Source organism: Eublepharis macularius, chromosome 6, assembly GCF_028583425.1.
Source record: "Eublepharis macularius isolate TG4126 chromosome 6, MPM_Emac_v1.0, whole genome shotgun sequence".
NCBI lineage: Eukaryota > Metazoa > Chordata > Lepidosauria > Squamata > Eublepharidae > Eublepharis > Eublepharis macularius.
Genome location: NC_072795.1, coordinates 110892769 through 110956916, shown reverse-complemented (window position 1 = coordinate 110956916; position 64148 = coordinate 110892769). Strand labels below are relative to the sequence as shown.

General features: G+C 42.8%; 3 protein-coding genes across 4 annotated transcripts; all 3 read left to right on the top strand.

Moving 5' to 3' along the window:
- The first annotated feature begins 5325 nt into the window (after nucleotides 1–5325).
- Nucleotides 5326–29402, top strand: PPA1 (inorganic pyrophosphatase 1). The gene is made up of 11 exons (XM_054982292.1): nucleotides 5326–5426; nucleotides 15745–15809; nucleotides 21351–21404; nucleotides 22560–22679; nucleotides 25076–25162; nucleotides 25922–26048; nucleotides 26789–26916; nucleotides 27274–27359; nucleotides 27548–27617; nucleotides 28413–28452; nucleotides 29064–29402. Exons 1-11 carry the CDS (start codon nucleotides 5363–5365, stop codon nucleotides 29093–29095), a joined length of 873 nt encoding a protein of 290 aa, XP_054838267.1. The 5' UTR covers nucleotides 5326–5362; the 3' UTR covers nucleotides 29096–29402.
- Nucleotides 29403–31782: 2380 nt separating this feature from the next.
- Nucleotides 31783–39994, top strand: SAR1A (secretion associated Ras related GTPase 1A). The gene is made up of 7 exons (XM_054982293.1): nucleotides 31783–31871; nucleotides 33613–33687; nucleotides 35534–35653; nucleotides 36094–36159; nucleotides 37212–37315; nucleotides 37845–37976; nucleotides 38939–39994. The coding sequence occupies exons 2-7, from the start codon at nucleotides 33630–33632 to the stop codon at nucleotides 39053–39055; spliced, it is 597 nt and encodes a 198-aa protein (XP_054838268.1). The 5' UTR covers nucleotides 31783–31871; nucleotides 33613–33629; the 3' UTR covers nucleotides 39056–39994.
- A 7562-nt stretch (nucleotides 39995–47556) lies between these two features.
- TYSND1 (trypsin like peroxisomal matrix peptidase 1) lies at nucleotides 47557–57243 on the top strand. Of its 2 annotated transcripts, XM_054982152.1 has the most exons (4): nucleotides 47557–48961; nucleotides 49936–50066; nucleotides 55404–55589; nucleotides 56314–57243. In XM_054982152.1, the coding sequence occupies exons 1-4, from the start codon at nucleotides 47799–47801 to the stop codon at nucleotides 56529–56531; spliced, it is 1698 nt and encodes a 565-aa protein (XP_054838127.1). In that variant the 5' UTR covers nucleotides 47557–47798; the 3' UTR covers nucleotides 56532–57243. The 2 variants fall into 2 exon arrangements, with proteins under 2 accessions (XP_054838127.1, XP_054838128.1); XM_054982153.1 differs by lacking the exon at nucleotides 55404–55589.
- Nucleotides 57244–64148: the final 6905 nt, after the last annotated feature.

Here is a 64148-nt window from a genome sequence, read left to right as displayed (position 1 = left end):
AGGAAGAAGGCAGGAGCATGGCAGTGTAGTTGTATGGACTCACCAGCTGAGTCGCCCTCTTTTTCATGCTGCCTCCACTGCCTGTATTAGGAAACTTAGCAGAGCCCAAGTATTTTTAAAGATTTGTTCATTCAAGGACCAACTTACTACTCTTCATGCAAGGGCTAGATCTTCACAGCATTTTTAAAAGGGCAAGAGCAACCACACAGCGCCTTAATTCTAGTCAGAGCTATTGTATGTGGCAGGGAGGGGACTTGGCAACTTTGCACAGTTTTTCTTGCAGAGTTTTCAAATCTATTAACCTGGGCTATTATTATTTCTGGGCAGGTGCCCTCTCTTTGCCTGTCCCCCTCCCCCACGCACATCATGCAGTGCTGATATCAGTAGTGATGCAGAGGACTAGACCACTTTCCTCTTGAAAAGCACTAGAGAAGCCCGTTCACAGATCTCCTGGTTTGTTTTGGCAGCGGAGCCATGTGGACTTGCCAGCCATGTCCCCATCTTTCTCCTGCTGCCTCCACAGCATGTTTACTTCACTCCCCCTCACCCCTGTGCTCCATATGCCGGTGTGGTGGCAGCCATGTGTCTGGGGGTGTGGGCACCTCCTGCTGTTGCCTCCTTTTGCAGAAGAAAGATGTCAACCTGGCTGGCGAGTCTGTGCAGCCCACTGCTGTGCTCTTGCAGCCAGGCAGAGGGCTGAGGGACAATCCCTCTCTCCCCGAAGCTAGCACAACAGGGTGTGGAAACAAGGCCGCACCTCTGAGCAAGCTGTCCAGCCAGGGCTAGGACTGCCTCGTTCCGTGCCTGTTCTAGATGGGGCCTCATGGTCACAGCTCTGTGTTAGAAAACTACAAAACAATGAAAAATGGCCTCAGCTGACACAGGTACAAACAAGTGCCAGAACTAATGTTTAGCTCTGTCCCGAGACCCTGGAGAGTCATTTCCACTTTGAGAATACTGACTTTGATGGCCCAAGTCTGATTCAATATAAGGCAGCTGCATGCCCCTTCAGGAACTTTCAATGGGCGTCCTCACTGCCCACCCTATATTCCAGGACACTTACAAGTGTTCGGTGGGTCTGGCCACAATCTTGATCCTTGAAGTGAGGGGGTGGGACAGGACTCCATTGCTTACCCCCCTCTTTTGTGCAGACTTTCCTTTCTTCCCACTCTTTCCTTCTTGTTAACTGACCAGTTACTGAGCCATAAGAGGATCTGTTGTTTTATGCCATTACTAAACTTACTTAGGGAACTTGGGGAAACACATTTGTCAGAAAGCTTTTTTGAAAACCCAGGTCGATTATATTGGTGAGGTCACTATATAAAGCTCTGGAAGAACTCCATGAGGGTGGTGAGGCAGGACTTCTTTTGGCGGAAGCCATGTTGATTCTCAAAGTAAAGGCCTGTCTTGCCAAACTGCCGTTAAGGATGTCTGCTTTAGAGTACATGAACATGGTTCCTTAACAGTTTCAATGAAAACAGGCATAACTGACATCTCCATTTCAGCAAGGGATCAGTTTCTGACTGTGCAGGGCAAATGGCTAGCTAATTTTTACCATTCCCCCTCGCCCCAGCATAGTCTTGCCAGGGATCTGGATTTAGAATGAAACCTTCAGCTGACACTTTCACCATAATTTTTCAAAAAAAATAACTTCCTGATACACTCAAATGGTTTTGTGATTAAATCCAAATCCAGGTTGCCAATCAATCAATCAGAAAAGGTTGGCCTGCTTGCAGAAATTGGCTTTGAAGCTTTTTTCTGTACCATGCAGACACTGCCTTATTAATGTCCACAGATCAAAGGACTGTTACAGGCATAAGTTCAGAGCCTTGCAAAAAAATAAAGAATGTATAAAGCAACCAAGAAACCAAGCGCACATTCCAATTTTTAAAAAGTTTCCTTGACATTCAAATTCAGGCTCAAAAGAGAGATGCATGTCCTGAACCAAAGCGCTTACTTGCCAGTGTTGGCCTGCTGCTTTCTGTAAAGGTGATCGCTGTCAGAACTCTTATTTAGCATTTTATTAACTGTTGTGCTGTAAAGTGCAGATGCTTTTTTATGACACAGCCATGGATCATATAACAGAAATCAAAGATACTCTCTGGTGTTGCAATTTTAAAAAAAATCATGAAAATGTCCACAACTACTATTACCACCAAGGTCTACTGCAGTTACGGTTGTTGGCTTTTGAAATGGCCCCATAATGACAATTCAACCATACATAGTTCAAGGACTTAAGATGCATGTACAGAAGTGTGCTATTTTTAGCTGTTATTAAAGGCACAGAATGAAACCTTGCCATTGTTTGACTCTGATGACTCTCTTTCTAAGTCCTAAGCTGGGGATCACATTCTGCCCCTCAGACTGCAGAGACAGAGAAAGCAAGAGCTCTATCAGCATGGGGGGGGGGGCAGAGGTGTGCACCAGAAAACTCCTGGCCCCTGGCTTTTAGCCTGTTGCTTGCAGACCAAGGCTCACCGAATCAGATCCAATCCAGGATGTGTTCGTTTGCTTTTTTTGTTTTGTTTACATTGTTGTATTGTATTGTTTACATTGTTGCTGAATTGTTGTTTTGGTATTTTTCTGTAAGCTGATTTGGATCCCTTGGGGGAGGGGTGTGCATGTGTGTGAGAGAGAAATGGCATTAAAACGGTCAAATAAATAAGAAGCATTTTAATAGGCTGTGGACTGTAGTTCCATTTGGTACAAAAGTGTTCACTCCCCACCACACATTCACAACTGATGTCTTGCAAGTATTTTACACATGTTTGTTGTTGCATTTCTTTCCCATTGCTGTCCCTATGCCCTTTCCCTCTGCAAACCCACTTAACCACTTGAAAGGAAATAAACTTTACAAAGAGATGTTTTCCTTGGTCAGCTTGAGCCAGCTTGGGTACTGGGGCAGGGTGGGAGGCTGCAGGGCTCCTTTCTCTATTATTCAGACTTGCCTATGTTGCCTGCCTGACTCTACAAACTGAGCAGGCCTCTTTTCACCTTCTCCCCATTTCAGCCACATAACTCATGAGGGTTGTTTCTTGTATTCACAAGAAGTCATCCCGTACTCAAATCATGAACAGCAAAAAACATGCTTTCTTTAAAACCTATTTAAAAACAGTGTTTCCTGGTAGGATGTTATAGACATGACCTTGTGTTTGAAAGGGACCTCCCAGGCCCGTGTGCACCTGATTCACAGCAGGACTGCAGGGTGGGAAGAGGGGACTTAAAGCCTTCCCCCCATCTCCCTAAACTGAAATGGCCCCCAGGGGCCAGGGTTATCTGATGGGATAAAATCAACATGTATTCCGTCAGTATATGTGGAGCCCGTAAGAGGGTAAATAGGTCAAGAGAACAGCAGGGTGGGACGCTTAAACGACTTCTCCCTATATATTTCAGTCCCAATCTGAAACAGGGCCGTTTTGGCAACGTTTCATCTCTGAGTTCAGATTTATGCTTGTTTTCAAATTTATGCGACCCATTCCCTATTGTCATGTTCACTGAATGTCCTAGCCGTTGATTGTATTGACTCACACTGTGTAATCTGCCTTGAGTCTCAGCGAGAGAGGCAGACTATACATAAACAGCCAGAAGTCTGAGTTTAAAAATGAAAACAAGCAGTCAGCAGTTGTTGTCATCGGCAGACCACTGGGGAGAGGTTTCTTTGCATTTACTGCAGTAAAACCCATTGCCGAACCAAAGCGTAATTGAAATGACATAGTTAATGATCAGAAATAACCCAGTAGGCACATATACACAACAACAGACAATACCCAATAGTACAGTCTACAGTCCCTGTTCCTTTACCAAGACACGAATGAGCCATTTCTTACAGGACTGCCCTATTGCCTGAGTAAAAAGCCCTCCTGAATAATTCCATTTTGCAGTTTGAGGAAAATCAAGACAGTGGGAGCGTTCATGACTTCTTACCTTATACAACTCCATTATACTCTAGGATGAGGATTCTTTTGTGCTTAAAGAAATGGCTAAATATTCTCTATATGTTATGCAAAGTAAGCAAATACACACACTTCTTGCCTTTTGGCATAATATATTCCATTTGGGGGCATGGAGAAACGGAATTACAGTGGGCTTTTTGGTCACTGAACGGAAGCCCTCTGGATAAAAGCCACTTCTTAGACAAATTCATAGAAGGCAGGTCTACCACAGGCTATTAGGTATAGACTAAATGAAACGTCCAGGTTCAGAGGCAGTAAATATGTCTCTGACCAAGGCCTGCTGGTGGAGGGATAAACAGCAGGAAGGGGAGCTGTTGTCTTCAAATTCGGCTCCTGGGCTTCTCAGAAGCATCTGGTGGAACTGCGCTCCTTACAGAACTACTTCGGATCTCATTCAATAGGTCTCTTCGGATGCATATCTTCCCACATGCTACTTGTCAGTCTGCTCCTGGGTCACAGGCAGGCAAGGGCGCTGGGACGAAGGACAGCCAGTTTCAAAGCAGGGAGAATGCACAGGCTGGGTCGAGATAGAAGAGGGGGAACCTAAGGGGCAATAATTTTGTTTGCAGACCACATTTCTTGCTTGTTTTTGAAGCTTTGGCTAAAATGGGGCTGTAACATCAACAGTTACTGATGAAAGACAAAGAGGAAATCCAGGGCTTTAGAAGTGCACAGAAAGGGCAGAAGCCTGACCCTTGATCCCCTCCCGCCCCAGAATAAAAAACTGCCCATGCAGCTGCGCTTTCAAACCCAGATCTTCTTATGGGACTGGGCCGGAAAGGATTGCCTTACAATTGATTCCGACACTAGAAAAGGCAAAACCAACGATCCAGTTTTGTTATCTTCATAGTGCAATAGAGGAAGGAAGGGGAAACGAAGAATTACAGAGGACAAGCCTGTAAAGTTAGTATTTTTAGCACATTTTTATACCGCCCTCCCTCCAGTGAGCTCTGGGCAGCATACATCGCTCTCCACTGTACCCTCACAACCGCCCTGTGAGATGGGTTGGGATGAGGAAGACACGGGTCTCACCGCTCCTGGCATTGCTGGGAAGGAGGGTAATGCAGATACACAGACCTTAAAATTAAATCCCGCCAACCCAAAGACCGCTGGAATGAATCCGCGCTGTTCTTCGAGACGGCAAATATAACTGGAATAGCACGGACAGCGTGGAACTCTCCTCTTATTTCTAGGGCGAGTTGCCTTGCAGCGGAGTCTGCGCAGTGCTGCGTTCAGGGCGGCAGCTGGAAGGCGGGGGCTGTTGGAGACCCAGAGGGACGAGTGTACGCCTGCGCAGCGGCGCGATGGGCGGGAGAGAGAGGGCCCAATAAACGGCCGCCGCCGGGAGGCGGGGGAGGAGTTGAGCGCCTGGCCTCCTTTCATTCCGTGCTGCGCTGGGAGCCGGCATCATGGCCAGCTACGGCGTGGAGGAGCGTGGCTGCCTGAACAGCCTGGAGTACCGGCTGTTCTTCAGTGAGTCCCCGCGGGAGGGCTTGGCGGGAGAAGCGGCGCTCACGGGGCGGCGGCAACAACAGTTGCCGCTATGCGTGCGAAAGGGAAAGGGAAAGGGAAAGAGAGCGGAGCGGTTGGCGCTCCTTTGGAAGAGCCTCCCGCAAGGCAGTCACGAAGGGCTGCGCCCTGCTCGCTTCCTAAGCAAAACTCTGGTCGGGAGCGTTATTTTAAATCCCCCCCCCTAATTTCCAGGCCTTTTTTTGTGCTCCTTGTAGAGAGGAGTGGTTGGAAGGGGGTGCGCGGGGGAAGGGCGCTCTGAATCGCGCCGGTGCCATGCTGTCTCGGCTCCCTCCGCATCTGCAGTCGGGGACGGGGAAGCAACAATGAATGAGCGCGGGCCTGCTTGACTTTGTTTGGGAAGCATTTCTACTTCGTCTTCTCTCCTTAGACTCGGGGTGTGCAGTGGGCTATGAGAGAGGGGCTACCGCAAAGTGTATGGTTTGCAGTAGCCCCTGTAAGTGCAAACGTGGGACTTTAATAGTGGCACCTCAGAGGCTGACAGAATGTTATCTCAGTATAAAGTTTGGTGGATGAGAGCAGGCTGAAAATCTGAGCAATCTGAAGAAGTGGCCTCTTGTCTGTGAAAGCTCATTCGGGAACAGAATTTTGGTAGTCTTTAAGGTGCCGCTAGACTTCCCACAACAGACTATGTAGCCAGTTGCCTGTAATTATCTGTAAGTGCTACTTATTAATATTGCCTTTAGTTCAGAAAGATTCTTAAGGTGGCTTTGCTAAGATCACAGGCTGCGTTAGAAAAAAGAAACATGACAAGCAACGAGAACAGTTCTGAGCGTGTGCACAGAGTGCTTTCCTGCGCTCAGAGGGACTTGCCACACCCAATGATAGCATCTGAAAGTTGGCAGCAGGTTGGAATATGTCACTTCCAGCACAGGCTTGGGTTGATTCCTCGCCTTACAAATTTTCCCTGTCTAATTCTTCTGTGGGGCTTTTTTAAAAATAAAGGATGCCTTTTAGTGCCTGCTGGGAAAGCTGGAGGGAGATCGGAGAAATGGAAGGCTGCCTGCCTGAATCTCTGAGGGAACTCAGGCTGTACACCAAGGCAGATGTTCTCCTCTGGAATACCTGGCAGGAAAATTAAATGTGGCTGGTGACACCATAAAGATTAACCACATTTATTTCAGCTTAAGCTTTTGTGAATCAGACCTCACTTTGTCAGATGCATGAAGCAGATACACTTCACGCAGCAGGTACGCTTATATCCAGAGCTATCTGCCTCATGAATGCAGACTTTATTTATGTTATTTGTAGCCCCCCTCTCTTACTGAAGGCAGCTTACACAGTGTAAGTCAAAAGGGTCAATGGCTGGAACATCCAATAAATAGCACAATAGGTTTTGGATTGCAAAAATTGAAAACAAGCAGAAATCTGATACACAGCTATAACCATTATTATTATTTATTTGAGTTATAGCCTGCCCTCCCCATGAGCAGGCTCAGGTTGGGTTACAGCAACGGATAAAATTACAATAAGTAAACCAACAATATAATCGCAGAACTCATGTACACAGCATAGTTAACAGTAACCTAGATGGGCCCCCTATCCCTGCAGGTCATACACATAAGAAAAGGGTGGAGGTGTGTTTATAACTCTAGCTCATCATACTTGGGGGGGGGGGCAGATGGTCATATGGCCCCTCCACTGGCAGAAGACTGGCAGGGAGACTGGTTTGATGGATCCATTTGCTGGCCTCAACCATATGCCTGGCAGAACATCTCCGTCTTACATGCCTGCTGAGAAGATGCAAGATCTTGGCAAGCCCGAGTGTCTTCCAACAGAGAGTTCCACCAGGTGGGGGCCAGGACAGAAAAAGCCCTGGCCCTGGTTAAGGCCAGGGACCACCAGTAAATGTTTATCTGAAGATCGAAGTGCTCGCCGGGGTACATACAGAGAGCATTTCAACCGGACAAGTTAAACGATGCAGAAATTACTTAGTAGGAGATACTTACAGCAGTAGAAAGTACAAAGTAGTATAGGCTTGATACAACTGGAGAAATAAGTTCTAACTCAGCTTTATGTTAGTGTAAAAATACCACTGGATTCTCATTTAATTTTACTGCTACAGACTAACACAGATACCCCTCTGGTGAGAAAGGGAATGAAGACTGCCGTGAAGCCTCTGTGGTGTGGATTATGGATGGATAGCCTGGTCAGTGTTTGTAGCAGGGTGGATAAAAATCAATGATTTTTTAAAAAATGGATTTTTAAAATTTAAATCGGATTTTTTAATTTAAATTGGATTTTAATAAAATGTTTTTTGAGAAAAAATCTATCGAAAGATAGTTTTCTATTTAAAATACATTATAGTCCAAAGGTTATCATCATGAAATAAGGATTAGTTTTTAATTATGTAGCATGAAGCTGTATATTCATGCAATGTTTAATTTTTTTGGTAAACTAATTCCATTAATCCATTCACAAGGTCATGCTCTTCCACAGGCTTCTGTAAGATTATCGGGCAGTTTTTCTGTCTAGAAGATATTATCACAGATGCTTGGTGAATTTGTGTCTGCAGAGATCACATGTCTTTTCTTCACAGCAAAAAGGTTATAAAATAAACATACACAGTAGAGAAAAAGACCTTAATCCCATTGTTCCTTGTAAATAGAACCAGCTCCTTACCTCTTAAGTGCTAAGTTTCAAAAAATTCAATGAATAGAAGATTGTTGGGAGTAGAATAGATCTGCACCCGAAGCTAAGTGTGAGGAGTCTTTATGTAGAAAACCATGATTTAAATCTAATCTTACTGACTAGTGATTTAAATCCTGATTTACATCAATTTGATTTAAATCAAATCCACCATGGTTTGTAGTTGGTTTGTTGAACTTTTGGGCTACATGCATAAACTCATATATATATGAGTTTATAATAATATATATTCCAAATTACTTAATATGGGACCATTATTGTATCTAACTTTGTGTTGTCAGCTTGTAATGTAGGTAAAACTTTCACTCCTTCCCCCTCCCTCCCTTTCAGGTATGGCTGGGAAAACAAGAGCGAAGGGGTCACAAAACCCTGTTATGCACCCTTGACTGTTATGATATAAAATAAAAAGAAGTGGGACAGTAGTAGCTGCCCTTGTGGAAATGAGGGGGTTTGGGCAGTAGCGCCCCATAAATGGTGGAATGGCTTTTGAAGAAATTCTGTATCTTGCCTGATGTGGCAGTAACTGCAAATGAGCACCTGGTTAGTGGCTGTCATTCAGCCCTCCCCCACAGGACAAACAAAGTGGAGTTTAAAGTCTGACCAGATTACCAGATAAGAGCAGTGAAGGTGGCTGTAAAATGAAAGCCTCCTACAGTATAATCCTTTAAGGCGATTTTCTTTCCTTTGCAATGATGCGGCACCGCAAACATTCTCGGTTTTTCACCGTGCAGGTAAAAGTGCCTTTGTATGGGAAAGAAATTACGTTGAGCAAAGTTTACTTAATTGGTCTCATCTGATCAGAAGGAATAAGCTGTTCCATACAGTGGACTGCTTGGGTGAAGGGCTGCTTCAGGCATACTTGCACAATCTCTTTCCCCTCTTGCACAGTGAAGGGAATTCATTACATTTCTGCCCTGCAAATCAGGATTCCCCTTCTGTTTTTATGAAAGGAGGGGATGTTAAATTGTTCTTGCGATTTACTTTCATACCAAAATTGAAAAAGAAAGGGAAACCAGGATTCAGTTTTAGCATTAAAGTAATTATACTTGGAAAGCATTCTCATAAACTCTCCTGAAGAGGATGACTGAAGTGAAAGGCATTTAGCTTCTCTCATACTCTCACCACTGTTCATCTTGCTTCCTGGTGCACACCTGTCTTATTTTCCCTGTGGTTACTGAGAGGCGGGGCTCTGAGTCATCATTTTTTAACATTGAAGTAAGGCTGCAACTATTGGCACATCCAGTAAGATCATGCTGTGGTACTTTTCTGAGTATGAGCTGCCAGAGCATGACTGGAACACAGTAAAATACATGTGGTGTTCTGGGGCTTTTCCAGGCATCAGGTCTAACTTGTGCTGTCTGCAGCCATCAATGTACCAATTAGGTAATGTTTCCTCAGAGTTCTTCTATCAGTGGAGTTGCTGCTTACCAGCACTCAAAATACTAGCACCCTGCTTAAGAGTGATTTGGGGGATTTTGGGCGGCAGATTCGCAGAAAGAGTAGGCATTTTGGTCCAAAGCAGAATCAAAACCAGACACATATCTTTGAATAGGATCATCCAAAATGATACAAAGTGGTGTGCAGACTTTCAAGTTCTTTAGAACTCTTCATCACTCTGAATTCTGCCTCAGACTGTGGTGGGTCCTTTAGTTATCATGGCTAGTAGCTATTGATCTGTCCAAAACCCTTTTAAATCTGTCTATACTTGTGGCCATCACTAAGTCTATGGGCAGTTTGTTCGGCAATTCAATTTCTTGTTGAATAAAGAAGTGTTATCTTCTGTTTGTCCTGTACCTATCATCCATCAGTGTCATTGAGTAAAAATAGTAATAACATTCGATTTATATACCGCCCTTCAGGATGACTTAACACCCACTCAGAGCGGTTTACAAAGTATGTTATCATTATCCCCTCAACAACAATCACCCTGTGAGGTGGATGGGGTTGAGAAAGCTCCTAGAAGCTGTGACTGACCCAGGTTTACCCAGCTGGCTACAAGTGGCGGAGTGGGGAATCAAACCCAGTTCTCCAGATTAGAGTCCCGCACTCTTATTCTAGTGTTATGGGAGAGGAACAAAATTTTCCCTCTATTCACTTTTTCTAACTCATACATAATTTTAATAAACCTCTATTAAGCCCCCTTCCCTTTTTTCTAGGCTGAAAAATCCCAGACTGTTCAACCTTTTCTCATAGAAAAGGTGTGTCAACCCCTTAATTATTTTGGTTGGCCTCTTCTACATCTTTTCTAGTTCTGTAAGATTGGTTTTTGAGATATGGTGACCAGAACTGTACACAGTGTTCGAAATGAGGCTGCACCATAGCTATTTACAAGGACATTTCAATGTTATCTGCAGGGTAGATTTGATTTAAATCAAATTGGTTTAAATCACTAATTTGATCACTAGTTAAATCACTAGTCAGTGAAACTTGATTGAAATCATCAATTTCTACATAACGACTCATTCTTGCTGGTTGTTACAACCTTTAATATTTATAACCCAGATGAAGGTTTCATTTTTAGACCAATAACTTCTCAGGTTAGTTTTACATTTATATCAGAAAACTAATGATTGTTTGGTTATTTATGATTTGAAATAGATAGTTCACTTTGCAATGATTCATAACTATCTCCAGTTTAATAGGTTGCTCATTCATATTTCGACAACATTTCTGCTGTACTTTATTGGAAGAAGAAAAATAATCATTAACAATAACCATTACATTGTTTTATTTAACTAAAATAGTAACATTATATAGCATATGTGTTCTTGTATTTGCTTAAACATCTATGTTTGTCAACTAATGTGGTTAAACAAAAATATTCTCAAACACAAATATTCTCAAGACTTGTGGAATATTTTGCTCAAAAAGTTTCACTTTCATTTGTATTACTTGCCCCTCCCTCCTAGGGTTGCCAGATGATTCTCACCCAGATGGGGGCACTGGCATTTATCGGGTTTTCCCCCCTCAAGTGCACACAAAGCGTGCACATGCTCCCAGCCCTTCCGTGACGTTTCCTGCGAGTTTTGATGGGAAGTGTAGGCATCCTGTCTGACTTGTAGCTTGGCTGTAACAGTTGATCTGGGTAGGGTTCTGTCGGAATGGGCTGCGCTGCCTGCAGGCGAGATGGAAAGCCCCCCCCCCCAACCCGAGAGAGGATCCCGCCACGCAGTCCTCCTGGCTCCCCAGCTCAGGCACCCGAGTGCTGGAGTGTGGGCACAGCCCTTCACCACAGGGACTCCCCCCCACCCCCAGCTGCAGCCCTGTCCCACCACCACACCTCGAAGGTGGCCGCTGAGGTTGTGCAGGCAGCTGCGGCCCTAGCAGCGCTCCTGGCTCCTCTCAGCCAAACAGGGCCCTTCACCACAGGGACTCCCCCCCAGCTGTGGCCCTGTCCCACCACCACACCTCGGAGGCGGCCACCGAGGTTGTGTGGGCAGCTGTGGCCCCAGCAGTGCTCCTGGCTCCTCTCAGCCCAGCAGGGCGAGGTGGCCGCTGGGCGAGCTTGTGCTGCCTGCCAGGCCGCGGCCCGGCCCTTTACCCTGGCTGGGCTGAGCCGCCACTAACCCAAGGCAGCTCCAGGAGAGGACTCTGGGGTGGGGGGGAACCAACTGATCAGACACGGCCCGCCGCTGGGTCGTTGAAGGACGAGGCAGATGCTGGGCGAGCTTGGCCCAGGCTGCGGCCTGACACCACACATCTCTGGGAGAGGGTGGGGCACAGCCCAGCTGATCGCGCCCAGCCTGCTGCTGGGCCATGGGAAGATGGAGCGACTGCCAGGCGAGTATGCACTGCCCAGGCCATGGCCTGTCCCCTGCCCTGCCAAAGGGCTGCAGAGCGAGCGTGCGTGCCGCTCAATGGAGCCGCGGGCCAAGACCCCCACTCCCCTCTGTAGGTGTGGGGCTGCAGGACAGGCACCCAGACTGACACACACACACACACACACTCAGCCCCCAGTGGCTGGGAAGGAGCTGAGCTGGCAGCGGCAGTCAGATAGGACACCTACACTTCCCATCAAAACTTGAGGGAAACTAGATGACAAGAAAACTGAGAGATCTGGACTCAGGGCAGTTCAACACAGACTGGGAGAAGCTGAAACAATACCTGGAGAAGAAATGGGAGGTGGGAGGAAAACTATGGCAGTTTGAGAACTACTGAAGTATTGAAGTAGAGGGGGGAGACTTTACCGGGGGGAGAAGAGATAAATGTGAATTAATAAGCAGTCAGATTAATAGATTGACATATATATAGATATATATAGGTTAACAAACAGAACATAGAGAAAATAATTAATTATAAGGACTAAATATAAGGAGCGATTAACTAACAATATTTTCTTTTTTTTCTGACAAGTTTTGTACCAAACTGAATGTCTGAAGATATAGATGGGTCAAATTGATTGACTACGTGAGGAGAGATATATAGAACTATTATAAAAAGATAGAATGAGTAATATATATAGAGAATAAGTCAAATTGTTTGATATAAACGAATGTATGATCTATATGGTTTATGATATATAGAAATACCTGAAATTGAAAAATTGGGATAAATTGTTTATCTAAGATGGAAACAAAGGCTTACAGTTTGGGCATATAATGTTAAAAATAGTTAAGGATGTACTGCTTAGAATAATGGAGAATATATATTTGTTTTAGATAGAGGAAGCTAATAAAAGTAAGGGAAAGGGGACAAAGGGTTGGAAAGCTGTTGGAAGTCAACAAAAAGGGGGGGAAAGGGAGGGGGTTAGAGATGAAAAAATTGGGGAAAATTGAATGTAAATGTGGAAATAATGGATTCTAACCCAATAAAAAATTTTCAAAAAAAAAAAAACTTGAGGGAAACTGACATGTGTCCAACTCGTGTCAGACGTCACTTGTAGCTTGGCTCTCAGTCTCAGCCAGGTCTGATCCAATCAGCATGCATTTGTAGTTAAGGTTTTTATTGTCAGTCCCTGACATCTTTCTGCAGGGATGGTAATAGATTTGATCTTGGTAGAAAAACGTCCTGTGTGATTCAGGATATGCATTCTGGTAAGACGAGCTGAATGCTAGCCTGTGTAATTTGCTGTTTTGGAGATTTTCCATAGAGTGCCTTTGGAGTTTCTTTAAGTTATTCTTTGAAATCTGGTATAATGAATGGGTTTTATTGTTTAAAGTCTAATTCCTATTGTTAAACCAGAAATGGGAATTCTTTTTTATTCATTAAAAATGTAGAGTATAAACAAGCCATTTGAGTATTCAGGATACTATGAAATACTTCCTGATCAAAGCATCAGTTTCAAAAGACAAAGCAATTCCAACTAACAATATATCCTGACATTGTATCCCCTCACTTCCTCCCTTCTACACCATACCAAATGAGAAACTCACTCATAACTAGGGTGTTCCAGGCCATACTTAGCTGGAAGTCTGAAGAGGTCTGAAGTTGTGATTGACTTTTGCTGTTTTAAACTCAAAGATCTTGGATTGACTTTACAAAATCTTGTGTTAGTAAGGCTTTTCACTTTCTTTATGAGATAAGTTCCAAAGAACTGCCTTTTCCACTACATCCTGATTGAAAGTAGGAGGAAAACGAATGTATGCTAGCATATTTTCTCATGTTGTCATTCAGGACAGCTCTGAGAATTCCAAAAGATGTTTCAGAGCCTTACAAGTTATTATACTTGGTTATAAAAACAAAATAAAGTATTTCAAACTCCTTTATAGCAAATCAGGCTATTGATCCACCCGGCATGGCCTATTTTGACAGGTGGCAGCTTTCCAGACATTGTTAGGTTTTCAAATGTAATCTAGAAGTGTTGGAGACATTGATGGATGTTTCTGTTAGATGCAGCTAATTCTTCCTTCACATGTACTCCCTGTGATTCTGTGGGAGTGTTTCCCCGTGGTGATACCCTACATGGTTGTGTGGTGTATGAATATTATAACCACACAGAAAGGGTCAGCTGCTGAGTGTCGTTCATCCATGATCAGCACCTTGCCGGAAGGGGAGCTTGCTGACTAGATGGAAAGGCCCCCTCCCTTTTGCCATCAAGTCACAGTTGAATTAAAGATGGCTTCCACCAGGGGTCGCCGTAAGTCAGCTATGACTTGAAGGCATTCACCTCCACCATAGGATTTGCAAGACAAGAGATGAACAGAGATGGTTTGCCATTGCCTGCCTCTGCATAATAACTCTGGACTTCCTTGGTGGTATCCCATCCAAGTACTAACCAGGCTAACCTTGCTTAGCTTCTGAGATCTGACCAGACAGGGCTAGCCTCCCCCAGCCCTGTAAATGTAGCTGCCAAATTCACAAATGCTGAATTCACAGGTATGTTTATTGGCACAGAAAATCAGTTTGGGGATGTTTGTAGTATATTTGGCCTGAAAGTAATGGGATTGTGGCATGTGTTAAGTTGTTGTGTCTAAATATTGTTCGAATGATCTTGCACGTAGGAAATCATTATGTTGATCTACAAGCAGCACGGTAGAGGTATAATAGCCAAAGGTATAATTTGATCATGAGCTGAAATTTTCTTGTACCAATCTGCCTCTGGCCTTGATATTCATTAGATTTTAGCATTTGGAGGATGTCTTGTAGCTGACCCTTCAGGATGAATTCTTGAAATGTTTAGATGGGCCAAACACTCTATGCTGAAAGAGAAGGCAGAAATGGAAGAGTAGGCAGGTCTACCCCATGCCCAACACCAACCTAGTGTCTGGGGTGCTAACATCTGCAAAATCTGTCTTACCTGTAATTACAAGTGTTAGTCTGTTTGGGAATCGTAGTGGTTATAGGAGAAGGTACTTGTATAATGACTGTGGGTGCTGTAAGTCACACATGTATGCCAAAAAGTACAATCTTTCTGGGTAGTTCTATGTGTGTATGTATGTATGTCAGTCTTAGAATTGTTTATTCTCTGTTTCAGCATTTCCTCAAGTCGGTATTGGATTTCTGCTGGTTTTAAATATTTGCATTTATATACCGTTACATTCTTTATCGAAGTGTCCTTGAAATTGACTGTACTAACTCACACTGTGCAATCTGCCTTGAATCTCAGTGAGAAAAGCAGACTATAAATAATATAAATAAACAAAAATACATTTAAAAACATTTACGCTGAATTACTGATGATTTAATCTCTGATAGGAATGAGCCTGGGTTAGAAGTGGTGTGTAGAGCAGATGTCCTTGAGATGGTTGCTAGATTTTTATAGTAATGCATATTTTATTTGCTAAACTGACTAGGGATCCTATGTAAGATAGAAGGGCAGGGTATATCTGCAATGTTGGTCTGCAGTAGAACAGCAGGATGTGAGTCTAGTGGCACCTTACAAATGTTAGAGAATCAAAGCTTCCTGCTTCAGATCTGAAGATGGGAGCGTTGACTCTTGAAAACTTACGCCCTGAAAATCTTGTTGGTCTCTAATGTGCAACCACACTCAAATCCTGCTATAAGGCATACAGTTGTTGCAATGGTTTAATTGGTACAAGAATTCACTGATCAAGTAGGGCTTTGTCATTCAGATTCTCCAAACTTTTTAGCCATAGTATTTTAGCCATAGGCTTATTTTACTATTACATGCATAACTGAGCAATCGCTCTTAATCCCTTCTCTTGTTTTCCAGAGAATAATAAAGGAGAATACATCTCTCCACTCCATGACATACCAATGTATGCAGATGCTCACAAGGTAAATAATAAATGTGGATATGTATGAGTAGGGTTTCGATTTCCCTTGCAGAATGCATACAATTTTGTTACTGGATACCACTTTGGTTTGGTTTCCATCTAAAAGGTAAATGCTGTTTCTCTGTCTTCATAGTGATTGTAACTGTGCCTGGCAGTTAAGTCTGCTCCCTGAACCTTTACTAAGCAATGTTGCTTAAGCTAAACACGACAAGGAAAGGTATGGTCTGAACATACTGAGTTCAGCATTCGGCTGTAGAAATGAGTCCTTTACTATCATTCTTCTAGCTGTTGGTGATTTTTTTTTCAGCTCCAGCTCTGCCTTTTACTGCCTTTACTAAACAAGCAGTTCCTAGCAGGCCTTGCAATTCAATGGGAGGAAATGTGGAACAATATAATCTTCCTACAGTGCTGGGTCTCTTGAAGAGAAGACAGAGAAGCTGGATGTTTCATGTCCAGTTCCTACAGTGTGTGCTCTCTCTGAATCTTTCTATTCTTAAAATGAAAATAATTGATCTTTCAGCTGCATTTCATTCTCGTATTTCTGAGTGTTTTTTGGCTTCTCATAAGATTTAGGCATATTTTTCTTATCTAGAAAAGAAATCTCTGCCTGTGTCTTGTGTTGTATTCAGAGCTATTGTGTGTCTTTATTTCTAGCGCCATGTCTCAAGTTATGTTTGTACATATATGCTTAGCTTCTTGTGTCTCCGCTGGCCTAAGTGGAAGTGCAGCGCATGGAAACGCTAGTGTGGCAAACCATTCACATTAACTTTCAGAAATAATGGTGAGCTCCTTCAGCTTTTTAGTGACATTGTGGCTGCCCAGAGTACATTGTTAAAATCCTTATCATGGCAGGGAAGGTAGTTGTGCTCATGAATATGAAAAGCTGATTCTGAATCATAAATGATGTTGCAGGAATAATTTCAGTGCCATGTTTTACATGTCTATTAATGCAGTTGACCGAGTTACAGACTAGTAGCAAAAGAGATGTGAGAGACAAGATCATGTGTTCTGGTCTGGAAGTCTGGGTGTGTAGTTTAAGGAAGTGCTGAGGAAAATGGTAAAAACCCCAAACAGATTCAAGGAAGTTCAACCACTACAGGATTAGCAAATTCAATTGAAAGTCAGGGCTGAGTGGAAGGCAGAGTTGAAAATGAGATTTTGACTCTTAATCTAAGACTGTCTAGGCAAGCTGTTTCTCACATGGCTTGATACTGATAATTGCAAAAAAAAGGTCATTATTATAAGTCCAGTCTTCATTCAGGGTTCTGTGACAGTTATTCAGCACTCCCTGGGGCTTTTTAAAATGCAGGATTGTATACTTTGTTGAGGAGAGTTGAGCTTCTGTATGATTGATCTGTTCTGGAGTCAGGCACTGCTCCATTTCTCCACCTCACTTATTTTTCTGTATTGTGAATTTCTCTGATTGCGTGTTCATTCTCCTCAACATCTTGACACTTTGTGTGCCGGTTCATTTTGGTGCAATGAAACCTTGGTACGCCTAAATACGGCCTCACCATTCTTCTCACCTTCTATAAATCTAGTCTAGATATATAGGAGCACCTATGTGACCTGTAAACCACTTTGAATGCAATGGCAGAAATACCTTGTATAAATGTACATCTTCCTGGAATATCAAGTTTTTAAAAATGTGATAAATTATTGCATCTAGTCCTGCAAGCAGCTGCCAATAAATTGGAGTAGAGATGATAAACCCTGATAGAGTCATGTGTTTCTTTTACTGGGAAGATGTGTAGTGAGACCTGGGTTGGCAGCATCCTATTTCCTGTGAAGACTTAAGTGAGACCCTTATGAGCTGTGCTTTCTGAAGCAAACCTTTGCAAATTAAGTGAGTTCCTGAGTAGAATTTTTTAAGGCCCACTTCTTTGTCCATTGTGAAAACAAATACTTGTTTAAAAGAAGTGTGTGTGTCACAAACACCTAGAAAAGCACAGTGTCACATGAGTTGGAAAGTAGCATTGTTTGGCCCAGCACCAAAATCCGTCTTAGTAGCAAAGGGTCAAATGATACCATCCTCTGATCATGTGTGGGAGAAGGTCCAGGAGCAGAGCTGTTCTGTAGAATCGTGGCGGGGGGGGGGGGGCTAATGAGTGATCAGATATTTAGAAAATTGCTTCCTCCCAGTGTGTCCAAATATTAGAATGACTATTACCAAGATAAGAAAGCTTTGCATGGGTCATCTGGTGGCGGTAAACAATGGCAAAAGAATTTGCAGATTGCTTGCCCTGGGGGCAGTCGTTTAGTGCATTGATTGCGAGAGATTCATGAGTGGCGGGAATGAAACACAAGGGTCATCTTGCGGTAGCAGAACTGCCTCTGTGTTTGGGAAGAAACTTGCCTGTTTGGAGGAGGCATGCAACTTGCTTAGCTGTTTGAGATAGGAGTCCCAAAGTTAATGGACAAGAGCAAGCATTTTATTGTTAGGGACTAAGCAGTACATCGCAACACTAGACTTCACTTTTCTCTTTTTTTTTATTGCAGGGATGGCTTTCCTCATCAGCCTCCAGCTTTCTACACAAGCTCAGTAGCAGCTATGTTAGGGAGTCCAGCTTAGGGAAAAAGGTTACATTATTCAGTCTTGTCTTGTCTCCCATGGCTCTTGCACCTTAATCCTGGTATTTTTAAGCTCTTGAGAGGATTATAAAGTATCTTTCAGTCTGCTGAATTGATCAGTGCCTTGGTACTGTTCTAATTCTTAAGTGTATGTAGTTTTATTGTACCCTTCTTATGTCCAGGGTAGGGCAAATCTAACCTGCTTCTTGTTGTAGATAGGAACTCTGGTACTTACATATTCTAGTCTGGAAGTTTCCATTACCTTCAAAAGAATAGCCAAAGTCAAAATGTCTTTTGCTACGCAGTTTTTATTTCTTTTCCAGCAAAATTCACTCCATCTGTAAGGTGGTATTGGAAAAAGAAAGTTCCCATCAAGTGGATTAAATGTAATTACCTTTAATTAAAGTGCAAGAAGTGTTTATGACAGATAAACCAAACTCATTGAGATCTAAAATTTTACCAACCAGCTGGGGAATGTAATTTTCAGTTTATGTTACTCCAGGAAATAAAAGTGCCCAAGAGGGCTCCAAATCTCATTTGACTTATGCCTGCAAAATTTTATGGACGCTGTCTTTTTGAAAAAATTTCCCACTGAAGGAAGAAAGTCTCCCTCCCTCAGCAGTTATACTACAGATCAAGCAGAAGCGACTTCTCGCTTAATTCTCTTGTTCTCCTTCATGGATCCACACAGCTGGCATCCGTGGCTGAGGCCCTGAGAGATTAGAAGGGTTTGGGTCAGGGGTGGAACTGATGGGCTACATTTCATCACTGCTTCTCTGCATAGCTCAGAAGTTGTAACTCAGATGTAGCTTTTTTAATCTTAAACTTCTGAAAGTATGATGGAAAACAGGTAGATCCAGTGTGGTATAGTGGTTAAAGCAGTGTTACTCAGTGGCTCAGGAGCTGAATGTGGCTCTTTTGCTCACTTCCCATGACTTTTCTGAGCACTGTTCCACAAGACGTCCCAGGAAAGTGGCCAAGGTCATTGCCTGGCAGGGCTTGTATATGGCAGGTGGTTCCCACCTTAAAAGCTGCTGGCAGAGGAGCTGGAGGATGGGTAAGCTGAGAGCTTCCCTGACCTGTGGGCCCCATGCTAGAGTGGAAGTAAAGAACCCTTCCTATCCACAGCCTCTGTGCTCTCTTCCCAGCAACTGCCCCCAAGGAAAGCACAAGCTGGCCACAGTGGGGTGGTATTGGTTTTACTCCCCTTTCTCCATGACCAGTTTGCTCTCCTCTGGGCACCCTGACAATCTCACTCACGTGCCCAACCTGCTGGACTTTATGCTGCAGAGAGAATGAGAAGGCAGAGAAAAAAGCCCCTCACTCCAGATACAGAAGGGCTGGTTAGTTGAACCGTGGTGAGGAGAGACACGCATGGAGGTAGTCTGGTAATTAAAAATATAATAGTTAAATAATCAGTATAAGCAATATCTCGTATTATTGTGTATGCATGTGATTGCGGTGGGGAACAGGGCATACAGTAGCCATGTGGCTCTTTTGATTGATGATAATTGCAAAAGCGACTGTCTGTGAGCCGTGGAGTGAGTACCATTGTCTTACTATTGCTCAGAGAGATCTCTGTCTTTTGGTGCTACACCTCTGAAGATGCCAGCCACAGCTGCTGGCGAAACGTCAGGAACTACAATGCCAAGACCACGGCAATACAGCCCGGAAAACCCCCAACAACCATCGTTCTCCGGCCGTGAAAGCCTTCGACAATACATTGCTAGGAGATCTTGGGGCAGTCACACAGAGCGGAACCACAAGTGACAAAAGGCACAGGTTGGACACTTGTCAGCTTCCCTCAAGTTTTGATGGGAAATGTAGGCATCCTGGTCTCGCAGCTTGGCTCTCCGACTGCTGTCCAATGGACTTTTCAACTGTCACTTGTCCAACATTCCGCCAAGCTGCCTACATTTCCCATCAAAACTTCAGGGAAGCTGACAAGTGTCCAACCTGTGCCTTTTGTCACTTGTGGTTCCACTCACAGTCAGGTCAGTCTATCTCACAGGGTTGTTGTGAGGATAAAATGGAGGAGACAAGAACCATGTAAGCTTCTGTGTGTCCCTATTGGAACGAAAGACAGGATATAAACAAAAGAAGTTTCTGGCTGTCAGTGACAAACTAACTGCCCATTACTGCTCTGTATGGATAATCTTTATTACCATTGCCTCTGTGGGGACTAGTTACTCTCATCTTTCTGAGCAGGAGTTCTTACAAGTTTATTTGGGTAGCCAAACTGTGGCTCTTGTCCAGCTTTAAGAAGGCTAATAGCAAGGTAGCCCACAGTCTGCCTTTGGGGAAGAGCAGTAGAAGCATTCTCCCTGTACTTTGGGGTTTAAGGCCTGGCAGCACAGAAGAAGCAGGGGCCATTTGCAAGGGTGAAGGTGGCTAGGATATGAGTGCCTGTGTGTCTCCATAAATGATCTCACCACACTTCAGTTTTACAGTAGGGTGGAGTTTGCTGCTTATATTATTGCTGTGTAAATACAGAAAGTCCCACTGTGAGCTACTAAACCTTCTACCATAAATTAAGTCAATCACAGTAACGGTTCTTAAACTTTGAGCTCGACACGTTGAATATGTGCTAATGACTGGATATTGGACTCTTGCATGATATTAAATCACAAAAGGGAAATTTGCCTTTTGAAGTTGCCACAAATTACTGTATTAATATAGTAGGGCTTACTTTTGTGTACCCCCCCCCCTTTGTCAATGATATAAACTGGAATTCGAAGAAACCCAAAGGCAGATTTATTCACCTACCAATCCCCAATGATCAGATTTCATCTTCTACTGCTCTTGGAAAAATAACATGTCGCTGTTTTGCTAGGTGCAGTTAACTATCAAAAGATACCGGCTCTTCTATGAAAACTGGAAAAAAAAACCAGATTGTATAAGGTCATTATGTAATGTGTTCAAGTCTATTTTACCCTGATGGTGTTGTATCTTCCTGGCTTGTCCTTTTCAGAATGTCTTCAACATGGTTGTGGAAGTACCTCGGTGGACTAATGCCAAGATGGAGGTAATTACTTGAGGAAACTGGACTTAGTGTCTTGGCTTTTGCTTAGTCTTTACCTTTAATGACTATTCTGTTCTACTGGCCAAGGCACCTTCTACCCAGGGGTGCCTTTTGCACCCCTGCTGTGACAGTAACAGCAAACAATGTGCGGGAATGCGTAGGAATGGCATCCCCCACCCTCTGTGATCTCACTGCTCTCCCCCCTTTGCTGTGAATTAGAAGTGCAGGCAGGCGAGTTGACAACTGCACCTGGACCCACCATGGGACGGGTCCCCTTTACCCACTGTGGTGTAAGCAAGTCACCTTTTGAAAGTGGAGCTTAGCTCCACCTCCACCTCCTGTCAGGGCAATGGAGAGAGTGTCCACCCAGACACTCCCCTGCGGCCACTCTGAAGATTTCCTTTTAAACAAAGTGGAGGAGATGTTTCCTCTAGATTAAAGGGGGAAACCTTTGGAACGCCACGAATCTTGCTTTGAATGAGCGCTGAATCCTGTGGGTGTTCCTCTTTAATTTACCGCGTTTCTCTCTTTGTTTGGATACCTCTTTAATTTGGGAGCATTCTACTTTCTGTGCTGGGAAAACTCCCCCCTTGCAGGAAATCGGCTTGCCGTTCTGGATCACAATGTCAGATCTTGAATGCCTTAAACTCGGCGGTGAAAAGAAGGGTCATGGGCCACACAACCTTTCTCTTAGACTGTCCCTATCACATAGAATTGTTTTGAGGTTGAAATGGGCAAGGGAGAGCCACGTATGCTGCCCTGAGCTCTTTGGGAAAAAGGCAGTATTAAAATGTGCTAGTCAGGTCAAAGTACTAATGCTGGCAACTTTTCTAAGGCCATAACCATATGCATGTGGGGATATATCCATTACACAGTGGGATTTCCCTTACAATAAACGTGCTGGTTTGCACTATAGGTTTGTTTTTAATAGGAGAAACTATACTAATGAAGTAGCTATGAAATATGTGTGCTGTTTTTGTGGAAATGGATTCCTTCAGTAGTCGTCAACATTAAGACAGTAGCTGAGTTTTCCTAGTTCCTATTTATTTAGCTACATAATATGGAAGGGTGAGCTGGCATATCTCTATGAAAAGCCCCATCCTTGAATTGATTAAATGGATTTACTTGTAAATTCTTTCATGAGTACTTCTGTTTCAGATTGCAACCAAAGATACTTTAAACCCAATTAAGCAAGATGTGAAGAAAGGAAAGCTACGTTATGTTGCTAATGTGTTTCCTCACAGGGGATATATCTGGAATTACGGTGCTATTCCACAGGTATATATACTTTTCCTATTACGTGTTTTGTCCATTGTGCTGCTTCAGAAATTGTTGTTTCAATACCCCAAGTTAGCAAAACAAAGTTTTGTCTGTCTCTTCTCCGCCCCCCCCCCCCGCTCCCGCTAATGAGGGGAAACTTGTTTTCACTACAGAGCTGTTGGCATATTCTCTGGAGGAAGGTGAGAGGGCTCTGTATGTTGTAAACAAGCAGGCTATTTGTGAGTCAAGTGACACGGTGACTAGAAAAACCCACTCTCCTAACATGAGAGGCTTCTTAACTATATTGAACACCGGAAGAACCAGTGTTGGTTGAAGTATGGGCTGAATGGTCATTGACTGAACCTTCTGAATGTTTAGTTCATTCTGATTTGCTGAACCTTAACTGGGCCTCCTCAAAAGAGACTAGAGAACCCTTGTTTTCTGAAATCTTGTATTCAGAGAATCCTGGATCTGATCCAGGGACTCAGCTCAAGAAGCCCAGATAAATCCATGTTAATCCGGGAAACACAATTTCAACCCCTGGCTGACTAGTTCCCAGGCTTCTCCTGTGTTTTTTCCCAAGGGGGAGGGGGGGAACAAGGCAGGGAGGAGGGAGTGAGTGGACAATCCATGTAGGAGCTCTCCTTGTCTGGCCAATGGGATTCTCTGAGAAGGAGAAAGCCTTTTTCAAACTGCCCTGCAGGGAATTAAAAACAAACAAACCAGCCTTGGCACAGAGCAGCCTCCATTTTGTGTGGTCTGGTCTTGGAGAGAGGCTGCTGCTGAGTGTTGCTGGCTTTCTTGAGTGGCTTCTGTGAGTGACATGGGTTCAGTTGAGCTAAGTCGCAACAGTGTCCTTCGCTTCAGTTTGAATTGGGAGGGATTTGCTGTTTTGACATGATTTTCTAGTCTTGTGTTGCTCCCCTTGCTTTTCATCGGTTCCCCTTGCTTCTCATCGGTTCTGGGGGGATTCCATTCTCTTGCTTCAGTTTAATTCTGTTGGGCTTTCGTATGCTTCTGTCTGGCTGCAGCCTTTCCCCTTTGTGTTTCTGCCTGGGAACCAACTTGGAAATTTTCCCACCACAGGAAACAATGGAGAGTGGGTGGGGGCACCTTGTTCAGGGGCCCATAGAATTGGACCTCGGGGTCCAATCTTCCTAAACTTGGGGGTCTTTAATGGACAGTCGGGAATAGGTCCCCTGCAAATTTGGTAGAGTTTTCTTGAAAAATCCTACCAGTAGTTTTCCTCATAGGGAATAATGGCTGGATAAATCTGGGATTCTCTAGTTTTGCTGAACCAGATTAAATAATCTTATCTGGATTTCAGGGATCCTAGATTTTTTGGCATCCATGAAACCCAGATCTGGATTACTTGGATTTTTTTAGGGAGGCACACCCTTAGCTGTAATAAAGAGGGAACTGGCTGCAATTGAACAAAAAAGCTGGTTGTATCTAACCCAACTAAGTAGCGTAAACTTTCATATTATGGTCCTTACCTTAAATTACCTTTTAGGCAACTTACATCCAAGATGTTGTGCTTCTTGCCTCTGATCAATCTCTTTAAGTGTTCTTACTGGTTTCTACCTACTCTAAGTTTCTCTCATGTTTTATATGGGGAAAGGACAAGGGAAATGAGACGAGTGATGTTCTGTCAGGCACATCATCTTCGTCATCGACTGGCATTGTGATCTCCAGCTCCTGTACTTCTTTATGGGACTTCCATACCTGTCTTTAACATCTGTTCTGAGGCTTTCCAAGTTTGACTACAAAATCGCCTCTCATTTTGCTTGTATAAATTGTGTTTGTCTGGATGCTGTGAGGAATACTTCTGACCGCTTTCAGACTGATAGGCTTAATGTTCCAGTTGAATTGAGAGTTTGCCAGGATGTTTTTTTAAAATGCTATTGTCTAAAATATTCCAGAGTTGGGTGTTTTGCCAAATTTGTCACTATCCTGACCTGGAGGGAAGTTGGGTCAGCTTCTATTAAAGCAATCATAAATGGCAGTTTCCCTCTGGCAAGGGTGACCATTGCTTCTTTGCAAGCTGCCACTTTTCTAAATCAATCTCTCGGTCTTGCAGTTTGTTATGCGTACTTCACATAGAGAAAATTCAATATGTTGTATACATGAGGAAATGGTTTGATATTAGTCTGAAATGCAGTAGATCTTTCTGTTGTTTCTTTCTTCCACCAAGAGAAATTGCCACTGCCAACAGTTTGCTAGCTATTAATTTGCAGCAGGCAATTTTAAGGTTACTTTAGAGGGTTTAAGGGCAGGGGGCGGGGGGGAGATCATGTAATTACTTTTTTCCTTAATAATGTAAAATGGTAATTACTTAAGTTGCCAAGTGTCCGTGATGAGGCAGGATGCATCTAAGTATTAAAGAATTTGATCTGCTTTTATTTTAACCTTAGACATGGGAAGATCCTGGACATAAAGATGAAAATACTGGCTGTTGTGGAGATAATGATCCAATTGATGTTTGTGAAATTGGAAGCAAGGTATCAAAGTTCTTAAATTGAAGGTGCTGGTTGTGTGAAAGATAATTTGTGATCATTGGTATAGTGAAATTTTCATTTCACTAAATGTTTTATTGCATTTTGCTTGTTAAACAGCTGTTGATATAAACTTGTTTTCATGGTATTATATTTAAATGTGATAGTAAAGTCATAGTTGGTTTAGATGGAGATTCCTGAATGGGAATATGCTATAGGCTCAGATGCTCACTTCTTCACTTTCCTGTTATGTGCTTGAATTGCCTCCCCACCTCAGCAAACTGTGGTTGGTTGTTATCTGTGAACCAGACAAACTAATTTTGCGCAAAATGATTTGCCTGGTAACCAGAATTTCAAGCTGTATTTTGCAGAAGCTGTAGCTCACCCAGTTGGCAGAATTGCAAACTGCTCTTCCAGTGGAGACAGAATGTGAGTGAAAGTGGAGGAGGGGAAAGAGTGACATTCATGTACAGGAATGCCTAGGAGCTGCTGGAATTTACAGGGACCCCTTTGTGCACACTTGTGCGGAGTCTTTCACATGTACTGCTGGCTTCAGGAGAGCCTGGTGCCATGAAACATGCTACTATCCTCTGGTGAGGTCCCAACGACAGGCTGGCTCAGTGGGCTTCAGTATGTTCCTTTCCTTGAGGCAGAACTAACAATTCTACACGTTGCTGAATGGTTGCGTAGCTATACTTCCAATGCTGGCTATTCTGGCTTATTAGACTTGGGAACTTAATTCTTGAGTAAGTGTTCCTTCTTTAGATATGCAGCAGAGGAGCTGTAATTCAAGTGAAAGTTCTTGGTACACTAGCATTGATTGATGAAGGTGAGACAGACTGGAAAGTCATTGCAATCAATGTTGAAGACCCGGAAGCTGCCAATTATGACAGTAAGTATCACAGAAACGAGGAAGAGGGGCTTGCATGCCTTCGCTTTTTGCTTTTCCCTCTTATTGAAAAACTCCTTTAAATTCAACTGTGGGAAATTGAGGTTGGTGTGGTGTTTGTTTAATGAGAATGGTGTATTCCCAAATGTGTAGATGTTGCGGCAGGCTGTTGCCACTGCGCGAACTCAAATCTTATGGGAAGGAGATATGGAAATCTGAACGCTAATTTTTGTACATAGACTGCGAAGGGCATAAACCATGACTATAGAATTCCCGTCTTTAAACCGAGTCAGATTTGGAGGACTTGAGGCAAGTGTCATAACTGAAGTTGAGGTTTCTTATTCTAAAAAAGTGAGCCTTTTAAAAGGAACTGTTGAAAAAGAAGCCCTGACCTGGATAGCCCAGGATAGCCCAATCAGATTTCAGAAGCTGAGCAGGGTCAACTAGGGTTAGTACTTATATGGGAGACTGCCAAGGATGTCCAGGGTCACTATACAGAGGCAGGCAATGACAAGCCACCTCTGAAACTCTTACCTTGAAAACTGCATGGCATTGCCATAAGTTGGCTGCAGCTTGATGGCAAAAAAATAAATGGATGCTTTTGGTGGGGAGAGAATGTCTTCAGATCTGGGCCTTAAGCCTCCAATTTATATTCATTGGAATTGTTGATGGTATGTTTAATATTACATAGCTATCTTTTTGGACTAGGTTCTGAATATTTGTTTTCTCCTTCCTCTGGTCAGCTATTGATGATGTCAGGCGGCTTAAACCTGGATACTTAGAAGCTACAGTGGACTGGTTTAGAAGATACAAAGTACCTGATGGGAAACCAGAAAACAAATTTGCATTCAATGGAGAATTTAAAGACAAGGTATATGTTTGTGTATGCTACCTATACTCTTTCAACGCTTGGCAGCTTAAGCATGTGAATAAATGCATAAAAAGCATAAAATGTATGTTTATACACACAAATGATTCCTGAAATACTGTGTGGGAAGATAGCTTTTTCCATGCAAGCTCCAAATCCCAAAGGATGAGGCAGCTATATACAGAAACCAAAGATCAAGACTAGTAAGCTTGAGGGAGGAACTAGAATGGGTCTGTGTAAAATCTTATGTTAGTGCAAATGTATGTCAAGTTTTCTTACACTAGAAGAAATTCTAAATACAAGGCATTGCATCATAACTATTCACAAGAGACATTGAACTTTGTTTTTCTAAAATCCTAGGACTTTGCAATAGACATCATCAACAGTACTCATGACTCTTGGAAAGCTCTAATAAATAAAAAGACAGATGGGGAAGGACTCAACTGGTAAGTTACTACCCTTCTGCTGCAGCTGGAAAAGAGTTGTGCACGCATTACACAACTGTAACTATAGTGCCATGCATTGCTCAGTACAAACACTATCTTGCTAAATGTTATGGGTATTTTTGAAGATTCCCATGGTGAATGATACATTCTTCAGAAAAATTGTTTTAAAACTGCATTTTCTCTTCTAGCACAAATGCAACTTTATCAGAGAGTCCTTTCCGTTGTGATCAAACAACTGCTAGAGCTATAGTGGAAGCGGTAAGCAACTCCAGTTAACTCAAATACTCTTAATGGGTTAGAGTACCATTCTAATTGCCGGGGGCTGCATCTATTCTATAATTCCACACCAGTCATGAAAAGCAGCTGAATATGGTGTTGCTACAGAGTTCACCATCCTGAGACACGCTTAGCTTGGATCAATTTTTTAATTAAAGCAAAACAAATTCTAGTTTTTATGGCTGCAACAACATAGGTTCCGGGTATCAACCAGTCTTAATCGAGACAATGCTCAGAAGAATTTTTGGTGATTGACAAATGAGACTCCCTTAGCCCAGGGGAGATTAAAGCAGACTCCCTTTGTGCCAGAAGGTTGCTCATTAGGATAGTGAATGAAAACCAGTATTGAGGATTTGGTAAGCACAAGTGACAAATACCGTGTATGATTCTGTTGCCATTAGTTTGCGACAATCCTTATAAAAACCTTTTTCACTGGTACTTGAAATACAGGCCAAAAAGGGGGGGGGGGAATCCCAAGAACATGATTACTTAGTTCCAAGCTTCATTCAGCTGTTTTTTGGATAAATTCTTCAGATATGTAGTTACATAGTAAATATTGAGTTTTTGGTTCTTTATCCTGCTAGCACCATTAGGGAGTGCTGTTCGAGTGCTGTGCAAACCTAGTGGAATTACCTGATAGATTAGTATCTCAGGAAAAGCAGTGAACGTCCATACCGTTTCTTCCGTTAATGATGGGGGTTGTATGATCCTTTGCTGTAACAGACAGTTTTTCCCTTTCAAACAGTAATTCTGTACTTGATGTTTTCTCCATTTCAGGCACCTGTTTGTGGACCTGCCGATCCAATACCGACTGATGGTAAGCTTCCTTAATTCAGACAATCTGAGAGTAGTGTGGGAGTGGTTGTTTATTAGCAATCCTAAATTAATGATTCCTATTTTGCTTTGCAAGGTGCTACATTTAAAACCACTCTAAAGCTTAATAGATCACCATGTTTGGTTTGCAATACTGCTTACGCCAGGAATTACCAACTGTTCAACATTTAGAGCTCATATAACTTTTTATACGTTAAGACGCTGGAGTCCAATATTATTTTAAACATTTTTGGTTTAGGACCGTTTCTCCAGGCTTTTATTACCTCTTCCTTGTTTATGTTCTTTAAAAACATAGGCATTTCCCATATTTAGCCATGTCTAATATAATGTTAGATATAAGTTTGATTTGTGCTGAAGCCTTTGCAGGACTGTTCCCTTATTTTGTAGCTTCATACCTCTTTGACTTGCTGCTTCTGTACTCTTCCTTTATAAACTAGGGGGTGGAGGGATTGAATGAAAATTTGTCCATGTGTGTAACTGATTTCTGCAAAGTCATTTCAAATTGTTGTGGTGGCTTGCAATACCTTACAAATGTTTCATGTCCACAGTGATAATGCTGTTTTTTCTTTCTTCAAACTTTTCCTCCAATCTCAGTTGACAAGTGGTTCTACTACGAGAAAAAATGACTTGAAGCCAGACGTTGCAGTAGCAGCTGTCCTACTACCAGGGGGCCATTTGTGCAGAACTAGAGGATGATGGATAGTAGCATTGTTAAAACTGAAGTTGTTCTGTATGTGCCCAGCTTATTATGATACAACAGATGTTGCATACTTAACAATAATGTATCCAGGTCGTACAGAATCAGAGCAGTAATTTTGTAAAATATCAGTTTGACGGTCTTAAGTATCATGGCATTCATTGTGAACAAACCCGCCCCCCACCATATTTGTTTCTTACTCGATATGAGTAAAAGAATTTATTCTGAAACGTAAAGTGTTTTCTGTCTTCATTATGATAAATCTGCATTATGATAAACCTGGATACCAAGGAAAATGCTGCTTCTGAATCTGGACCTCCCCTCGTCTACTTTGTCCTTCTGCTGTAATTATATCTTCGACACTGGGAAAGGTCAGCAAAAGTGGTAACATCAGTAGTGCAGAGCAGAGATGCTTTTTTCCCCTCACTGTGTATTTGTTAAAATGTGCGTATAGGCCATTTCTTCTAGATTTTAACTGTAGTAACGTCTCTAACGTTTGCTTGATCACCACAAACTTTGTTATGTGAAATTGTCCTGCCTGTTTGAGGGTTTCAGTTAATGTACAATGATAGAGTGCAGAAAGACTGAAGTTTCTAAACTTACGGTAACAAATTCAAAAACTGCGGTTGAATAAAAAGCTCGTAACATCTAATAGTTTTTCTGTTCTCTTAAAAAGTCTTAGCTGCCTGATACTGGTTGTCTGGGTCGTAACTGTGCCCAGTTACCAGAACTTCCAAGTATATGGCAGAAAAGGGCAGCCTACTTCCTGATATGGGCATCATTCAGTGGACATTTAAACTTGTTCTTAGTATCCGTCATCAGCACTAGCCTTAATTTTCAGATATAATTCATGATGGAAGATTTAAACCGAATCAGCTCCAGTGTTTATAAAAAGACAAGACTTTGCTGCACAGTTCATTAACTTAACAGATGTTATACATTAAAAAGCTTTTTTGGAGATGACTGGGACATCTTGGGGCAGCAGTATTATGATATGCAGTTTGTAGTACATGCCTCTTAGTCAATACATGCTGACTATTCCTGTAGTACTTGAAGGCATAATAGGCTTTCTTGATCATGTATTCACTTAAGGCTGCCTTGGTGCCCCTGACTGGGCAGAAAGATGAAATATAAATTTTGTAAGCTAAATAATTTAGGTGAAAGCAGTCATCATAACAAACATTTGTCTATACTTTCTGCTTTAGAGACTCAAGTATCCCTGTCTTGATTCTAATTTTTGAAGCACTCATTACTTTAGTGCTCCCTGGCCTGCTAGATACTATTATGAAACTATTCAAGATAATACTGGAATATGGTGTGACATAATGCATCCCAGTAAGGGTGCTGGGAAATATAACATATTGCAAACCATACTATTCCTTAGATTAGGCGCAAAGGCCATGGATCATATATGATTCATATCCCATAAGGCCATGGATCACATGACTTATTCATTCCATATTGGTAGGTCTGTAACCTAGAGATCTTTTTTTATCTGTCCACCGTAACTGGCTAAGCAAAGTGTAATGCAATTATTAGAATATTGGGACTAGAATGATCTGGGTTCAAATTCCCATTCTGCCACTAGTGGGTGACTGAGCTAATCACCATGGCAGGCTTTATATATCTGGGAAGGTCAGGAAAAATATGCACTAACTGGACATGAACAAATATTGGTTTTGACCACAACTACAGTGCTGCCTTCCTTTTCCCTATTTTTAAACAGCCATAGGTGTAATGTCATACAACCCTTACATGAATGTTAGCGGTCACAAGAATTCTTAAGAAAACTGAAATTGAAAGTACAGCCAGGTCTCCTCTCACTTTAGTCAGAAATGACACTGATTTCAATGGCTCTTCTTTTTTTTATTTAATCAATGGCTCTTCTCAGCATGTGCTCAGAGTTGCCTCGACCCTTCCACCTGTACAAGAGCAAGAGAAAACCCCACTTAATGCTCTTCGCTGTAAAGCAGAAGTCTCATAGCAGCTTCTGCCAGCGTCTAAAGCCCACTTCCGTCAGGCTGCGTAATTTCTGGCAGTTTATGCTGGAATAAAACCGTGTTCGTTTTTCAGATGCCCCTAAAATATAAAATTTACACACAGCAAATTATATTCAGGTTATCCTTTTTGGAGCAAACGCGGGGCTGGGCTTAAAGTTTCAGAAGTCTTGAGAGAACGGTCTTGTGGCAGTTTTAAGACGAATGCAATTTTTACTGGAGTGGGGGGGAGGGGCACGGCAAACGTTCACCCCCCCCCTTCCGCCAATAAGCCTGTTGGGCCGCTCAGTCTCGCGGCCTGGCCCACCTCACAGGCTTGTGAGGATAAAATAGGAGAGAACCGCGGGGGCCACCCTGAGCTCCTTGGGACAGCCGGAGAAAACGCAGCGCCCGGCCGACTCTCTCGCCACACGCGGGGAGGGGCGGGGCCGGCAGGCGTCGTCATCGGCCCCGTCACCGTGGCGTCTACTGGACACGTAGCGCGCGGCCCGGCGGCCAACGCAGCAGCTTCTGCTCCTCGCCCCCCCTCCCCGCCGCTTTCTTCCCACCGGAAGTAGCCGTGTGAGGGGACGCTACGTAGTTCCGGCGTGTAGCTGGCGGCTCAGGAGCGAGCAAGCGAGGCGAGGGGTGCGGGGGAGAGCGAGCGAGGCAGCCGTCGGGCCGTGGCCGTCGTGTGCGCTGCTGGGAAGGGAGCCGTCGCTGAGAAAGGTGAGGGAGAGGAGCGCGTAGCGGCGAGGGGCCTGAAGAGAGGGCGGCGCTGCCTGGCTCGGGCCTAAGCCGGTGGAGGGAGGGCCAGTGACACGCAGGCGGGTGGGGAGGGGGGAGGGGGAAGGGGGGCCGCCGCCGCCCTCGGCCCAGGGGCTCCCTCTCTCCCTCCCCTCCTCCCCCGGCCCTCAGGGAGAACCGCGGCGGCGGGGCCCGCACCAAACGCGTTCGAGTGTGCCCGGGCCCCGCTTCTTGCCTTCTCCCCGGGCCCCTTCCCCAGTGCCTTCGCTTCGTGAGAGTGAAGGGGTTTCCCCCTCAGCCTCTTCTCCTTCGAGGGGGCTCTTTCAGCCATGACCGCGCGACGTGGCTCTGGGCAAAGCCTTCTTCCTCGGACTCCTTCGCCTTCCCCCGCCTCTGCCGTAGGAGGCAGCCCTGCCTGCCGTTGCAAGGAAGAGGCCGGTGATTGACGCCCCCCCCACCTTCGGCACCGGAGCCGTGTCATCGCCCCGCCCTCAGTGGCTGGCCGCGCCCCCTCTTCGCTCTCCCGGGCTGAGCCCCAGTGGGGAAGATTGGGCTTGCCACCCCCCCCCCCCCCAAGTCTTGTTAAGCTGCTTTCCAGAGCGGCAACTCGCTGGCCGAGGTTAGGAGTAGAAGTGCTCCCAATGCTTGCCAACACGCTTTATAGACACTAAATCCGTGGCTGTAGTTTTGCCTTACCCGTTCGAGGACTGCCACCCACCTTCTCTCCCCCGCTCCTGTTTGTCGGGCTTCTGTGTCTTTCAAAAATGTGGGAAGATTTCACTGCTTGGCCTCCTGTGGTTGTTAGTCATGGAAGTTATTGACAGGGAGAAAAAGCAGTAACTGTGACCTTATGTTTGGATTCAGAAAGTAAGTGGAAAAAAGAGGGTTGTTTTCAGTATCTGCCTCCAGGAAAAGAAATGTGAAACTTCTTTTGGAACATATTGTAACTTCCAGAGGTATTCATAGAGATCATTTGGAAAACAAATCTTGGGTTTGGGGCTTAAGCCTGCCTGGAAGACATCAAGAAGGTAATCAGACTTACTACTTCCCATGCTCCAAACCTTTAAATTGGGTTTTGAGGTGGGGGATGTCCTGATGCAGTTTGATTCATTAAATGGTGTTAAAGGTTCTGTCTTGAGATAGAAAAGTTGGTGTGGGTGTGTTTGTTGGTGAGTGCGTAACAATGAAGACCATGCTTGACTTAACAAATAAATTTCAATGTCAAATGCATCCATTTGGGGGTAGATGAAGAAACTGTGAGCTATAGCTGCCAACTTAAAAGCCTTAGGGATGTTAAAAACCATCATTGTCCTTTAATTTCTGGCTGCTCACACAGTGAAAGATTTTTAGGGCTGTTTATGCCTTTTATTTTGATATGTATGGTTATAAACAGAGAGTGGCACTATATTCCATAAAGAGAGTAGTGAAGATTAGGAGCAGCCTCATAATATTTTTTCTCTTGGGATAGAATTTTGCTTTCATATGGTTGTTGTAACCTGCTGTGTAAAACTTGATAGCTTATAGCTTTTATAACCTGCTTGAGAAAAGATGTGTGGATTTGTTCCTGTTATCTTAAAACCTGTGAAACCATTCAGCTATTTTCCTGCTGGTAGTTGGATATCAGGCTTTAGGCTGACAACTTTTTAGATCATAAGTAAGTGTGATAGATGAAGTATTCTGGTTTGCAGCCAAAGTTCTCATCCAAGTACCTTTCCCCCCCCAGGCATTTGATCACTCACAATGTCATTCATATTTGAATGGATCTACAATGGCTTCAGCAGTGTGCTGCAGTTTCTAGGTAAGGCTTCAGGTGTTTACCTACAAACAGGTCCTAGGTTTAGTTCTAACACAAAAATGTAATGTGTTGAAATGCCTAATAAGGTTGCATCCATACTAGTGGTTTTTATGCTCTCTGCTACTGATGGTTATGAGGAATGGTACATGTAATATGTCACTAATTCAACCACTCCTTTCATTTTCCATCTCATTAGAGACATGAACCTTTCACAAATAATCTCACAGCACCATTCTGTCCTTCCTTTTTTATGAATTGAATGTATGCTGCTTTACCCATATATCCATTTACCCTGGACACCTTTTTGAATTTTAATTCTTAAACCTGGCTAATTTATAATCTTATCCCAGAGTGCTCTTTTCTGTGTTAAGTGTGTATCATCACATTTAATGTGTTCTTACACAACTACAAAACCTAGAATTTGCAATCTGGCATCAAAACTGCATACAATCTAGTGCCAAGGCAGTAAGAAGTGAATCCTAAAGAAGAGTGCTAGTTTATGTATGTGTGGAACAGCTTCCTCCATCAACAGTAGCACTGGAGAAGAGTCTGATAACAAATGTTAAGAAGCCTGCTGGATCAGACAAGTGGTCTGTCTAGGCAAACATACTATTTCACATAGTGGCAAATAAGTTATCCTGAAGGACCAGACAACCTGGGCATAGAGGCCAAGGACCTTCTCTGCTGCTGCCTCCCAGATTGGTATTCAGAGGCCTGCTGCCTCTAGTTGGAGGCTCCCTTCAGTTACCATGGTTACTAGTCATTGATGGACCTCTCCTTCATGAAAATTTCTAACATCTTTTTAAAGCTATCTATGCTTGTGGACATCACTGTCTCCACTAGCAGTGAATATCAGTTTAATTATTCATTGAGTAAGAAAGTATTTTCTTTCGTCTGTCTTGAACCTCTTTCCTAACAACTTCATTGGGTGCCCCCAAGTCCTAGTATTATGGGAGACGAAGAAAACGCTCCCTTTGTTCACTTCGTCAACCCCATGCGTAGTTTTATAAACCTGTCATGTCCTCCTTTACCCATCTTTTTCCTGAAAAGGTCCAGTCTCTCTAGCCTTTCCTCATAGCAAACATGCTGCCCCCCCCCCTTATTAGTTTGGTTGCTATCCTTTCCAGCTCTTTTATGTCTTTTTTGAGATACAGTGATCAAAATGCACAGTAATGCAAATGAAGCCACAACATAGCTTTATACAAGAAGAATATAATATTGGTGATCATATTTTCAATCACATTTCAAATAATTCCTAGCGTGGAGCTTGCCTTTTTCTCTGCTGCCACACACCAGGTAGACAAGCTTTCTGCTACAACCCCAAGATCTCTTTCAGTCGTGAGTCTGTTCAGACCTGATCAGCATATATTTAAAATTAGGAATTTTTTTTTTTGGTCCAGTATGTAATCACCTTACAGTTACCCTAGTTGAACTTAATTTGCCATATCAAAAAGAGTCCAGTAGCACCTTTAAGACTAACCAATTTTATTTTATTGTAGCATAAGCTTTCGAGAATCAAGTTCTCTTCATCAGATGCCTGATCCGAACTGGTCAAATACAGAAGAGGACCAGTTCGGATCAGGCATCTGATGAAGAGAACTTGATTCTCGAAAGCTTATGCTACAATAAAATAAAATTGGTTAGTCTTAAAGGTGCTACTGGACTCTTTTTGATCTTGCTACTACAGACTAACACGGCTAACTCCTCTGGATTAATTTGCCATGTGGTTGCCCACTCATCTAATTTAGAGAGATCCTCGTTTGACTTTTCACAGTCCATCTTGGTTGTTCTCACCATCCTGAATAATTTTCTTGATAGAGTTCACTGCAGCTGCTTTTCTCTGTTGCAGGATTATACAAGAAGTCTGGCAAATTAGTCTTCTTGGGCTTGGATAATGCAGGCAAGACCACCCTTCTGCACATGCTAAAAGATGACAGATTGGGTCAGCATGTTCCCACGCTACATCCAAGTAAGTTTTGCCTAGCTGTTGTTACCAGTTATAGTTCTTCTGTTTTTTTTGTTGTTTTTTTTAAAATTCCAGTGTGAATTAATAGGCTTTACAATGGCCTATCATAAATCTTTACTGAAGTTGCATAATAAGAGTTCTCATTGTGGGATCTTCAAAGGAAGGTTATGTATTGAAATAGAAAGCTTGTAGGAGATTGTGTGGAACATGCATTTGTTATTGCATATATCATGCATTCTACACAATATTTTTAAGCCCCTCAGTTCTTGGAACAACATAGGAGGAATTATTCTTAATCTAGAATTATGAAAAGTTACTAAAGTGTTGTGTATCTTGAATGGCTTCTATCTTCTGGCAGCTGGTACTTTTACACATCATGAGACAATAATAATCAGTGCCAATATTACTGTTATTGTGGTTCATGAAGCATTTTTCTTCTCTAGCATCAGAAGAGTTGACCATTGCTGGAATGACGTTCACAACTTTTGATCTTGGCGGCCATGAGCAAGGTAAAACTAGCAGATATTGTGCTTCTCTCAGTGTTTATTGTTTTGTCAGACTACATATCATTTACTTGAAGCAGAATGAACTTAGTTTAGGCCTATTTTTCAAAGTCCTGGCTTTAGTTGATTTTTAAGAGAGAGAGCCAGTTTGGTGTAGTGGTTAAGAGCGCAAGACTCTAATCTGGAGAACCGGGTTTGATTCCTCACTCTTCCACTTGAAGCCAGCTGGGTGACCTTGGATCAGTCACAGCTTCTAGGAGCTCTCTCAGCCCCACCCACCTCACAGGGTGTTTTGTTGTGGGGATAATAACATACTTTGTAAACCGCTCTGAGTTGATGTTAAGTCATCCTGAAGGATGGTATATAAATCGAATGTTGTTATGATTAAATTTCATCTTGGTCTCCTTTTCCATTGTCACACACACCTAATAGCCTCAAAGCTTTCTTTCTCCCTTTGTATCTGAGAAATATTGGTCTTCTGGAATGTGATCTTTTAGCAGATGTCAGTTATGAATTTGATGTTTGTTCATTTTATATTAAATAGTTGAACTTTCTTTTTGAGATATGTCACGTTTACTAAGATTGTGTGTAGTTGATTTTCCAGTGGTGTAGTCGGATGTGTGTAGCACAAACTGTGAATGAATTCTGCTATTCATGTGACAGTTATTTCCATGATCATGGAACAACTATAAGTGTCATTTTGATCATGGAAATGGCTGTAGAGTTTCTCCATGGATATAAATTTCTCCATATGTTAGTTTTGCAGGAGACATCACACTGAGAGTAAGTTTAAAGCAAAGCAACAATTGTCAAGATTTAATCATATTAATATGAAAAATTAGTATTAAAGCTTCTTTTGAATTATTGAGATAATAAATAAGAAAATACATTGTGAAAAGGATAATTGCATGAAGTAGCAGTGGCCATTGCTCTTTTATTCCAGTGACAAGCTGGAGTTTAAAAACAGCTTAAATACACCTTGATTTCTGCAGGCTTTGCTTCTGATAGTTTGTTGCTGTTCTAACCTGTGGCCTTACAGGACTGCTTTTCCCTTGTAGCTCGACGTGTTTGGAAGAATTACCTACCGGCAATTAATGGGATTGTCTTTTTAGTGGACTGTGCAGATCACCCACGTCTTATGGAATCCAAAGTGGAGCTAAATGTATGTAGCATTTTAAACTGATGTTACAGGTGCAGCCTGCTCCTGGTCTATGCAGAATCTTTCTCCTTAAGAAAGTGACTTGATATCCATTGTAGGTGTTTAAATGGAAGAACGTAGTAAGTGAATCCAAGGTGATGAACCCATATGGCAAAGTAGTCAAAAGAGCTGAGTTCCAGACAATAGCTTTAGCTCGTGATGACAGTAATACTGTCAACTCTTGCTCCTTATGTGGGAATTAATACATGGGTAATTGAGTTCATGACTTGTGGAAAATATTTTTCTTCCAAAATGACATGAGAGTTCTAACACAGCTTAGGCAAGCCCAATTTTGAGATGCTGCTAGTTTAATATTAGGTTTTAGTATAGTTTTGTGAAAATACATAATAGAACAGATCCTGGTGCAAGCTTGAATGTACTTACAGGTAAGAAGTTGCTTTCAGTAGCACTCATTGCAAGTAAACTTATCTAGAATCATTACTTGTTTGCTGCAAATATTTTATGACGTAAGTAATTCTCTTTTCCCTATTAGGCACTAATGACTGATGAAACAATATCCAATGTGCCGATTCTTATCTTGGGTAACAAAATTGATAGACCAGAAGCTATCAGTGAGGAGAAACTGCGAGAGATTTTTGGACTTTATGGACAAACCACAGGAAAGGTAAGGAATAAATGTGGTTATGAAGTAAGAAATATTGGTGATGTATTACAAAATCCACATCCTTTAAACGTTTGTCTCTTAATGGAAATATATTTTGCAAATAAGAGCCAGTATTGTCTAGTGGTGTGAGTGTTGGGCTAGAATGTAGGAGACACAGATTTGAATCCCCACTTTGCCATGAGAACATTCAGGGTGACCTTGGGCAAGTCACCATCTTTCAGCCTACTTCACAGGGTAGGTGTTAAGTTAAAACAGAGGGGGAAGAATAACATTGTAAGCTACTTTGATTCCCTGTTGGAGCGAAAAATGGTGTATATATACATTTGAGTTCATGGCTTTTAAAAACCATGAGAATTACTGAAAATATCCTCTCCATCGTTCTGTCTCTGTATAGACAGTCAGCTGCAATAAAGTTTCAGGTGGGTAGCTGTGTTGGCCTGCAGTAGAAGAGCAAGATTTGAGTCAAGTAGCACCTTACAGGCCTACAGGATTTTCCCAGGGTATAAGCTTTCAAGAGTCAAGCATCATTGGAGCTTGTTGGTCTTTAAGGTACTACTGGACTCATATTGTGTTGTATTCAAGTTACCTATCTGTCAACAAGGCTTGCAAGAGCTTATGGAGAGGATGTTGATCTTGGGTTGTGTTTGCTGCTCTTGTACTGTAAAGCTCATGCAGTAAAACCTCTATGCGAGGAGCATGAACGTACAAATGTGTTGAATAAATTTTCCACTAATTTAAAATGGCACACTGGTTTGTGCTACTGTTCACCTGCTCTTGTCAGTATAATGCAAGATACTGCACTTGGAGTTCTGTCTTGCGTAGCTGTGGCTGTCAAAAGCTAGAATGGTCAGGCAGCAAATCTGTCATGATGGATGTTAAGCAGAACCATGTTTGAATTTCTTTGTGTTTGAAAGCCTAGGGTAATGAAGTCTATGTGAATTTCTTCTTGTTTGACTTCCCAGGGGAATGTGCCACTGAAGGACTTGAACACACGCCCCATGGAAGTGTTCATGTGTAGTGTACTGAAGAGGCAAGGCTATGGTGAAGGTTTTCGTTGGCTATCACAGTACATTGACTGATGTTTGGACAGATGGATCTACTTCTGGACTGATCCTGTTCACAACTTCCTTATGGACTTCTCTATTAGAACACGGAAGGCTCTCCAACCGCATACTGACAGTGACAAAGGGATTCCTGTCTTCAGTTACTCTACATCACAGTGGTGACACAATTCTTTTCCTCTTGCCTGACAACCTGCACCTGTACACCGGTGCAGGTTGTCACTTCCAGTTGCCATTGTTTCCTGTGGAAACCATGGCTTTCAGTTACAGTGGGGCTGGTGAATTAGGGTGCGAAACTCTGCACACGGTACTCTAGTGGCTGAAAAAGGGAACATGTCTCACCACTGTGGCCAATTGACTTAAAAGAAAGCAATTATATTTTTTAAAGAAAGTGTTTAACGTAAATGGTGTCCCTTTTAGATTTTTTTTCCCAGTAAGCATTCATCTTGTTTGAGCAAGAATCTGTTAGGATTTTTTTAAACATCTAAGGGTATTTAGGTAGTTCCCAAATTACTGAACCAGCTATCATGATATTCAAAATCTTTAGTAAATGCGGGGTGGGTGGGGCTTAATTGTCTGGTAAGATGGTTGTGCTGTGTCACACTGCTTGATCATGAAGACGGTGCTATTGGGACTGAGTTGTGCAATGATTTTTTTTTCTTTTAAATTTACTGGGATTTTAGTTGGGGATGGGGGCGGGGGGACAGCATGCACACAGGCACACTGTTCTAGTTTTCCATGTCATTATGCGTAGGAGTCTGGATGCGGTTAATCACCTTTGCCCACCTGTACAAGTTATGATCACTTTCTCACCAGCTGTCTCTTTTGCAGCAGTAGTGCTCTCAGACTTAATGGGTCACTACTCGTACTACATTGCAGGCAATTACTGAAAACAGCAGTAGAAATCATGAATTTGTTTTCTTGGGATACTGTAGCATTAAAATGTTCCAACATACACATATCATAATGCTATTAATGTATACTAACCCCATTTCTTTTTTATATTCAACAGAGCTTGTGTTTGAATTTCCATTTCTGTCTTCACATCTTCATTTTTAGTAAAAAAAAAAATAAGACATCTTTCTCAGAGTGGCTTAGTGGGTCTGAAAACATCTTGGCTTAGTTCTCAACTCTGTTACAAAAATGAAATGCAAAACAGCAGTGTACCAGATGAATGCCAGCTTTGATGCTATAGGCACTTGTGTGCTGTAATTTGGCTCCCGTGATCCTATGCCCTTTGTCTTAATTCACTGAGAGCGAAAAGTTTAACATCCCTGATAACTGAAGTCCTGAAACTTCTTGTGCTGGTTGTGATTGTCCGTTTCTTTCAACTTTGGAACCTGTCAGTTTTGCCTAATGCTCTGGCGTGTCATAATACATTTTCATTTACCTATAGCTAACAACGCTTGAGTGCCAAGTGGTGCCCTGGAATGCTCTCTTGCAATCTGTAATGCAGCTGTACTTTGCTGTCAGCAAAGAGTTGAATGTACTGTAGAAACAATACACTTAGGTCTGACATGCAAAGTGCAATAGGGTTGGTTTACTCCCAAGATAGTGACACTGAACCTTGATCAGAAGAACCATGAAATGGCAGACTATTCCTGAAAAGCGTAACTAGACAGAAGTCTTGCTCCAGGATCTAGAGGGCTTCCACTTCTAGAATGTTAATCATTTCGTATCTGTTATGTCTTCTTCACTAAAATGGCAGCATAGAGCATTGGTGAAGTTTGTGTTCTTTTAAACCTGTCTGTAAAGCCTTTGGGTTTTCTATAGAAGGATTGTCACTCATCTACCTGTGACTCTAACTTAGGCCAAAGTGCCAATGGGTTTGGTGCCAAGGAGGTTTTTGAGAACCACCCAAAACTATAACAATCCAGCAAATACTCTTTGACTTCATTGATCAGACATAAATAATTCTGTCTCCAGTATTGAGCACCTAGAGTTCTCCTACTTGTCTGTTACATTCAAGAAATGCAAATGGATGGTTCCTCTTAAATGAAGATGAGACTTGCTAACCCTTATCAGAAATGGCACGTTCTGGCTCCACGCTTAAAAAAAGAAGTGCTGGTAAGCAGAGTCATAAGACTGGTGCCTGGTCAAAGCACAGTCTTCTGTGAAGGTGGTACTCCCAGCCACTGGAGAAAGGGATTGTGACTGGCTCTGCCCTGTTTTCCCCTCTGCCTGATGTGTACAGTCAATAGACAAGTCTTAACACCTCAATGTATGGATATAAAGTTTAATATATACTTTAGAAATTGGACTACAGATTGGAAAGTCAAGAGAACATCATTCTGTTAGCAAAATGTTTTAACTTCCCATTTCTGGAAACGTGAAACATGTTTGCAGAGAGAGGTTTGTCTGTATCCAAAACATTTTAATAAAGTTTTTTTTTAAAAAAAAAACCACTTTTACACTCAATTGACTGAATCTGGTCATAGCAGCTAGTTAGACATTGTAAGGCGGGGGTTATTTCAGCACAATAGCATTCTCAGTTTTTTAAATGACTGAAAGTAAAGCCTTCCAGATCTACCCGTGAAATTCTGTGTCTCTGAAATGCTAGGTAAAATCCCCGTTCAGGATTATTTTTCAGCATTTCCTTTTGCTCTGTGTTGTTACGAATGGTCTGTAAAGTAAAAAGGTGTACAAATCTCAAGTCTCTAACAATGTTGTCTTAAACATAATTACAGTGGCCTAAATCTATTGAATGGGTTTAGAAGGGTTTAACTCTGTTTAGGGTTAAACCCTAACTCTATACACACTTCCTTGGGAGTAAACCCCCTTGAACTCCATGTATGTTTCATTATCTCTAATTTATTTTCGTTTGAGCTCTTTTAAAAAATTGCCCTTTTTCATAATGGGAGTTAATATACTCTTGCTCAGCACTATGAGAATGTAAATTTAGCATAAAACTAATATTTAATACTTTTGTGAGCCGTTTGGCTTTAATAGAGTCATCTTATTCACTGGCACAACACAGAAGTCTTCTGGAGGGGCTAGCAAGTGTTGCTAAGTGTCTGCCTCAAATGGCCATTTGTCTATATTACAAAACTCGTTCAACTCACGGTTGCAGATTACTGATATGTATTCCCTTTTCCAATATATGAAGTGTTCTGTGTAAAAACCCTACATGAAGCTTCAAGCTTGTTTTTCAGTTGCACATGTTTAATTTGAAGAGAGGTATCTTTCCTTTTGGCCTCTTCCTGACCAATAGGACGTATAGAATATGGGTCATTACTTTAAGTGGGCGGGCTGTGGGTCAGCAACAAACACATTTTGCATGCAGAAGGTCCCAGTTTCAAAGGATCAGGTAGCAGGTGGTGTAGAAGCCCTGGAGAGCAATTAATAGAGTTGACAATACTGACCTTGATAGATCAGGAGTCTTGTTCAGTGCAAGGCAGCAGCATGGGTTCACAGATTCATCACCATGACTCAGTTTATTTTGACAACAGACCATAGACAAGTTAGATCACTCAAACTCCATTAAATAATAACTGCTTATATACCGCTCTTCTCAACAGATTAGTGCCACACCCAGAGCAGTGAACAAGTTAGTGTTGTTATTCCCACAAATACAACTGGGGAGCCGGGGCTGAGAGGAGTGGCTTACCCAAGGCCACCTGAGCTCATGGCAGTGGGATTCGAATTGCAGCTGAACCACTTAACCATTGTGTGCGGACTGGGACCAGCTTATCTATGGGACCGTCTCTCCCCATATATTCCCCCAGAGGACACTCTGATTACGGAACAAACCGCTGTTGGTGGTCCCTGGCCCCAAGGAGGCCCACCTAGCCTCAACTAGAGCCAGGGCCTTTTCAGTCCTGGCTCCCACCTGGTGGAACGCTCTGCTGAAATCGGCCTGGCAGGACCTACTATCTTTTTGCTCGGCCTGAAAGACGAGAGTTGTTCCGTCAGGCATATGGCTGAGGCTGGGCCTCCATCGGCCTGGAAAAAAGGGGTGTATCAATCTTAACCCTCCCTGTGAAGGCTGTCCACCATCCTGTTTTAAATGTGTTTTTAATTAAGTTGAATTTTTAATTGTATTTTTAATATGTTGTTATCTGCCCTGAGCCCACTCACAAGGAGGGCAGAATACAAATTAGAAATAAATACAGCGGAGCAGTGCTTCCTCAAATATTCTGAAATCAGCTTCCCTTTCTGAACTTCATTTATCTTGTTTCAAGTAACCCAGTGTACAGATGCATAGCAATCTCCTGTGAGAGTCTGCAGCTATGCCTAGTAATTTGTGGATGTGAGGCAAGGGCTAAATTAACAATGCATCTCTTTTACAGGGATCTTCAGCTGCTCATTCGCACAGTTCAGGAGGGAGCAAGAAATGAATGACTGGCCAAATGATGCCAGAGCAGATTGGCATGGTATACTCAGTTATTGTATTCAGGGGTCATTTTGTAGAAAAAGAGATGGAGGAACTCATTAGCATATGCCACACCCCTTGACATCACCAGAAATGTATTAGCATAACTGGTTTGCATATGCCACACCCCCTGACATCACCTATCCAGGCTGTTTTGGACCCTATCCTGGCCATTCAGGGCCGAAATTGGGCCCAAAAAGTGGCCCAAAATGGTCAGGATCAGGCTACTGCTGAGCGGGAGAGTGATCCACTGATGTGAGAATTTTTGGTGGGGTGTGTGTGTGTCCCGGCTCCCCCCCTGGCAGCCCCTCGGTTCTTTCTGTCTGAGGCTGGCTTCCCTTGGTTCGTTATGGCTTCTGAGACTACTCACTAAGGTCCCCTGGGGAGTGTGAATCAAGAGTAACGTACCTCCCCTGTTCTCTCTCCGTACGCCGCTCTAACACAGTGACGTGGGCAAACAATATTCCACAGCAAAGTTCTTAACTATCCTCAAGGTTTATTTTGAGAAAAAAGTAAAACAGTGGAATGTTACATACAGTTCAGAGTTCCGATGGTATTTAGTCAAACTGCCCGTACAGATTTCAGGTGCTGGGCAGGATAGGCAATGGTTACAGAAAGTACAGTGATAGAGTCTTAACCTATGAACCTTATAACAAAAGAAGAGAAATCTATCTTAACAGAATATCACAGTCCTAAAAGCAAACCCCTATATAAAACTTAACAGCTAAAAGAAACCTAAGATCTTAATTCTTAACTATAACTTACACTTTATACTAAGTCCTTAACACAGAAAAATTCTAATACTTTACTCCAAAAGCTAGCTTAAAAATTCCCCCATCAGGTACCTAAGTTCCCCTTCTGGAAAGCCCCTCTGGACCAACTTGGATCTCTTGTGGGCTTCCCAGAGACCACATGTTGACAGACACAAACGCGTGTGTCTTCCCAAGAAGTGGCAAGGGACTAGCTGCTGGGCTAGTCTTTTTATAGAAAAATCCTCAGTGTTCTGATTGGTGGGTAGCTGGCTTACACGTTAATTGGTTGTTGCTACCCTAGTGCAGGTGTCACTCTAACTTTCCTGAATCTCTATTGGTCAGTAACACTTCTGACCAGGTGACTCTGGCTAGCCAATGAAATCAGTTCTGAAATTCCTCAGGTGTACTTGTCCTTGAGGGCTAAAAGTGGCACTTGGAACTTTTCCCAGTAACAATTGGAATGCAGTTGTCAGCAATTTACCTATAATGAAAATAACTACCTTTCTCTGCCTAGCAAGAAGGGAGGGGGAAAGAGTGAACTTTCACCTAGATATTACAGTGCAGGTTTTTCTCTATATTAGACTTATACGTCAAAACCAGATTTCTTTCTTAATTTTAATACTCTTTAATTAATTATACTTAATTTATGCTTAGGGCAATCTGCTGCAAACTTCTGCCAGCTCTCCCTTAGGTTTTTAGAGCTCATGAACCTAAAGTAAGAACTTTGGGAAGTTGCTTTACTCCTTAAAGTTAAATTTGATTATGGGGTTTGGGTTCAAAACAAGCCAAACTTCTAAAAATTCTTTCCACATCCACCACCCGTCAGAGACCTGATCCGGGCCGTTTCAGCCCCAATCCAGGCTGAAACAGGCCCAAAATGGCCAAGAGGCAGGTGGGTGGGGCCAACTGACGTGACCTCTTTGGGGAACTATCAGAACTGTGTTCCTGCGCGTTCCCCCTCAAAATGAGCTCTGATTGTATTATATACAGCCAGTTTGGTGTAGTGGTTAAGAGTGTGAGACTCTAATCTGGAGAGCCAGGTTTGATACCCCACTCCTCTGCTTGAAGCCTTGGGTGAGTCACAGCTTCTAGGAGCAATCTCAGCCACACCCACCTCACAGGGTGTTTTGTTGTGGGGATAATAATGACATTGTAAACCACTCTGAGTGGGTATTAAGTTGTCCTGAAGGGCGGTATATAAATTGAATGTGGTTGTTGTTGTTGTTATCCCACTTTACTGTAGAGTCAACAGCAAAACCTGCAAGGGATAGATTTCCTGCAAAGGAACATCTGTGCTACTCCCTTTAACAGACAGTGACTGTGAGCATAGCTAGGAATTTCTCTTTCTTCAAGCCTTGCTTCATTGTGTATTGCAATATTAATGCAAAATGGAAAACAGAAGTCTTGCATTTCAAATGAGATGTGACTTTTTGTACTACAGGGTTTGTCCTTTGTGGATTCCTATGTTCTTAATGTGTCTGATTTCAGAAGAAATATATCCTAGCCTCTCTACTTGTGGAAATGTGGTAAGGAGTTGTTCTACTGAGCTATTTCAGAGCACTGATATCACACCCATGTGGAAATGAAGCATCTCTTGCTCAAGATTATTTATGAGCTGCTGCTTTTCTCCTTAGAGATAGGAAGAATTGTTCCTTTCATCTTGTCTAATATGCGACATAGCCTTTGAAAGTACCAGCTAGTTCAAATCAAGGCTGCGTGGTTATAGGGGGCTGACTGAAGAAATTCATATTATACCAGTGCTATAAGAATTTTGCTACTGGTCAATTGGTTCCTTGGCAGAATTTCAAGTGTTCTTCCACAAACATCCCTCCAGTGATAACCTACTATGTAAACCTTGCCAAGTACTTAGATAATCTCAGGTCCTGTTCATAAGCTAGGGCTTGTGCAGGGCCTACTCAGTGTTGGCCCCCATTCTTTAAACTTCCTGGCTCACTCTCTACCTTTTAAACGGCTGGTGAAACCATTTTTTAATCATAAGTGTCTTTCTAAGCTGTTTGGAGTAACTGATTTCAGGCTAAATGCTGAGTATAAGTTAAATAATACCCCAAGTACATCTCTAAATAAGCTGTACTAACATTTAATGATTTTTATCTTCTCATGCACACTTTTAAAGGTTTTCTTTAAAAGATTTCTTACAATGATGAAGCGGGGTTTCCAAGACCTAGTAGTTTCAAAGATAATTTTCTCTTAAAATGGAAAACCCGTTACCGGTTTAATTTTTTTAGTGTTACTTTCTCTCAGTAAACTGTTTCCTGTTAAAAGATAGAATATGTGTATGTTGTATGCTATCAGGTTGTTTCCAAATTATGGCAGCCATATGAATTAAACTACAAAATGTTAACAGCCTTAGTCAGTCTTGCAAACTGAAGAACGTGGCTTCCTTTATTGAGTCAATCGATCTCATGTTGGATCTTTCTCTTTTCCTACTGCCGTCTACTTTTACTAGAAAAAAAGCGGGGGGAGGCAGTTTCTGCTTCTGCTAGCATTTACTTTTACTAGCATTGTCTTTTCCAGTGAGTCTTATCTTTTCATGATATGACCAAAGTATGATAGACTCAGTTTCATAAGTTTATGTGCTAGGGAGAATTCGGGCTTGACATAACCGCTGCGGGTGCTTAGGTCAAATACTCTCTGCATATGCTCAAAGGAAGAGTTTCCCTCTTGTATTGTAGGACACATTTACAATGTAAAGTGAACAATGCTCTCAAACTGCCTTGACTGTTGGGACTATGCCCAAAGAAATCAACTTAACATTGTTAAGAATTCATCGTTCCTTTTGTGGAGCCTCTGGGTTATGGGGCAAAAAGCCTCTGGTGGTCAGATACTGTGGACACTCAAGTGTCCTCCTGTGTGGTCTTATATTCAAGTGTAGTCTGTCCACAATGGGAGAACAAGTGTAAGAGCTTTCACTTGATCCTACTTATGTAAGATGAACTCACAGGATGCTCGGCTAGCTGGATCGTAGATCAGGTCCAGCAGGGTTACTCTTAGATTCGTAACCCATACTTCCCAAGGTCGATGGGGATCCCTGGCTGCTCAAGAGGTTTACATTTTCCAGCATGCATCCCGTCACTCGGTCTAGAATCCTCCTCTCCCTGGCTAAAGCGGATATTGAGAACGAACCCCTCTCTGGCGTGTCTTAAGGTCTTCCAGCCAGCAATCCGAGCTCTTTCCTGCCTTTTTAACCAACTCCTTATTCGCATAAAAGTATCTCAAATGAGCCAATCAGAGAGGACGTCCGTAGTATGAGCCGACGCAGCCAATGGCAGCCTCCTGTAAACCGATCAGCCAATAAAAACGCGATCTTCTCCACCATCTGATTGCGCTCGTTCCAGCTGCGTGCCCTTGTTGGTGTTTCGCAATCCGGTCTCGTGGGCGAAGCGAAAGCGGCGGTGCGTTTAGCAGCGGGGCGAGGCTGCAACCGAGTTGCTCCCGCGATTGGAGTCTAGCGCGAATGGGCAAGCCGGGGGGCCCTTCCCGCGTGCTTAGCTGGCGCCCCTCCCCTGCGCGACTCCCAAGCCGCCTCCTCGGCCAAGGCGCGCCCCTCTCCTGACCTGCTCTTTCCCGCGGCTTCTCTTCTGCTCCGCGTTGAAGCGAGTTCTTCCCCGGTCGCTCCATGGCCGAGGCTCCGCCATTGGCCGGCGGGAAGGCGGGCTGCGTGATCAGCGTTTCTCACTCGCGTGTCGCCAGCGAGGCTTCCGGCTCTCCGCCGGAGGGACCCTGGAGTGCCAGCGGCGTTGTGGTGTCGCAGAGCCCAGGCGTCGTCCTCTGTCACGGGTCGGTCTTCTCCCGTTTCCTTCTGGCGTCCGAGCTTCGCGACTGGTCGAAGTGCGGCGTCCTGCTGGCTGACAGCTTCTCTACAGACCTCGAGATCCAGGTGCTCAGGCCAAGCGAATGCAGCAGCAAAACCAGGTTGAGTCGGCTGGAGGGGGACTGGCGGGCCAACGTCCCAGCGTTGAGGTTCAACCCCCTCTCCTGTGGCCTTGAGGCACAAAGTGGCCTGGAGTGCCACAAGGCCGAACTCCTGATGATGGTGCCCTGTCAGCCCTTCCAGGCTGCTTTCTCCAGAGTCTTTGGTGCATCTGAGCAGTGGCACTTTGAGAATGAGGTCGGGGAAGAGTGCAGTCCCCTTGCCGATGAGTTGTGTCTCCTGCACTGGTTTGCCTTGTTGAGAATCCAGGACTGTGACTTCCATGGAGCAGGCTCAGTGAGCTGTATGCCAGCCACATTTCTGAGAAAGGGGGACCCGCTCTTTGCTTGTGGCTCCCCCTTTGGATCCTTTTGTCCAGATATTTTCATGAACACCCTTAGCAAAGGGATTGTGAGTAACGTGGCTGGTGAAGGCAATGCCCTGATCCTGACTGATGCGCGCTGCTTGCCTGGCACTGAAGGTGGGGGCATCTTTGCGGTCTCTGGGGTTGGTCCCCAGCTTGTTGGGATAATTGTTGCTCCACTTTGCTGGAAATCCAACGAGTGGGTTGGCCTCACTCTGGTTTGTGCCGTTGAGCCCATCCTGGACAGTATCAAGAGGGTCCTCTTGGAGCATCACTGGTTGCTGAAGACTTGGTTACACCCCCTGCAACTTGTGGCTAAGTCGCAGAAGATAACAGTAGCCAAAGATGGGCCTCTCCAGAAGATGCTGGCTGCTGTTGTTCTGGTGGAGTGCGGACTGAATTGGGGGTCTGGGGTGATGGTGAGCCCAAGGGTTGTGTTGACTTGTCGCCATGTGGTCAGTAGCACACCGAGTGTCTGTGTGAGGCTGCAACCCAACCCTGAACAGTAAGTCTGGATTCTCTTATTTACGGTGAGATTCTTAATCCACATTGTCTTTTACAGGGCCTGGAACTGGAGGCCTGAGCTGGGCCAGTCAAAATGTAAAGCTGTGAATCCTGTTGGAATATTCAAAATTGGTTTGGATGTTCCTCACACGTGGATCTTCTTGGATGATTAGATGAGATGCCAGAGTCCCCATGTTACCACTGGAACTGGACAAATAAATGGCACAGAGATAATAAAACATTGAGTTTACATAAAGAACATAGAAATTAGAATTTCTGAACTCTTGAGAAGCTTGTTTAGAGCCAAAATTGCTTTCTGGTTAACTTTCTAGTTGCATAGCTATTGTTGAACTTAATTTGAAGAAATGTATTTTAAAAAACATGGGGAATAGGTGCTACTTTACATGTCATAGTTTTGTAGATATATGTAGAATGCTTTTCTTGTATCTATAAAAACTGAGATGTGCTCCCATAGCAGACTTGCGTTGGGAAGCCTTGTCTAGCCATGGCATCCGATTTTGGTCTTCAAGGTTAAGTTCTCATGTGCTTCTGCAGGTTGGCTGAAATCAGTGGGCCTTGCTCTGAAGGAAATACACCTGGCCTCTGTCTGTAATTGGTCTTCTGGGGTCCACTGTAAACATGGCATTGCTCTGGGCAGAGTCCGTTCACTTCAGAGTTATAGGAGTTCTTCTTTGTGGGTTGTACCCTTTGTGTCTCTTAGCATTGCAAAAGTATTCTACAGTTGGAAACCACCCACAGTAAAAGAGGGTGTGTGTGGCTCTGACCGATACCTCTTTATTTGGTTCCCTCCCACATTTTGAGGGGTACGGCAGGCTGCGGTGGGAGAGGTGAGGCAGGGAAACACGTTTCTATAAAGTGCTGCTTCACTTGAAATAGCCAGGATCCACCCCAGTGCATGTTGTTCGAAATGTCTGTAGCTGTGCACTCTAACAGCTTGCTTCTGTTTGCTCCTAGGATATTGGTGGCTAAAGGGAAAGTGGTGTTTGCTACACAAGATTCTTCTCCCTATGACGTTGCACTGGTGGAGCTGGATGAAAGTTTATCTACATTTGTAGAGCCTGTCCTAGCATCCACGTTTTATAAAGGTAGGTGGTAGTTGATCTAGAGATGTAAGATTTCCTGGAAACTTTGAAGCCATGAGCAAAACTGTTCCTCTTCAGTGTTTCATTTGGTGGGTGAATTTTGAGAAAAGTTGAAAATGCAATTTTTAAACTTCTCATGAAACCTTAAACCTATTTCGTTGCTTTAACAACAGAAAGTACATCATTTATAACTGAGCATATACAGTTGTCTTAATTGGCACATTTATGGAATGCAAAAGTATAAACATCTCAGTTTCCTAAAAGCAAAAGAGCAAATAACACCCAATAGTAAAACAAGAGAGCTGCAAATTAGTTGTCACAAGCTGGGGATGAACACCAGCGCTCCCTTTGGGGAATTAATTTGCTTGAAGCTGGGCCAAACAGTTTGCCATTTTGAAGTCCTGGACGATTGCTGTATCTCATGCTCAGCATGGTGTGCTTCAGATAATTCTTTTGCTATTTTTGGAAGAACCTGCTGGTAGCACACATGAGTGGAGGGAAAGGCTGGAGTGCCTCCTGTCTCTTTTTTGAAGGTACGCTGAGAAAAGAGGATGGCAGAGGCAAGGTCACTCTGCAGGGCAGAAGACTTTTTTTAGCATAGGCAGAGCCGTCTTCCTATCGCATGACTGAGATACCCTGTAACCTCCTGCCATGCCATTGCGGCATAGCAGAATGTGTGCTGCCCCCCTGGGGTTAACGCTGGGTCCTGGATCTTGAAATTAGTGGACTGTCAGTTATACTCTGTCCTTTTTTTTAATTTTATTGGTGAGTACATAGTTAATACATACACTCCCCATCATACCTAATTTATTTCAACCCCCACCCTTTCCCTCCCCCCTCCTTGTAGACTTCCAACAGCTTTCCAACCCTTAACCTATCTTATTACTTAACTTATTTTCAATTATATTCTTCTAAATCATATATGTATTATATCTCTTACTCTAAGCATATTCAAATTCTCTTATATATACTATATCAAATCCACTAATATATCCATTCTCTACATCACTATTTAAACTGTATATTTTTGAAAAAATCTCCTTAATAGTAATACTAGCTTAGGTTAATTAATAACTAAATTTTCCCATTAATGGTAAAGTTACTTTTCTATTTAAAACATCACAAATTAATAGTTCTCAAACTGCCACAGTCCTTCTTTCACATCCCATTTTTTTTCTAAATATTGTTTCAATTTCCCCCAATCTGCAATATATTCTCCTGGATCAAGATCTTTGAGTTTTCTTGTCATTTTGTCCATCTCAGCCATGTACAGCAATTTGTAAATCCAATCTTCTGTAGTTGGTATTTCTTGTACTTTCCATTTCTGCGCATATAAAAGTCTTGCTGCTGTAATCATGTAAAATAACAATGTTCTGTACTGCACTGGAACATCTTCCATTCCCAAATTCAGTAGCAGCAATTCTGGGTTCTTATTTATTTGGGTTTGCAAAACCTCATTAATTACTTTAATTATATCTCCCCAGTATTGCTTAGCTACCTCACAAGTCCACCACATATGGTATAATGATCCTTCATGCTTTTTACATTTCCAGCATCTGTCTGACATATTAGTATTTCCTCGCGCAATTTTCTTTGGTGTTAGATACCACCTGTACATCATTTTATATACATTCTCTTTAATATTTGTACAAATTGAAATCTTCAGTGTATTTTTCCACAAATGCTCCCAAGCTTCCATTGTTATTTCTTTATGAAAATTTATTGCCCATTTCACCATCTGGACTTTAACTGTTTCATCTTCTGTGTGCCATTTTAGAAGTATTTTTTAAATTTTCGAGATTTCTTTTTTACCGTCTTGTAAAATCACTTCTTCTAGTTCCGAATTTTCCAATCTTATTCCTCCTTTTGAGCAGTCCGAGTTGTAAAGATCTCAGATTTGCCTATATTGAAACCATCCATAACGGGGAGATAACTCTTCTTCCGTTTTTATTTTTAACATTTTATGTTCCATTAATGTTATCTCTTTATAAGTTAAACATTGTTGTTCATTATAAACAGCTCTCGGATCTATTACTTCATATGGTACCACCCATGAGGGGATACCATCTTTCATATAGTCCTTATATTTCTTCCAGATTGTGAAAAGGCTTCTTCTAATATAATGATGCAAAAACATAGAGTCCGCTTTTACTTTATCGTACCACAAATAGGCATGCCATCCAAACAGTTTTTTATATCCCTCCAGAGCCAGCAGTTTACGGTCTTTTAACGTTATCCAATCTTTTAGCCATACCAAACATATTGCTTCATAGTATAATCTTATATTTGGCAGTTGCAGTCCACCTCTTTCTTTCGAATCTTGTAATACTTTCATTTTCACACGGGGTTTCTTGCCTGCCCACACAAAGTCTGAGATTTTCCTTTGCAATTTATCAAATTGTTTGAAGTCTCGGATAATTGGGATTGTTTGCAACAAAAACATCACACATGGTAACACATTCATCTTAGTTATACTCTGTCCTCATGGACCAATACTTCTGAATAAATTGATCACAGGTATGGGAGCCACTGTGCCGTGCATCCCGTTTTCCCAGCTGTAACCCATTTTGCCTCATTCTATATAATTAAGTAGAAGAGAAATCCTTTTCCTGAGAGCCAGAAAGTGGAATGCCCTTCCTCTGTTACCACATAGAGGAAGATGGGGGAGAATTCTTTGAAGACATGTTTGCACATCTGCCTTTCTCCAAACCATCAGCATTCTCTTAAGGAGAGTCACAGGAGACTGTACAGGTTCTTTTTATTTCGCTTACATTCTGCTTTTCTGCAGTAGACTTGGAAGGGTTGAGTGCTTGTGGCTTTTAGGCAGTCTCCCAGCTAAGAACTGCCCAGGCCTAGACTTGCTCAGATTCTGCAAGACTACTGCGTCATAAACCCCCACCCCAATGTGCTGAGACCTGTGTAAGTTGGAATGCTGCTGTCCTGTTGCTCTGTCTGCTGATCTTGTGAAATTGCTGCTTCCAGAGGATACAAGACCACACGATTCTTACCAAAGAGCATGTGGAACACTCACCCTTGCTCCTGGGATGAATGAGGGTGGTCTTGTGCAGGTGAATTTCCTGAATGCAGCTTAATTGACAAACTATTTCAACTAAGCCAAGTTGGACGTGAATCCTCCTATTTCCCACTGATTTGCTGATAAGGCTGGGTGCCAGCCATACAGCTGATTGCCCTGTGTGTTAGCAGAAGCGGTCTTTTCATTGGACATGTAGGAATTTTCACTGGGAGGGAAAAACATGAATGTGAACCAGCTGCCAGATATATGCCACCGTCACAGCTGTCAGGTGTCTGCCTGGATAGCTAGCTCCATGGTAATGTCTCCCCTTAGCGTTTGCAGTTGTGCGACTGCTCATGGGAATCTGATGGCAGCTTTGGAGCTAGCTTGCATAATCAGGAAGAAAATCAAAGTTCCAGTTCTGAAACTCTAGACTATTCCCTCTGAAACCATCACAATGGGACCAACTGAACTGAAATTGGTCCGTTTTGTCCTGGACCGACCTGCACACTGGACTGCAGTCAGGTGAAACCCCAACTGCGTTCCTCAGATCCATTGCAAAGTACCCTCTGGAGGGAGAGGGGGGGAGCTTGTCCCTCCTGCTAGGTATTCGCCTTCAAGCTTCCTCTGCTGCTTTCACCCCCTTGCCAGTGTTCCAGATCTGAGCTTAACTTTCAGATAAGCAAACAAAATATTAGGAGTTTCATGCTTGGAGGTCCCAGTGTTTGTTTTTTTTAATTCAATTGCCAAGCAGATAGGGGGTGTTCTTGGTTGGAATTGTGGGGCAGGGAAGAAGTTAAGCCTGCCCCTTACCATTTCCCGTATCTAGAATAGCTCTGGGGATCTGCTGTGTTGCCTTGCTGGTGATCATATTTGCCTTATTGGGGCAGACATAGTGACTCCCTTGGGCTGTGTTCGATTCGAAAAATAGTATGGTGGAAGGGCGGGCAGGGAAGAGGTTTAAACCATCCTGCCCTTATGTTATAATGCCAGTCTGAATTGGGGAGGGGATGTTAGCAGTCTGGCCCATCTGCACCCCGAGAGGGCATTTTATGGAAGAAATACCATAAACCTTTTCCATGCATAAGTCCAAGGCACTACCTGTCCCAAGGCAGAGTGGATGCCAGCTGGCCTGGAGACTGGAAAGTTAACAGGTGAGTGGCTGACCGATTACCCCTCCTCACCCTGGAGAGAGACAGAGATAATGAGGCTTCCTGAGAAAACTTCCTGTATAATCTTGTCAACTCCTTCCTTTACCTCCCCTCACCCATTTACCCGAATCAAGGCTATTCTGTAAGCCTGATTACTTTCCATCCAGTACTTACCAAGTCATCAAGCAATATTTTCATCTGTAGATCATCCGAGATAGTCATATCAAACCTTTCCCAACTTATTATAATACTTCCGGACAAACAATTAAGTTACTGTTTTTGATAGCAAGATATCAGCATTGCCCCAGGGAACATTTTGCCCAATAACTGGGCTTCCCAACCGCGTGCGTGTGTACATCTTTGGATCTGAACACATGCCCCCCCAAACTCATTTGGGCCTCTCCTCTTCCATGAAATGCTGGTCGTTTTGCAGCTCCTCCGTGGACCTCTTCCTCTTTGAGACTGGTAATTATCGCCCTTCTCCTGAAACTGCTTTCCCATTGCCTCCCTGTTTTTCCTAGGTAGTCTTGTATGCATACTCTGTCTGATTTTCTGTATGTTTGACTTTTATTTTCCTTCAATAAAAAACTTTCCGGTTGAACACCTGCCTGTTTATTTGAGAGTTCTCTGAGGAGCAATCCCCGTAGATATTGGTGCAGAATCCCAGTTACCTCCTCTCGCTGCCTCAATGCAAATTCCCCCAACTAATTAAGGAGGCTGCCTATTTGGGTAACAGGGTGAGAGGACCCCCAATGATTGACCTTGAAAAGGAGCTTCAGATGTGAATCTGCTAGTCTTGCCTTATGTGGCCCAAAGAGTCCCCACTTGGGGCAGAGGATCCAGTACCTGAAGAGGGTCTGTTTCAGAGCATTTTCATTACCAAGGGGGCTTTGGGTTAAGCAGCTGTGGATGATGGATGGTGGACTTTCGAGGCTGGTGACCTAAGTATCAGTTCCATTTCTGCTGCTTGCCATTATAACTTGTGTTCAGTGTGTTCTCTCACATGCACTGTCTCTCTTCAAATAAATGGCAAAAGAGACCGCACAGGCTGCTTCCTCTCTAGGGACCTCCTCTGCAGGTAGTCGACAGAAACTTCAGAATCCTTTTCCTTCCTCGTGTGTCATGCAAAGGAGTTCTTTGCATGACTTTAGCTGTTTGTATCTTTTCTTCGTTCAGGAGAAGATGTGAGTGTGGTTGGATTTGGTGCCTTCGGCCAGGCCTGTGGCCCATCAGTAACTTCGGGGATCTTGTCGGCAGTGATCACTGTGGAAGAGAAGCCCGTGATGCTCCAGGCGACCTGTGCTGTCCACAGTGGCTCAAGCGGAGGGGCTCTCTTTGCCACACACAGTGGGAAGCTTCTCGGTATACACCCACCTGCTCTTCTTCCACACCTTCCTGTGCAAGTGTAGAAATCAGTGCTGAATTAGAACTTGTTTGAAGAATTGCTGCTTTTATTTAAAGAAGGCAAGCTTTTTGTGCTTAGTGTGTAAAGTTTAAAAGTACACCAGCCATACCTGGCAAAATCATTGTGGTGGGGGGGGGGGGCGGTTAGCAGCGTTCCCTGGGGACAGGGATTCAGTCCACAGGTAGCACAGTATAAATATGCTATTTCCAAGAACTAGTTTAAAGAGATCAGGTTCTGTGTTTTAATACTAGTTATAGTGTTCAGTAATATGGAACCAAAAATCTGCCTGCCCGTTCATTCTTCCCACCCTTGGCAGGGGCAAAGTGGTTTTATTCAACTGGTCATCATATCACACAATGGTGATAAGTTGGTGGTTGTGTGTCTCAGTAACTTTTGGTGTGAAGGTAGTTAGTTCTTGATGGCAAGCTTCCTGGTGGTGGCTTTACCACTTGATAGCCACTTTGATCCTGAACGAATTAGCTCCAAGATGCAGCAGAAGATTTAGCATTTCCTTTTCTCTGAAAATGAAATCCCTCTACTCCATTTTGTGCAAATGTTCCTGGCATCTCTCTGTGGTCTCATAATTAGTATACAGCTGATGCCATTCTTTGCTGTGAGCTTCTTTTGTATCAGATTTTGAGAACAAGTGAAATATTTAAACTTGCTTTCCCCCAATTGTAGGTATTGTTGCCAGCAACACGAGGGATAACAGCATCGGAGCCACGTACCCACACCTGAATTTCAGCATCCCCATCACAGTCCTGCAGCCAGCTCTCTTGCAGTACTCCCGCAGTAGAGACCTGTGTGGCTTCCAGGAACTGGACAGGGTGGCTGACAGGGTTCAGGTGGTCTGGAGGCTCCAAAGAGGACCTGGGGAGGCACCACTCAGCAAGCTCTGAAGATCTTCCGCTTGGAGAAGAAAAGGAAGAGCTCCCATTTGTGGACAAGGAGCACCTATTGGGAACCATTCTGTATTACTGGGCAACCAACCATGTTTAGGGTTATACTTGAAATTTTTGAATAGTCTTCTAGAAAGGGTTTTCAAGGGGACGTGCCTTCCCTTGTTTTTGCGCTTATATCCCATCATTCCTCTATTTTACACACTTCCCACTCTATCCCTACACAGCCGATCAGAACACAGCCAATCAGAACATTTTCTATTCCCCTACCAGTGTTCCTTGTTCTTCTCATTCCTAGAACTGTCAGAGTCTCTTCTGTCTTTATAAAAAACCCACTTTTCCTACCAAACCTTTGCTTAAATCGTCTTACCTTTCCACTGAAACGAGGGCTTCATCTCTTGTTTTGTTTTTGTTTTTGAAATATAATAAATTTTATTGAAACATTTGTTGCAACTAATAGCTTACAAACAGTAAACATCATTACAAAACTGATTATAAGATCAGTATACACTACAGAGATATTCTTGTATTCTTATTAGTTGTCATAAATATAACCATGTGTTTACATTATTATACTATTAATTTAGTAGAAAGAGAGATATCCATTGTTTGTCATAACTTGTAAAATTTTTGATTTAGGTTGCAGATTATTCTCTTCTATGTATTCCAGAAATGGGAGCCATTTTTCAATAAAACCAGTATTTTCTATGAAGTGTTCTGCATTTTGTATGTCATTGCTTATTTTTTCTAATATGAAATGGTTCCAAACTTTAGAGAACCAGGACTCAATAGTTGGTAGTCTTTTTGATTTCCATACTGTCGCTATAGCACTCTTAGCTGCTATAAAGAATGAGGCAACAAGTTCCTTTCTGATTTTAGGGATGTGTACATTTTCCCACAGGTCTAAAAAGATCATTTTCGGGTCAAAGGGGATTTTATAATTAGTGATGTCTTTAATTTTCATTAGTATCTCCTCCCAAAATTGTCTAATTCCATTGCATTCCCACCAACAATGAGCAAAGGTTCCCTCTTCTCCACAGTTTTTCCAGCATTTTGGGGATGATCTAGCTGATATTTGTGCTAGCTTTTTGGGTGTCAGGTACCATCTGTGAATCACTTTAAATGTTTGTAGTTTAGTTACTATGATTTTTGAGGTGAATATTCTAGACGACCATATTTTCTTCCAATTCTCCGAGGATTGTTCAATTGCACAGTCTCTGCCCCAGCTAGATTGACAGCTTAATTTCTTGTTCACAGTGGTGTTTAGAAGTAAGTTATATAGTTTAGCTATCATTCCTTTTTTTTTATGTGAAGATGAGTTTAGAATTTGTTCAAATTCTGTTAAGGGTTCTTTCATGATGTTTCTTAGCTTTATTTTTTCTGCCATGTGTGAAAGTTGTAGGTACTTAAACCAATGTAGTGTCTGTTTCATTTTATTCTCTATATCCACTTTCTCTAGGAGACCCGATTTGGTGGCGATGTCAATTAATCTAGTCATTTTTGCTTGCTGTAAAGTTGTGATAAGTGATTGGTCCCAACCTGGCTTAAACCATTCTTGATTAATAAACGTAGAGAATCTAGATATTTTTGGAACGATTTTGGTCTTGATTTGGTCCCATGTCTTTAAGATAGATGGGATCAAGAAGCTTTTTTTGAAGTTTTGTGGCCTATTACTTGGTTTATTCCAAACCATATCTTTTATGTCACAGAGTTGTGAAGGAGGTTGTATGATCTTAACCCAATCTGGTTGAGGGGAGTTTGAGGTCATTTGCAAGAGGTTAACCAGTCTTGCTGCTGATTGATACAGATGTAAATCTGGGTAATTAAAACCACCATTTACTGATTTCCGTCTCATAGTGGTGAATGCGATTCTCGGATGCTTGTTTTGCCAAAGAAATTTATTAATTAGTATTTGCCATTGAGCTATTTGAGTTCTGTTAATAGTGAGAGGGAGTGCTCTGAACATAAAAAGAAATTTTGGTAATATAAATGCTTTTATTAAATGGAATCTGTCATACCACGTAAATGTTATCTTATTCCAATTGATAATATCTAGTTTAATTTGATTTATTAATTTGAGGTGATTCAATTTTATCAGATCTGTCAAGTTGGGGGTGATTTGAACTCCTAAGTAAGTAAGATGTGTTGGGGACCATTGGAAACTATATATTTTATTAATTTGTTGGATCATTTTGCTGTGGGTGTTAATGGCAAGATAGTAAGATTTTGTTTGGTTGATTAGTAGTCCTGATATTTCTCCAAATTTTATGAGTAAAGATGAAAGATAGGACAATGAGTGAAGTGGTTTGGTCAAATATAACATCATGTCGTCTGCAAACAAGCTAATTTTAAATTCTGTGGAGTCAACATGTATTCCTTTTATCTGGCTGTGTTCTCTAAGGGCAGTTGCAAGGGGTTCTAGGGCTATTGCAAATAAGAGAGGGGATAGGGGACAGCCTTGCCTTGTACCTCTTTTAATAAAGATATTTTCTGAGTTCATAGCATTTATTTTGATGTTTGCTATGGGTCGGTGGTATATTGCTCTTATTATATTCAAAAAATTTTCTCCAAATTGCATATGTCTCAATGTTTTAAATAGGTATGATGTTTCTACCGAATCGAAGGCTTTTTTGACATCTAGCGATAAAAAGATGGCTTCCGTATTGTTTTGGTTGCAGTGGTCTATTAATCTCTTGTTTTTCAGTCTGTCTCTGCTGTTATCAGACATTGATGAAATATAGATTGTAAGGTTCTTCAGTCAGGGACCACCACCACCACCACCCCCGGGTTATATTTGTAAAGCTTTCTATGAATTGAAAATGCCAAACAACTCAGGCAGAGGGGGCCTAACTTACTAAGCTTCATAAGAGCCAAAGGCATTTCTCTCCCATTTTTAGCTAATGCCCTACCTTACGACAATTCTAAAATTATACTTATTGCTAATTCAGCCTTGTCACATCTTAAGACAAAATATCAATCTGTCATACAACAGATTTTTAAAATTAATGCCTTTGGATTATCGTTTCATCCATAAAATGCTGGCGAGAACAGGGTTTTTTTTCCGATTTGTATACTGCCCTGCAGGACAACTTAATGCCCACTCAGAGCGGTTTACAAAGTGTGTTGTTATTATTATCCCCACAACAATCACCCTGTGAGGTGGGTGGGGCTGAGAGAGCTCCGGAGAGCTGTGACTAACCCAAGGTCACCCAGCTGGCTTCAAGTGAAGGAGTGAGGAATCAAACCCGGTTCTCCAGATTAGAGTCCTGCCACTCTTAACCACTACACCAAACTGGAGAGTTGCCTCAATTCATGGAGCTTATGGTGTGGGGAAGAAACACGGTAGAATGTTGTTTGGATTTGCAATATTAAATTATGAAGGCTTGCAATAGTAAACTACTGAGGCGTGGTATCTAACTGAACCAGGTCAAACCCTGACTTTGTTCCTGGGTCTTTTGTCAGAGGGGAGGGAACGAGTGCTCCTTTTGCTGGTGTGCTTTAGTAGAAGCAGCACAACTGAGTCAATAACCCTGGCCACAAAAACATTGATCTAAACAGAAAGCCATCGTGGTATACTAATTACAGTGACCAGGATCTGGGAAGTTCAGCTTCAAGTCCGCCCTCTGCCATGGGAGCCTGCTGGGTAAGCCTAACCTGCCACGCTGGGAGGATAAAAAGAGGGGAGAAAGCTGTTTAACATTCTCACTAGCCAGAAAAGTGGGATTATAAACCTATGAATAAATCCTCTTCTGTACAACCACTCTCTGCAGCTGCCACCTCTGACACTTTCACCTTTATGTTCCTGAGTCTGCAACCCTATTCACACTTACTGGGGAGTAAGTGCCAATGAACCCAGTAGGATTTACTTCTAAGTCTGCATACCTGTTTCTAAGTCCAACATGCATAGGTTCAAGCTAACAGGATGGAGTCTTCTTCCTTCTTACTTGAGTAAGCCCTGTTGGAATCAAAGACCTGCTGAATAAATATGCCTGGCATCAGGCTGTGAGCATTTCCCCTCTTTGCAGTCTTGTCCTTTTGTCATTAGCAACAGCTGTAGATCCCCCATCTAGGAAAGGGAGGGGGGGTTGAGAGGAGCAGTCCACTGCTACTGATAGGATTTCTTAACTCAGGCCACCACATCCCTTCTCCACAGGCTTCCAACACTTTTTTTAAAAAGTGGAGATGGACTGTGAGATCCTGGCACGCTTCCTTTCTTCAGCCCCATAGCCAATCATGGGCCGCAGCCACCTGTGGAATAAACAGTGAGTGCGAGAGAAAGAGCTAGCTAACAGTTTCTGTGCAGAGGAAAATGACCCATCTTTGGGGGTTGGGGGGTGGGAAGGTAGAGACTTTCAGAGGAAAAAGTGTCTGATAGATGGCAAGAGCTGCAAAATGTGTTAGCCTACAAGCTGCATTTCACATCCAACATTTGGTTTTGAACTGCTGTTTGGCCGCCCTGAAAGGGTGGCTAATTTTTGCAGGTAGGTGCTTTATGTCTGGTATTGCCACCAGATGGCATCTGTGTTTCAAATAATGATCAGCGTCTACTGCCTTGGAATGGTGCTTCCTTCCTTGTTCAGTTTGTTTTCAAAAAACTAAGCTTTCAAGCAATGTGCCTTATGCTTTCTTGGTAAATTCAAAAAAGTGCCCCTACAGAGACTCTGGGATTTCAACAAAAAACTGTATTTGCATTTGCATTCTTTACATTTGTGGCCTGCCTTTTTGGCTCGCTGTGGGCTCTCAAGCTGGCCTTTCTTTCAGGGCAGTTTGGTTTCCCACGCTGACTCCAGAAAATCAGCTGCAAGGAAACACTAGAGCTAAATCCAGAGTGAGCCAGTAGATAGAAAGTATTTGAAGATCAGAGATCCCTAAATGGGGAGAGGAATTTTACAAGCCCTGCTGGTCTCTGACTCCCTGCTCCTCCAATGACACTGTTCAACAATGACACTGCCTCTTCCAATCTGTTCAAGTATATATAGAATACTTCAATAAAAGAACATATAAACAGACACAATCACCAAAAACACAGGAGGGCCAATACATTATTTCTTTATTTCCATGGGGTATGCTATCACCAGGTATGGTGGGCTTCTGTACCTCTGAGCAATTATATAGTGGTTAGCAACAGTAAACAATTGTAGCTCATCTCCGCTTGCTTTAAGGCATCTGCACCATCCATGCTGGAAGGAAACGCGTCTCCTTACGGTAGTCTCCTGCAATCTCCCTCAAAAGATAAAACAAGCTAGGAAGCCCTTCTAGTGCTGCTTGTAAGCCAGGACCAGTCCTGCCAGTGAAAGGAAATATCTAGTTCCTAAATGCACACACAGAGAGAAGGGCCGTATATCTATGGACAGCCTCTTTTGTGCCTGAACTTTATAATCCTGCTCCATATTACACTGGTACCCTGGGCCCATTTTCTTACCACTGCTGCTGGTAAAAAGATTTCTTTCTAGCCCCGTTCAACCATTGCCGTGTTGGTAAAACAACTGTGTGTGTGGAGTGAGTGTGCTGAGTGCAGTTCTCCCAATATATGTGGTTGCCATTTTGTGTGAACAGGGTAAAATGTGTATCAGCTCTGATACCTGCAAGCCCAGTTTTTACAGCAGCCCAGTTGTTTGTACATGCGGAGGCCAGAAAAATGTGCCTCTTTCCCTAATCGTACAAAATGGTGACTGTGCACGTCAGGAGGATCCCGGGAAGCCATGCTCTCTTCCATGATGCTGGAAAGCCAAAATTGTAATAGCCAAACAACTTCCAGCATTTGTCATGTGTCCAAGTCCATATTTCTGTCTGCTTAGTTTTCCTGAGAAGGTGAGGTGAAGGTCAAAATAAACTTCTTTGTCTTTGTTTCTGTCAATATTTGATAGAACCTACTAACCACTTCTTGAGGTGAACCCTAATAAGTGGTGATTTAGGAAGTGCTGGACTCCATTAAACAACGAGTGCATAGATGTGGTCGCCTTGGTACTTCCCTCCTCTAAGCCAAGGAATTCCTGGTTTCCAGCCGTTCCCTTGTTTGTTTCTGTCTTGGGTCAGAGGGGTCTCTCTATGCAAATTTAAATTCCACCCCACCCCAAAATATCAGTTATTTTTTAAAACATCACCTCCTAGCCACAACTAAACAGCAACTTTATAGTTTGAGCTCTCCCAGGCTTACTCTGTCTTTCTACGACTATTTTTTTAAAAAGCCCACACCAGCTGTATTCAGCATGTTTCTAAGTGCCTCAGTCCCTTCACTAACAACAAAGTATTTTCTTTTTTGTGTTAATGCACAGGAATAGCCCATGGGTACTCATGTAGCCTTTTTAAAAGGTATGAAAATGTAACTGCTGATCCATAGGGCACCACGCAAACATCTCTAAATTTCCCAGTGGACTGAAATTGACTAGACCTAAGTGTGATGTGGGTGAGTCAATTTCACTCCTCTGATTTTTGTCCTGTTTGGTCTGTCTGGTATCAAGCGGCTAGTGCTGAATCTGGCTTGTTATCAACATAGTGAAAAACGGAAATTTGTGCTCACTGCTGTATGCAATTATCTGTACACCGTCTATGGGATAGGACTGCAGCTAGGTAGCTGAGGTTGTAACAATGGTTTATTTCTGTCAGGGTCTAGTGCATTCATGCTGTTCTGCAGAGCCCACATATATATGCTGTGTTGCTGTTGCTCCCTATGCTTTGTTGGCCCCGTGTCACCTCTTCCATTCATTTGTGGTTCCACTGGCTGTAAACACATTTTTCATGTTGGTTGACAGAGCTTGCTTGAAACTTTGGCTTGCAGAAGCAAAGACAAATAGGGGACAATGTTGTAGAGTGCACAGGTTTGTGGTGCTAAAATGAGATGAGTCCTAGCGATGGGAGATGGCAAGGCCATAGCCATTTATCTCTCAGCCTTCCAACATTACCATGACAAACGACCAGGAAGAACTCAATAGCCTTAGAAGAAAATTAAGACCTCTTCATGCCATCTCCCAAGCAAGCCAATCTCCTGGTCCCTTGGGCCATAAATATCTCTGGTGGGAGCTCGTTTTTCTGTGTTGAAATGGTGTTTTTAAAATACTTTTTTTTAATGGGAGAGAACACCTGTGAAGTCCATATAGCTTCTAAGAGTGCATCTAAGGAGCTCGTTTGTTGCCTCTTCCACATAAAAAGGTGGAAATGCTGCCGCTAAATTTCTATTGTAGTGGGTGTGACCAGATTTGTAAATAAACATTTTATTACACTGCAAACTGGCGACTCATGAGGTACCGTGGGATGTACTAACAATTTGGAAATTCTTCCTCCTCCTAAGTTTTCTCCTTAAGGCTTCTATAAATTCTCAGGGGGTTGAGCAAGCTAGTTTCTCCCACATGCACAGACATCCCCCCCCAAAAACCCCACAGTCCACATTCTACCATTTCTGAGGCATATTTAGTCCTCATCAGGCTGTTATTTGAAGGGAGATGGTTTTGATTTTTTCACAAAGTTATGTGTTTCTGCTTATGTGAGGAGGCCCATGAGCATGTAAAGATCCCTGCTTTCACTATAGGTCATGATTGGCATCGAGCACAGTCCTCACCAGGGTCTTGACAGGTTTTTCTTTTTGTTAATTTACAACAGCATTTTTGCATGCCCAGGGAG

What these genes read in the sequence shown, in the direction of transcription:
- PPA1 (XM_054982292.1), top strand. Translation starts at nt 5,363, where the DNA reads ATGGCCAGCTACGGCGTGGAGGAGCGTGGCTGCCTGAACAGCCTGGAG. An exon ending in ATTACGGTGCTATTCCACAG is followed by an intron (nt 22,680 to 25,075) that starts GTATATATACTT and finishes TTTTAACCTTAG; the next exon opens with ACATGGGAAGATCCTGGACA. An exon ending in GATGGGGAAGGACTCAACTG is followed by an intron (nt 27,360 to 27,547) that starts GTAAGTTACTAC and finishes TTTCTCTTCTAG; the next exon opens with CACAAATGCAACTTTATCAG.
- SAR1A (XM_054982293.1), top strand. Translation starts at nt 33,630, where the DNA reads ATGTCATTCATATTTGAATGGATCTACAATGGCTTCAGCAGTGTGCTG. An exon ending in CAGTGTGCTGCAGTTTCTAG is followed by an intron (nt 33,688 to 35,533) that starts GTAAGGCTTCAG and finishes TCTCTGTTGCAG; the next exon opens with GATTATACAAGAAGTCTGGC. An exon ending in AATCCAAAGTGGAGCTAAAT is followed by an intron (nt 37,316 to 37,844) that starts GTATGTAGCATT and finishes TTTCCCTATTAG; the next exon opens with GCACTAATGACTGATGAAAC.
- TYSND1 (XM_054982152.1), top strand. Translation starts at nt 47,799, where the DNA reads ATGGCCGAGGCTCCGCCATTGGCCGGCGGGAAGGCGGGCTGCGTGATC. An exon ending in CTGCAACCCAACCCTGAACA is followed by an intron (nt 48,962 to 49,935) that starts GTAAGTCTGGAT and finishes GTTTGCTCCTAG; the next exon opens with GATATTGGTGGCTAAAGGGA. An exon ending in ACACAGTGGGAAGCTTCTCG is followed by an intron (nt 55,590 to 56,313) that starts GTATACACCCAC and finishes CCCCAATTGTAG; the next exon opens with GTATTGTTGCCAGCAACACG.